The sequence below is a fragment of the Capra hircus genome, chromosome 3 (assembly GCF_001704415.2).
Source record: "Capra hircus breed San Clemente chromosome 3, ASM170441v1, whole genome shotgun sequence".
In the NCBI taxonomy this organism is placed as follows: Eukaryota; Metazoa; Chordata; class Mammalia; order Artiodactyla; family Bovidae; genus Capra; species Capra hircus.
The window spans coordinates 77,873,771-77,934,208 of record NC_030810.1 but is presented as its reverse complement, the minus strand read 5'-3'; the positions used below and the strand labels follow the sequence as shown (position 1 = coordinate 77,934,208).

The following is a 60,438-nucleotide window of genomic DNA, read 5'->3' as shown; positions in this document are numbered from 1 at the left end:
AGACCTCGCCTTGATAAGAGAGGTGTTGCAGTGTGCTCGGTGGGGCTGCCATGCGACAGTATCAGAAGAATGTGGCAGCTCTATGTGGAATAACATTAAAACAATACATACAAAATGACGGAGTCAGCTGCAAAATCTAATTGTTCTAACACTCAGATTATTAACACTATTTATGAAATACTTCTGAGAACTCTATCATAAGATGGCTTTATTCTATTTTCTTTTCCCAGTAGATTTAAACCTAGTCTCCCCTCACAAGCCTGTGGTGTCAGGCTCTCCACATGTCTCATACACAAGGCCTGCTAATTAAAAGTGTTATTACCCTTTTTTTGACAAATCTTCAGAAGTCAATCATCTTAATTATCTTAAAAATCCACCTCAAGACCTTTCCCAGCACGTTGCCTGTGTTTGACTGTCCCTGATTTTAATATAGAGGCATCACTTCTGGTCCACCAGGAAACAGTTAAATGAGATCAGTTAGAATTGCTTTCAGCCAAAAGGGACCAGTATATCTCCCTTCTCTAACCTTGCTAATTACAGTATAATCACAAATGAGGGAGCGTTAGACAGTCCCCAGGAAATGTAATAAAACAAATCTAACCCACTTCCCAATTTCAGGATAGGACAAGCTTGTGGAGGCAACGTGACATGTCGCTAAGAGGAGAGCAGAACGTTGTAGTCAGAAGAGAAAGTGTCACTCTTCACTCGCTGAGTGACTGTGGCCAGCTCAAAATCTGATCTCTCCAGTTATTCAGCTGTTAAATGATGATGATAATGACAACACCAAATTTACATATAAGAAAAAGTGGCTACCAACCCCCAGACTAGAGGGGGTTTAAATATATTTTAGCCTTATCACCAGCAATTCTAATCCTGGAGTAAAATTAGAGAGTCCAGAGAGATTGTTACACAAGTTCTTAAGGATCACACACATGAACATTGACTTCGGCAGCCTTTGGAGTGAGGTAGCTGGAGGTAATCTGGGTGCACATCACTGAAAGCCTGCATGGAGGAAATTATTTGTCATTAAGTAAATGTATCATAAGGAAAATGTAGACATTGTATGGTAGAAGCAAGGAACTAAATATTCACATAGTACATGTTGTTGTTGCTCGAGTCGCTGTCATGTCTGACTCTCCTGGGTCCCCATGGACTGTAGCCCATCAGGCTCCTCTGTTCATGGAATGACCCAGGCAAGAATACTGGAGCGGGTAGCCATTCCTTTCTGCAGGGGATCTTTCTGACCCAGGAATTGAACCCATGGGTCCTGCACTGCAGGAGGATTCTTTACCGCTGAGCCACCAGGGAAGCCACCACATAGAGTACACGTGAAAGTCGCTCAGTCGTGTCTGACTCTTTGTGACCCATGGACTATACAATCCACTGGATTCTCCAGGCCAGAATACTGGAGCAGGTAGCCATTCTATTCCCCAGGGGATCTTCCCGACCCAGGGATCGAAGCCAGGTCTCCCACATTGCAGGCAGATTCTTTACCAGCTGAGCTACATGGGAAGCCCCACAGAGTACATGGATGAATCCTAAATATATGGTCCTGAGTAAAAGAAAATTTTAAAGTAAATAGAAACATAAAACACGATATTATTTATATAAATTAAATGCAAGCAAAAACACATGTTTTACGAGAACATGTACAAACCAAAAGGTACATGTTGAATACAATAGAAATGTCTGCCTGTAGGGAAAAGGAATGGGAATGAGAAACAGAAAAAAAGAGAGAAAAAATTAAAAAGGACTCCTGCTTTGAACAGTGATGATAATGTGTCAACTGAGGGAATGATTAACTCATTCCCTGAGGTCCAGAAAGGGAAAAATTATGTAAATGGAATTTGTTAAGAAAATAATTGTTGCCTCTTCAAACTCTTCATCTTTCTTTCAACTCTTCATTGAAGAATTTTCCTTCTTTTGATCCTCATTCATTAACTATCAGTTCAGTTGCTCAGTCATGTCGGACTCTTTGCAACCCCATGGACTGCAGCTCGCCAGGCCTCCCTGTCCATCACCAACTCCCAGAGTGTACTCAAACTCATGTCCATTGAGTCGGTGATGCCATCCAACCATCTCATCCTCTGTCATCTGCTTCTCCTCCCACCATCAATCTTTCCCAGCACCAGGGTCTTTTCAAGTGAGTCAGTTCTTCTCATCAGGTAACCAAAGTATTGGAGTTTCAGCTTCAGCATCAGTCCTTCCAATGAATATTCAGGACTTATTTCCTTTAGGATGGACTGGTTGGATCTCCTTGCAGTCCAAGGGACTCTCAAGAGTCTTCTCCAACACCACAGTTCAAAAGCATCAATTCTTCAGTGCTTGGCTTTCTTTATAGTTCAACTCATATGCATACATGACTCCTGGAAAAACCATAGCTTTGATTAGATGGACCTTTGTTTACAAAGTAATGTCTCTGCTTTTTAGTATGCTGTCTAGTTTGGTCCTAACTTTTCTTCCAAGGAGCAAGCGTCTTTTAATTTCATGGCTGCAATCACCATCTGCAGTGATTTTGGAGCCCCCCAAAATAAAGTCTGTCACTATTTCCCCATCTATTTGCCATGAAGTGATGGGACCAGATGCCACGACCTTAATTTTCTGAATGTTGTGTTTTAAGCCAATTTTTTCACTCTCCTTTTTCACTTTCATCAAGAAGCCTTTTTTTAATTCTTCTTCATTTTCTGCCATAAGGGTGGTATCATCTGCATATCTGAGGTGATTGATATTCCTCCCGGCAATCTTGATTCAAGCTTGTGCTTCCTCCAGCCCAGCATTTCTCATGATGTACTCCGCATATAAGTTAAATAAGTAGGGTGACAATATACAGCCTTGACATACTCCTTTGCCTACTTGGAACCAGTCTGTTGTTCCAGGTCCAGTTCTAACTGTTGCTTGTTTGCCTGCATATAGGTTTCTCAAGAGGTAGATCAGATGGTCTGGTATTCCCATCTCTTGAAGAATTTTCCACAGTTTCTTGTGATCCACACAGTCAAAGGCTTTGGCATAGTCAATAAAGCAGAGATAGATGTTTTTCTGGAACTGTCTCACTTTTTTGATCATCCAACGGTTGTTGGCAACTTTATCTCTGGTTCTTCTGCCTTTTCTAAAACCAGCTTGAACATCTGGAAGTTCATGGTTTATGTACTGTTGAAGCCTGGCTTGGAGAATTTTGAGCATTACTAGTGTATGAGATGTCCATGTCTAGAGTCTTCTCTTGTGTTGTTGGAAGAGGCTGTTTGCTATGACCAGTGCGTTCCCTTGGCAAAACTCTATTAGCCTTTGCCCTGCTTCATTCTGTACTCTAAGAGCAAATTTGCCTCTTACTCCAGGTGTTTCTTGACTTTCTACCTTTGCATTCTAGTCCCCTATAATGAAAAGGACATCTTTTTGGGGTGTTAGTTCTAGAAGATCTTGTAGGTCTTCATAGGACCATTCAACTTCAGCTTCTTCAGCCGTACTAGTTGGGGCATAGACTTGGATTGCTGTGATATCGAATGGTTTGCCTTGGAAATTAATTAACTATAGCAATTCTTCATTAGAGAAATTGATATGAATAACTTATCTATACATTGTTTTTTGTATCCCGTTGTGATATTTGCTGTAATACTATTTTTACAACAAGGTAGAAACAAAACTTAAAAGGCTCTCGGCTTTATGGTGGAATTTGACACCAAGGCAAATGGCTGGACTCTGAGATCATAGTGGTCCTCCACTGGTGCCAGGTCACAGACATCCAAGATCATGAGAGATCTGTGGCTGTAGATTGCAAATTTGAGTAAGGTCTCATATAGTGAAAGATACCACAAGAATCTGATTATCTTCTGTCTTTGAAAGTTGGCTTAAATTGGAAGCTTTCAGGTCAAAGTGGATCCCGTACCATTCTTCCCTAACAAACAGAAGGTTTATTCAGTGAATATGCCTACCTTAATCTATTAACCCCTTTGTGATTTTGTGAGTGGAGTGATACAGGAGAAATGAGGTACAGTCGAAAGACTTGAAGATCCAGGATTTGGAAGTAACAAACAAAAGACTTGTTCATGTAAAATGCAGTTTACTGGATGCATTGTCCAATTTGCTGCCTAGTAAAATCTCTCCCGCCAGGCACCTTCACACTGCCTAGTCATCTAATTTACTCCCATGAGGAAGTGAAGGGGTTACAGTGAGAGGCCCTCTTTTATGTATTAACAAAAGGGCAGGTGTTTGTAGGTGTACTGTGGAGGAGGCTTCTGACATTTCCTATTCTGTGGATTATGCTTAACTTGTCACCTTGACATCTTTCTTTTGTGTTTCTTATGTTCCCCCTTTAACATCTTCACCTTGTTTTACTGACTCCTTTGTTCCATGAGATGTTAAGGGTCATCAAGCTTTCATAGCCGTTGTCAAGACATTGTCATTTTTCAGGAAAATCAGTCAATGCACTTGCCCCCTTCTACCTGGTGAAGTTTAAACAAAACTTCTTTGTGAAGTTTGAAGTTTTGAAGACTCTTCTTCTTTGCTCAATTTTGATTACTTAGTCTCTCAGATCTTCTAAGACAATGAAAGAGCATAATATCTGACCTGTCCTTAATTTGGAAGACTTATCTTCCAAAATATCTTCTCCAAATAGTTTACAGCAAGAGCATTATCTCTTGCTTTCTCTCTCTATCTTTTTTACTTAATTTAGGAGCATTTTTATAATAACTATTTCACCAGCATGCTCTGTGACTTCCAAGAAAGATCCAAATATTGAGTAAAATAAACAATTTTAATACTCATTATTTATGGTATAAGTACTATATATATTGGTATTTTGACTGACTTCCCTACAGGCTTTAATTTTAGTCATTTGTGGGAGTTTAAAGTCCGTTATGATATCCAACTAAGAATAAAATTTCAACTATATTTTATTTGCCTGCATTTCCGGTGGCCTAGTATTATACAGCCACATAGAAGTATGTTGTGGAAAATCCAACATAGAAGTACGTTGACCAGGATGGATGCTATTAAGTTGCACTAACCAGTCACAAGCCAGGGTTAGAAATTAAAGGCATAGGAGAGTTGTGAATTTTATCCCTCTTGGTTTCTAATTTATGGACCAAAAGGAAAGAATGATATTCTTAGGTGAATGATATTTTGTCCTAATAAGAGCAGGTGTTGTTCAAGGTACAGCTTTATCTTCTTATCTTTAGGAGCAGTTCATACAACCAGCTTTCCTTAAATGCACATCTACTCTGATGCCTAGGCTGAAATGTGGAGGGGGATTCAGAATTGGGAGCTTGTATACACCCGTGGTGGATTCATGTCAATGTATGGCAAAACCAATACAGTATTGTAAAGTAAAATAAAGTAAAAAAATAAAATAAAATAATAAATAAATAAATAAAAATTAATTAATTAATTAAAAATAAAAAAAATCCTATGATCAGAGCATAATGTTAATTGTTTCTTTCTCCTCAGAATGATTTGTCAAAAATAAAGAGAGCTGTGTGAAACGTATCACCAGAAAAGCAAAACAACATAACCAATAAAGTTAATCACTGTCCTTATGCTGAGGTTGTGGTGGCTTTGGAATGTGTCAGCTTGGCTAGTATGAACTACATTGCCAAGAATTCATTTCTCTGTATTGCCAGTTAGACTTTGTGCAATATTGGATGGTAGAAGTGAAGTAAAACTCAGATTGTTTTGTTTTCTTGTTTGGTTATTTTTGTCTTATTTGTTTATTTTCTCAAACAAAAGCAAGATAACCAGGAACTGTTGAAACTCATAAGCATTGTCAGTTTGCTGGCTTACTTCATGGACATCAAATGATTCAGATTCTCTGGAACCTCGTTTATCTTTTCTGATTCAAGAGCCGGATGTATTTGGGTACACAATGAAGGATTCCAGTGTCTTACTGCCTTGAGATTGAAAGCAGTGGGAACTGACATGGGTTTCCATCCATCATTGAAGGTTCCAGCTGATGCTTATAAGTTCCAATTTTTCCTTGCTGTCTCTGACTTTACATCCACATTTCCCTTCTGACTGACTTCACTACAGGCTTCAAACTCTAGCATCAGAAATAAGACAACAGCCTTGCAGAGACAGTTTAACCAGCTCTTTTCCACTGTGTAGGCTTGAGTCACTATAACAAATCCCTTAATATAGAGAAATAGATATATTTCCTTCAAGTGATTCTTCCTGGACTGATACAGAGATCTAGTATGTTACAAGGAAAGGAAAAAGAAAAAGCAGTCCCCTGAGTGAAAGCATGACAAAATTAATCAGAGAACAGTGTCAACTGTAGGGAAGAGGAATGATAAAGAGACAATGGAGAGTCTTGACACCCCCCCTGGGATGGCTTCCCCACTCTACCCTTATCCTTAAATTTACCACAAGGGTAACAGTTAACCTGGAATTTAACCTTCTCATGAAGGCTAGTGAATACTCCTAAAGACTGTGAGCTCACAGGCACACTAACAAGACATTTGATAACAGGATTAAAAAAACAAACAAACTGAGAAACTTATACCTGAAAAATAAGACTTAATTAGCTAGAGATTTAAAGTGAGCATTATAATCATCTTCAGAAAGATGAGGAAGATATTATTAACATAAAGAAAGAGCCAGCAGTTATATGGTGTAACCAAGTGGAAATACTATAGCATAAATAAAAATTTGAAACAAAGAACTCAATGCATGATATGATAGAAGAGTAAAGACAGTTGAAAAACAAGCTAGTGAGCTAAAAGGTCAGAATGAAGAAATCTATGAAAGCCCTAGGAAGAAATAAGGGCTTCCCTGGCGGCTCAGATGGTAAAGAATCTGCCTGCAACGTAGCAGACCCAGGTTCAATTCCTGGGTCAGGAAGATCCTCTGGAGAAGGGAATGGCTACCCACTCCAGTATGATTGCCTGGGAAATTTCATGGACAGAGGAGCCTGGCGGGCTACAGTTCCTGGGGTCACAGAGAGACAGATACGACTTAGCTACTAAACAACAAACACCCTAAAGTAACTACTAAAAAAATACAAGTCAGCCAACAAGAAGGATAAAATGTAATTGCTAAAAATATAATAACCCAAAAGAAAGCCAAAAAAGAGGAACTATAGAGTAAAGAACAGTGGGATTATCTTATACCATATACAAAAATTAATTCAAAAGAGACAAAGGCATAAACATAAGACCTGAAACTGTAAAACTCCCAGGAGGATACAAGGGGAAACCAACAAAGTACTAGCATCCAGAATAAATATATATGTGTGTGTATGTGTGTATATATACATATATATATATCATGATCCAGGAATAGAATCTGCATCTCCTGCATTGGCAGGCTGATTCTTTACCACTAAGCCACCCAGGAGGCCCATTGTTTTAGGGTAATATATATACATATTCTAAAATATATAAACATATTTTAAAATCTCCCCCAAATCAATAAGACAACTAATCACCAGAAAAACAGCAAAAGAAATGTACAGATATTCCACAAAAGGGCCAGCTCCAATGATCCTAAACACAGAGTCCTTAGATAAATGATAAGATGTTCAACCTCACTAGTAATCAGGAAAATACAACTTAAAAAAAATATGGGAAATGATTTTAAGCACTAAGAAAGGCAAATTTCTAAGTCATACAATATCACCGGTAAGCTGTTTAGTAATAAGCAGCTCTTATTCGCTGCTGGTGGGAGTATACATTATTTCAACTGCTTCAGAAAATAGTTTAGCTTTCCTTATAAACCTGAAAGTGTACATTTCCTACAATCCAGTGATTTCATTAGAATATATACACTTTAGAGGAATTCTTGCACCCTAAGTTAATTCTTACATGTAATTCAGGAATATGTAAAACAGTGTTTATAAAAATTTTGATCATATTGTAAAACCTATAAACAGCCCAAATATCCATCAACAGTAGGCTATATATATATATCCTATATAAATAAATTGTGGCAAAATCTCTAAATATAACATGGATTAATTAAGCAAAAACATAATTTAAAGTGAAAAATAAAGTCACCATCAAATATACCATTTGAGTATATTTAGGGGCTTCCCAGGCGGTGCTAATGGTAAAGAACTCACCTGCCAAAGCAGGAGACACAAGAGACAGGGTTTCCATCCCTGGGTTGGCAAGATCCCCTAGAGGAGGAAATGACAACCCACTCCAGTATTCTTGCCTGGAGAATCCCATAGACAGAGGAGCCTGGAAGGCTACAGTCCATGGGGTAGCAAAGAGTCGGACTCGCCTAAAGTGACTTAGCAGGCATGCATGTAAGGTTTAAAAGCTGTCAAACAAAACAATGTTCTACTTAGGGTTACCTATATAGGTATAAGCACTTCCCCAATGGCTCAGCGGGTAAAGGATCTTCCTGCAAAGCAGGAGACACAGGAGACATGGATTCCATTCCTGGGTCGGGAAGATCCCTTGCAGAAGGAAATGGCAACCCAGTCCAGTATTCTTGCCTGGAAATCCCATGGACAGAAGAGCCTCCAGGCTCCAGTCCATGGGGTTGCAAAGAATTGGACACGACTGAGTGAGTAAAACCATATATAGGTAAAAAATCCCCAAAGAAAGGAGGGGAAAGGTTAATGTACAATTCAAGATATTGTTGAAGCCTCAGTAACAGAGCTACAGTCAATAAATGGTAAACGGCATCTAAGAGGCTCTGACGGAGAAGGCAATGGCAACCCACTCCAGTGTTCTTGCCTGGAGAATCCCAGGAACGGGGGAGCCTGGTGGGCTGCTGTCTCCGGGGTCGCACAGAGTCGGACACAACTGATGCGACTTAGCAGCAGCAGCAGCAGCAACAAGAGGCTCTGAAGAGCAGTCATGCTCTATCTCTTCACTTTAATGGTACAGGTGTTCACCTGCTGCCCTTTAACATGTCCATGTTCATCTGCATTCACTCCTTCTGTGCATACTATATTTAAAAAATTTTTTAATTGCAGGTTCCAAGGCTACTAAACCAGGTATTTCAATTAAATAGGTTAGGATGGCCCCAAGATAAGTAAATATCTGTAAAGTTCTCATGGTGATTCCGATAAAAGTAATCTGAGGAGCACACTTCAAGTAGATATTCCTATGGGCTTGAACTCTCCAGTATTTGGAACTTGACATTACCAAAAGAGCTACAACATGATTAAAGGAGGCAGCTTATAATAAATTAACACACAACTCTTTCAATTCCAGAAATCATCGCTTTACTATACAAAAAACCCTAAACATTTACAAAAGAAAATCAAAAAAGGTTGCATTTTTAGACCACTTGGGAAAATTACACAAGAGTCTGATGAACAAACAACATCAAAAAATGTCTCTGTACCATGTCAGTACCACCCAGAGAAATCCAGTTAACCATTATTCCATAGATTGAAGTGTTTAGTACCTGAAAGTCAACCCAGTGCTCTCTTGGTTTATCATTTGTCTATGACAATATAAAACCCTGGCATCTTTACATAACATGAAATTGTTGCCCATGAACTTAATAGGAATAAAATTTTATTAAAGGAAATAAAATATTAAAAAGATGACATAGTTCAGCTGCCAGTTGATATTAAGATGCATTAAGTTATAACAATCAGTTCAAGCAACATTTTAATAATTTTAGATATAGTGACTCTAGTGTGCTGATATTCCAAGCAACCTTGCCACAGCATAGTTTTACATATATACAAATCATGTTATTGTATATACACATCAAGAAATGACTCCAGTCATCTCAATGGTAGTGCCTGGTTTTTAAGCAAAAATTTTCCTTTGGCTTCTTGCTCACAGTGAGGGCCATAGGCAGCCATTTCTTTCCCAGCGTTCAGTGCATTCAAGGAAGCCTGAACTCCCAGTCTCTGTTTCCCTCGTGGAATGATGAGCAGTATCGAGCATCTGGACTGATGGCATCTTTGGTAGAACATTTCGAGCATTAGCTACACTTTTGTTCTCTGTGCTTCTACAAGACTGTATGACCCTGTCATGTTGGCTTTTCTAGCAAAGTAAGTAACCATTCCAATGGCAGTTAATATTAAGGCGGACGCACAATAGAGCACGAGAAATTCAGGAGAAAAATAGTCCTTGTTACTTTCTCTTCCTGGAAAATAACAAGATGGATACAATCAATGTCTGGTATGAAAAGAAATTGTTTAATAATTACTGTCACAAGTTTTATTTTAACAGTACCACTAGTTCTCTGAAAAAAAGTGAGTTAAATCAGTGATAAGAACCAATAGAACTCAAATGCACATTTCTCTGAATTAATGAAATAATCAGCAGTTGCTATGGTCATAATGAGTCTAAAGATGACAGCTGCTAACTTTCACAAACTTGGATTCACACAGATGCAGGTCCAGGAACAGGATGGAAGGAAGGGTGCAACTTTTTAGGGCTCATTTAGAAGAGTAAGAATGGGACAAGAGTGTTTGTTTTGGGAAATAAAAGTACGTACTAAAGAATTAGGACTCTGATTATTAATGAATTAAAATAACTAACCAAGTCTTCAAGAAAGGTCTTGAAATACCTACAGTGCAACCATTATAGTCAAACATCATGTATGGGATAATAAGAGAAATAATTCTTCCCGATGGTTTTTTTTTAGAAATATATAGAAAATTTTATATTTTGTATCTCTGAAGTAGGGCATCTTAATATACATTATTCCTCTTCAGCATTTATATCATTTCTTGACAATATGTAGTTCTCTGGATAGCTTTATATTTTTGCTTAGGTGTTACTGCCTCAAAGAGGCATTCTCTGACCTGCATTACCACCAGCCTAAATTAGGAATCTTAACATACAGGAGGAGAAGGGGGCAATAGAGGATGAGATGGTTGAGTGGCATCACCGACTCAATAGACATGAGTCTGAGCAGGCTCCAGGAGATGGTGAAGACATGGAAGCCTGGCATGCTGCAGACCATGGGGTTGCAAAGAGTCAGACACAATTAAGTAACTGAACAACAACAGTGCACTTTTTCCCCTGTATGCTTTTATAGCCCACTACATTTCCCTCCACAGCCCTCATCACAGCTTACATTTAAACATTTGTGTGTTTGATTATCTATTAATTTTTGTTCCCTCCTTCAGACTGAATTACATAAAGGCATGTATCTAGTTTCTTTTGATCCACCACTCAATAGCTAGTAACTGGCTCACTGCTTGGAGTAACTTGCACCCAATAAATATCTTTTTCCCCCCAATAAATATCTTTTGAATATCAACATATATTGTTTTCTTTCTACATCCTGTCATTGTCATTTAGTTATAAATCGAGTTCATAAAGTAATAGTGTCACAAAACTTTTAAATTAGTACTCTTCCTACTATACTAAAAATCTTCTGACAGTTACAATAGTATTTAACATTTTAACCTTCTAAGAACATCTGAAGAAGACAGCATGGTATTTACTGGCAATTTATCTCTATTTATATTTATGTTTTCACAGCACAGTATGGCCTCATAAATAGTAAGTTTCTTCAAGAGGCTTCTATATTGTTTCTGTTCGAGAAGAAATGAATGATTTGACATTGATAATCACTGCTTTACTTCTAGAGGGTTCTAATCACCAATTGTCAACCAAGAAGAAAAGAATCACCAGGGTCAGATGAAGGGAAGCTGATTATTGACGTTAAAAAAACTTCATCATAAACATAATGATAATTACCCTATTTTTCTACTTTTCCCTACTAGAGTAGAGCTAAGAGTATGAAAGTAATATTTTAATGACATGTACATTATCGTAATTATGCTTAGGCATCAGTATTGATGACATGGCAGGCAATGGTATTTCTGATCCTATTGTTTTCAATTTAATTAGCATTATACTGTCTTTCGCCTTTGGTTTTTCCCCTCAGGCATCTGCAGTACATTTTTGCTGCTGAGTTGGTTACCAGGGCAACCTTCAAATATAGTTTTCTATTAACTGTATCAATACTGAAAATTCTAAAGACTCCCAAACATTTCTATCATTGAAATACATTTGAGCAAATGTATTTCTAAAGCAAAACAAACCAAAATTAGTTTAAAATCTCAGCTAAATGCAAAGGATGACTAGTTCAAAATTCCCAGGAAAACGTCAAATTTTTATTTCCATTCATTTGTAGTTAGTTGAAGCCATATTTAGTTTGAGGGTTCTAGCTGAGTGCCCACAATGTGCTTTAATTGTTCATTTAACTAATGAGTGAAAAATAGCAAATATGTAAAGTTATCAACTTAATAAAGCAATTAGAAAAGACAACAATGTATGAGAAAGTTAAAAAGAGGAGAAGAAGCTTTGATATGTCTTTAAAAGAGAATCATTAACTACAAAAAGAATTATAAAAATGTTAGGAATCCAAGTCCCTGGAACTAGGCTTAATTAAAGGTGGTCTGGAGACATCAAGGATTAAATAGGAATAGATGGATTTCAACCTACTCATAACTGAGATCTCAATCATCCAGAAATCTGGAAGCATTGATTATATACATCCCTGTGTCATTTTGAGTGACATGATACAAGGGATATTGTTGTGTTTCGAGGAGGTATTGTGAAGACAGAAAACATGGTAAAGCTTATAATCTTGAGAGATTTGATGAGATGAGTAAAATTTGAACCCATTTTCTGACCCAAGCTTAAATTCTCTTTACATTGATAGTTGTTGTCTCTGGGGGCCCAGTGCCAAAGGCTCTTAAAAGTTGTATTTGTTTACAATCATGTTTATTTCAAGCCTGGCTTCCAGTACACAGTAGGAGCTCCTTACCACTCAAGGAGTGGAAGACTGAGCAATAAACGCTGACACTTTCTACTTCCGCTAATAAGATCAACAGATCCTACTGAGTTCACAGATGGATTGAAATTAAGCTGGCCCCTGAAATTCCTCTGCTGGGGCGTTGCCCCCTCCCTCCCTTTCTCCATCAGAATACAGCAGGATGGACAAGGAGCTTAGATATTCTAAGGAAGTAATTCTGTAGTCTAGAGACTCCTTTACATTGTTCAGCATTAAGATCATCATTCTCAAATCCAGAAAAGAGTCCATCCGGAAAATATGCAGTGACTTCTTGTTCAGAGAGTGACACTGTCTTCGGGTAGGAAGGAAAAGGGTCTAGATAAACCTTTCTTTTTCCATGTGCCCATTCTACTTCTTTAGTTTCCCTATAACTCCCAAAGAAAGATTTTGAAAATACATTTAAACACGCAAGAAATGCAAGACCTCCGAGACCAATGATAAATTGTCAATGTTTCAAATAGCAAATGGGAATTCTACACTGATTTATGATAAATGTCAGCATCCTGGCTAACCTCCTTAGGATAGAGCACCTGTACATGATTATTTTAGGAAACACTAAGAAATAACCAAAATTGACATGGAATTCAGTTCCATTTTGCCAACTCATTCATCTAACCCTTGAAATTCTTTACAACCCACCAAGCTTCAGACCTGTTATAAAAATAACAAGAAACAAACAACAACAACAACAAAAGAAAAACTAACTAACCTTTAACATCAAGTGTTAGGCTCCTTAGCTGTGAGCCAACTTCATTTTTAGATTCACACTGGTATACTCCCGCATCCTCTAACTGAGCCCTGTGGATGGTGTAGGCACCACCTGTAGACTTTAGCACTGTGTAGCCAGTCTCTGCTTTTTTCTTCAGAATTATCAAAGTTGGGGGAACATTCCCACATATACAGGAGATAATGACAGTGTCTCCTTCCTTGACACTCTCAGAGGGAAAAGCTGTAAGTTGTATATCTTTTGGAGCAACTGTGGAAAGAATTTAAGGATACCTCTGACTGAATGAAATAGAAACAAATTCCAAATTAATTTAATGACAGTAACAATAGTTGTCAAGATGGTATTTGTGCTTACTGTTTGCATTAAATATTTAGAGGGACAATTAAAGAAGTCAAACATTTCCTGGATTCTTATAAATGATTATATTTTTAATAAAAGAAGACATCTCATGCTTCTCTCATGTCCCTTATACAAGGGTTTCAAACCCTCAGGCCATGGCCTGGTACCAATCTGTGGCTTATTAGGAACCCAGTCACAAGCAGGCAACCCACTCCAGTATTCTTGCCTGGAGAATCCCATGGACGGAGGAGCCTGGTGGGCTACAGTCCATGGGGTCACAAAGAGTCAGACACAACTGAGCGACTTAACTAACTAACTAACCAGTCACAAGCAGGAGGTGCACAGCAGACAAGTGACGCTTCATCTGTATTTATACTCCCACCCCATGGCTAGCATTACCACCTGAGCTCCACCTCCTGTCAGATCAGTGGCAACATGAGAGTCTCATAGAAGAATGAACCCTTCTGCACTTGAATCAAGCTGAAATGAGCCCCCTCCCCAACCCATGGAAAAACTGTCTTCCACAAAACCAGTCCCTGGTGCCAAAAAGTTTGGGGGCTGCAGCCTTAATGTAATTCTTACCCAACCTTAGCCAACAAATGGGTGTTTAAAAACAGTTGGAGATTTCAAATGTGGAAAATAACACTTTTTTTGGTCACTAAGTTATGCAACTATTTCTTGAAGTATAAAAGGCTTCTGAGTTTTGAGCTAGATCATTCCAGATAAAGAAATTAAGCTGTGCAGAGATGGCTCTTACAATCCTTAACACACAGTTGTTATCCTCGGCTTAGCATCTGACATACACCATCTCTGTTAATATGTAACCTGTGGAGGGAGGTACCACATCACCATTTTATAAGTGAGGTTCCCTTTAAGATTATTTGCTCTGTGACTTGATACTCTTTCCTCAACCAAAGCTACATCCTAAGAGCTTTCTTTGCCGTACTGCATCGTTCTTCCAAGTTTCTTCCTTTCCTTTAAAATATAAATAATTATTGTAACAAGGTAACAAGACAGTCACCAACACCTTAGTGGAAATAATACTGAGGGATAAGAGAGGAACTGACAGCCCTAGTGAAGAAGAGGACCTCGAACCCCAAAAGGGAAGATATGAGGGAAATCCAAATTGACCACTTCATGACTTTGCCCAAAACTGCCTAGAGCTTCAACCTATCAACCAGAAATTATTTTGTTCTCAGTTTTGCCTCTCCATCCTGAAAAGAATAGGTCTGGATCTCCTAACTTAATCCATCCTAGTGATTCTGTGCCATTAAATTTATGAATCAGACTGAAAGGTCAGTGCTACCCAATCTCTGAATTTATAAAAGGTGTAAGTGCCTTCTTAGCCTTCTAAGCAAATCCTAGCATCTTATGAGATTACCATGAGGAATTTAATCCAGTTGGATAAGGTGATTTTGTATGCTAGGTGCTAAGTCGCTTCAGTCATGTCCGACTCTGCAACCCTATGGAGCATAGCTCACCTGGCTCTCCTGTCCATGGGATTCTCCAGACAAGAATACTAGAGTGGGTTGCCGTGCCCTCCTCCAGGGGATCTTCCCGATCCAGGGATCAAACTCACATCTTACATCTAACCCGCACTGACAGGCAGATTCTTTAACACTAGTGCCACCTGGGCCCTAAGTAATTCCAAAATATGTATATACATCTTCCTATCCTTTGTCCAACACCATAATCAGTGCCTCATAAGTGTAACTGGAACTCTTGGCACAGTCCCTAGAGCTAGCCTACCACTTGAGGTTGAAAGAATTTTAGGATAAGTGACTTGGAATGGTTCATGAAGAAGTGCTATTCCAGATTTCCATGCAGAGCTCTTCAAAACATTCAGTGCATTTTGTTTTAGAAAATTTGTTTTAAAAGGACTTTATTCAAAACCAGTAACACAACCAAAATAAGACTCATAACTAATAACTCAGTTAATCACTTTAGCTCACCTTGGATAATTAATTTGACTTCTTTTCTGCTTATTCCAGCCTGGTTAATGCCTTCACAGACATAAATACCAGAATCTTCCATTTTTGTAGACATGAAGGTAAGCGTTGCGTTCTCAGAAATAGGCTGTAGATCCCCATTACTTAGCTGCCTGCTCCACAAGATTTTGGGAGCTGGAAGGCCATTGCTAGAGCATGTCATATTCACAGAACTACCTTCCTCCAGGATGGAGGAGGGACTGACCAAGATGGTTGTATCCCTGGGAGCAACTGAAAAGGTAGGAACACTTGTTAGCTTGGCTGTTTATACCCCAAGTTCCAAAGAGTTTTTATCAGTGTTGCAAAACTTGGCTATGTATTTGTGGATTAGAACAGTTTATAAATCTTGATAAGTTCACCAAAGGAGTTTTCTGCCCTCATTTACTTTAGCAGAAACAAAAGGATTGTTTTTGTTGTTTAGTCCCTAAGTCATGTCTGCTTCTTTGTGACCCCGTGGACTGTAGCTTGCCAGGCTTCTCTGTCCATGGGATTTCCCAAGCAAGAACACTGACATACGTTGCCATTTCCTCTCCTGGGGATCTTCCCAACCCAAGGATTGAACTCAGTCTGCTGCATTAGCAGACAGATTCTTTACCACTGACCCACCATGGAAGCCCTATACAGAATGATCCAGAGTAGAATATGAACATATCATGGATATTTTCTAGTGGAAATAAATTCTATAGAAACATTCTTGTTGTCAAAGAATGGATGGTCAATGATAGTGTGTATTGACATTTATAGTACATTAAACATGAACATGAACTATGTAAATCGCCTGCGAAAAGGTGGACTCTATTTGTCTATCTCTTGAATCTAGGCTGTCCTTGTGACTAACTTTGACCAATATACCCTGGAAGAAGTAACTCTGTAGGACTTTCAAGCCTAAGCCCCAAGAAGCCACCTTCATTTTCACTCTCTTGAAGCCCTGCACTCTGGTGACTAGATCTATGCTACCTCTCTTCATATGAAGAAAGGAAGGTCCAGGAACTCCCAGAGAAGGCCCAGGCTTGTAAGTGAGGCTACCTGAGACCATCCCCCACTGAACTTCCAACAGACTGAAAATGAATATGTGAGTTCATCTGATATCATATTGAATAAACTGCTCATCTGACCTTTTCCCAAACTGCCAGCTTAGAATCACATGCAAATAAACAGTTGTTTTAAGTTTGAGGGTTGTTTTAAAATATAAAATCATTATTTTGTAGTTTCTTTTCAATTATTTCATTTCACAATGGTTTTAACCATGAACTTCATGTTAACTATTACCTGGAAAACATGATCAAAAAAAATTCACATTAAATTGTGGATACATCATACATGTACTTACCATTAACATAAAGTATCTGTGTACTCTGCCTTTGTTTGGGTTCAAATTCCATTTCATCAATAGGTAACCGAGCCAGACAAACAAGAACATTTGCAGTATCTTCAGTGGTGGGGATGAAGGTCATCTCTAAACTCTTGGTCTCTAGGGCTTTCTTACTTGCATCTTCCAAAAAGATTTTATTCATCATAATACTCTCCCCTTTAAACAATTCAATCTCCAGCCGGTCAAAAGGATACACATTAGGAACCTTGCAGCTTACAGTGACTGGGTTTCCACTCACTAACGGACCACTCATTTCAATTTCTGGATCACTAGGGAAGGCTGCAAATATTAAGCAAAATATGAGGTTTATACGTGACACTAGAAGAAAAACAGAACTAATCTTTATTAAATGCAAAGTTCTCAAAGTGAAGGTTTTAATTCACCTGGGATAAAATGATTACTAATAGATGCATCACAACATTAAATATAAATATTTATGATACTAAATATAAATAATGCTGGAAACAAAAAATACCTAGCACATCAAATCATCAAGAAATAAATATACTTCTTACTCTTCTTTCCTTAGTGATACAGTCTTGCTGACAGCTACGGACTAGTCTTTTCAAAGGACACATCAGCTTCCACCATCTTACTTAGTATACATGTATTTTAAACATTTTAAATATTTTCCATGATGTATTGCATGTTTATTATGTGCTAGTCCCTTAATATTCATTATCTCGGTCTTTGAAACAGCGTAATCTAATGGGTATTAACTTATTTTAAAGCTAGAAAAATGCACAGAAAATGTATTTGATAGCTGCAGAGACTTATTAAACTTATAAAGGCTAAGAGTCTGCCATTTGACATCATATCTAGTAAGTCACCCAGCTGAGATCAGAATTCCTATTTCCTTGACCTCAGAGGCCAGGCATGGTTTCACAGAGCAATGCAGTTTAGACATTTTTATTTTGAATGGCAAGGTTTAGGCAGAAAGTTTTAAATGTTTCTTGAATAATACTTGTAGTTCAGAAAAAAATATGAGAGATTCAGATTCTAAGTAATATTTATAACACATCTTGATACAAATCAACAAAAGTGAGATGAGAACAGTGATCAAGAGCAATGCTAAAATTTTTTTCTCCTGAAGCAAAATGTTGTCAAGTGACAGATTCTCTAATGTTTCCACAGGACCATAAGGCTTCACTGCTGGTTCTCATTGCTGTTGGGAGTGTGCCTGCATCAGCAGCTCCTGGACTCTTGGTAACATGATAAAGCAATAAATTAAACTGTCTTTTGAGAGATTCAAATCCCTTTACAGACATACTCTAACTCATTTTGAGCAAAATCCTGAGAGGTAACAGAAGTCTGGGCCGCGTTTCTGGAGGAAAATATCCGCAATTGTTCTCTTGGATTCTGCTGAATAAAAACAAGGCAGAATGCGTGCAGTGTGTGCTGAGCTTAGTCGCTCAGCCGTGTCTGACTCTATGCAACCCCGTGGACTATGCAGACCCCCAGGCTCCTCTGTTCATGGAATTCTCCAGACAGGAATACTGGAGCGAGTTGCCATTTCCTCTTCCAAATGATCTTCCTGACCCAGGGATCGAACTCGCCTTTCTTGCATTGCAGGTGGATTCTTTGCCGTCTGAGCCACCAGGGAACTTTCTGATCACTTTGCGTATCTTGTCCTCATTCATTATAAACTGAGGAATTCCAGCAATGTCAATTCATAGAGATTTGAAGCTCTACGATTTTGTTAAGGTGACAGGAATAGCAAGAAGTGTAGTATATGTATGTGGTACAAATCAATACTCAAATCCAGTGCAATCTTCTGGTTCTTCTTTTCACCTGAGCTGCTGTGCTGACCATCCCCGGTGATCATTCTAACTCCCAGGTTTTCTCCTGCTCCACATTGCCTCATGTCTCCATCCTGCCAACTGGCTTTCAAATGTGCCTTCAAAACAGTAGTTTTGGGCCCCACCCTCCAATTCGAATAATTTATCATCCCACCCCATTATCTGAATGGGCACTGTTTTTACTCTTTGCAGACAACCATCTCTGTACACACCATTTACAACCAGAGTAGGGTGGTATGCAGTATGTTCAAGTCCATGATGAGAGCGTATAGACAAGACACAAACTTAGGATCAGGGATGCTGGATTCATATGTAATATATACATCAAAGTTGCATCAAGAACTTTGGTTTGGAGATTTGAGAACCATTCACAGTGCTAAATTTCCTTCCTAAACACAAAGATCTTGTGTATCACAGATTTCCATTCTGCTTCTTTCAGTGGAACCAGGAACAACAACAACATCAAAAACAGTAAACAATTTTGAAATCTACTTACAGTAGAGCTTCACCTGGATTCCCTTTTCCAGTTTCTTTTGCCCACACATCACAGTGCACAGGTAAAAATGTTCATGCTCAAAACTCACAGGGCTCAGGGTCAACGTGGACTTGGAGCCCTGGCTCCTCACCTTCCCGTTCAGAGGGCTGTCTATCTGGGTTCTCCAAGAGAAAGATGGGGACTCGCAGTCCCTGACATCACAGGTCAACACGACTGAGTGGCCAATCTGAGCAGCAATCTGGGGTCCAGGAGAGATCTCAACAGTAAACATTTTCTCTGGTGGGGAGAAAAGGACAAGAAAAAATAAAATTCTTTCACCAAAGTTCAATATACAGTCTTTTTTTTCTGACTTATTTTTAGCTAACATCTGTGCCAAGAATATACTACTCCTTTCCACATTGGAACTATCAGGAAGGGAACCATATCTTTTAAGAACAAACATACAAAGTGCTGTGATTCATTCATTCAACGGAATGAACAGGGATAAAAATGTGTCAAGACAGAGATTGGCACCTTTTCATAACAAAAATTCATTCTCTACCCAAATGTGTTTATAATATTCTTATAACTGTGGGACAATAGCTCAAAAATATAAGGTTCCAGTGTGTCAAGCACTGCTTAAACCACTTGACATATATGAATGCTGCTGCTGCTGCTAAGTCGCTTCAGTCGTGTCTGACTTTGTGACCCCATAGACGCCAGCCCACCAGGCTCCCCCGTTATCTTATTTAATCCACACAACTTCAGGATCTGGTATCATTGCTTCTTCTCCTTGACTCTCAGTGTCTCATTCTACTTTTCCTTATTTTCCTTCTCTTCCTCCTTTTCCTTCTCCTCCCCTTTCTTCTTGAGGAAAAATAACTTCACCCAACCTGCAAGTGGCAAAATTAGGACTTGAAGCCAGGTGAGTCTCATTTAAGATCCCAGCTTTTCACTTGAACAACTAAATAAAATATCCTAAATCAAATATCTCAAGTGGAGATAAAACCAAATCTAAGGAAAGTACTGAAAAAAAGCTATATAAATATGGCTTCTGATTAGAAACAATACCTGTAACAGACCAGTATTTAGAGCTTCTGTCTCAACGGAATAAAGCTGAAACATGAAAGTCACACAGAATCACACTGAAAACACATACTGAAATCCCATTATCAGTATGAAATCAGTATGATTTCAGAATCACACTGAAAAGTCAAAATCTAAGCATTAAATTGGTATGCAAGCCACCTCTTAAATTTGCTTAATACAACATAAAAATACTTTATAATTATTTCAATGGCTGAAATGCCAGGGCAAACTCCTAAGCCTGAAATATCTAGCAAAGTTCTTTGACTACCAATGCAATCCCCGCAGGGCACCCCACCTGCTGTGGGATGATTACTATCTAGGGAGAAAAATCATTTTAAATCTTGACTTTATTCCCCTAGCAAAAGTGGGAGTGGTTGGGCACCTCTTAAAGTGACAGGTGAGACTCCACAGAAAACTCACTAAAAAACTTGCCCTTGTAAATAGCTGGCTAGAGATAGAAAAAAGAAATCACACCATATACATAATCCAAAGGCACTACATTTTGAAGGATTCTCATCCATGCCAGAAGATTTTTTTCAGTTTGGTTTGTCTAACACGGTCATTATGGTATCTTCCAAAGAATGCTTCCCTCAAATTACCATAACAAACTGACATGCCATGAGATTTTTGAAGAAGTTCATTCAGAGCAGTAACCAGTGTTTCTGAATTCCTTATATGCTAATGTGAGAATGGAGAACATAAAGATCTACTTCCTGCCTATGAATGGTCTCAGATTGTATTTTACAGTGGCTGCATATGTTACCATGTAAACTCATGACTCCTGAAAGAGTAACTCTGAGACAGAAAAAAGTGTTAGTCGCTCAGTCGTGGCTGACTCTTTGTGACCCCATTGACTATAGCCTTCCATGCTCCTCTGTCCGCAGAATTCTCCAGGCAAGAATACTGGGGTGGGTAGCCATTCCCTTCTCCACTTCTCCAGAAGATCTTCCAGGTCTAAGATAACTGTAGTTCAATTCTCTCTTCAGCACTTGATGTTGCTAATGTCCTGTGATGCAAAATGGAGAGCAACACTGCCTAATCCATGTTTCCTTTTCACATTGAAATGGGATACAGCTAATCATGGGGTAGATGAAAGATTAGCTTTACATGTTTTTATTAGTGTAATGTTTTTCCTGGTTTCTTGAGAAATGCTGACCTAAAAGCCAACCGGTTTATCTTTTGAGAGAGTTTGAATTGTATCTTTTTAGCCACGCAAGTTCAAATTCCATGTTTTCATATATTAAAAGTATGTTTTTTAATTTATGTTCACAAGTTATTCATTCAGTATCTACTGAGCACCTCTACATGGCAGGCACTTGTAAAACACACACACACAATAGTCCCTAACTTTAAGGAGTTTCCAGATTAATGGAAAGACGCACTCACACAAGGATTGGCTCTTACTAAAAATATTTAAATTATCTATTTATACATCTGCCAATCTCTAGATTATAAGTTACTCTAGGGTAATCACTGTAACTTTTTATGTCTGTACCCCTAGCACCAAGCACAATTCTTCGATTCTTGGACAAGGCACCTTAATTAATGTACGTTAAACTGAACAACCTAGAGCCAGACATCCTGGAATGTGAAGTCAAGTGGGCCTTAGAAAGCATCACCAAGAACAAAGCTAGTGGAGGTGAGGGAATTCCAGTTGAGATATTTCAAATCCTGGAAGATGATGCTGTGAAAGTGCTGTACTCAATATGCCAGCACATTTGGAAAATTCACCAGTGGCCACAGGACTGGAAAAGGTCAGTTTTCATTCAAATCCCAAAGAAAGGCAATGCCAAAGAATGCTCAAACTACTGCACAATTGCACTCATCTCACACGCTAGTAAAGCAATGCTCAAGATTCTCCAAGCCAGGCTTCAGAAATACGTGAACCGGGAACTTCCAGATGTTCAAACTGGTTTTAGAAAAACCAGAAGAACCAGAGATCAAATTGCCAACATCCGCTGGATCATGGAAAAAGCAAGAGAGTTCCAAAAAAACATCTATTTCTGCTTTATTGACTATGCCAAAGCCTTTGACTGTGTGGATCACAATAAACTGTGGAAAATTCTGAAAGAGATGGGAATACCAGACCACCTGACCTACCTCTTGAGAAACATATATGCAGGTCAGGAAGTAATAATTAGAACTGGACATGGAACAACAGACTGGTTCCAAATAGGAAAAGGAGTACGTCAAGGCTGTATATTGTCTCCCTGCTTTTTTAACTTATACGCAGAGTACATCATGAGAAACCCTGGGCTGGAAGAAGCACAAGCTGGAATCAAGATTGCTGGGAGAAATATCAATCACCTCAGATATGCAGATGACACCACCCTTATGGCAGAAACTGAAGAGGAGCTAAAAAGCCTCTTGATAAAAGTGAAAGAGGAGAGTGAAAATGTTGGCTTAAAGCTCAACATTCAGAAAATGAAGATTATGGCATCCGGGCCCATCACTTCATGGGGAGTAGATGGGGAAACAGTGGAAACAGTGTCAGACTTTATTTTGGGGGGCTCCAAAATCACTGCAGATGGTGACTGCAGCCATGAAATTAAAAGACGCTTACTCCTTGGAAGAAAAGTAATGACCAACCTAGATAGCATATTGAAAAGCAGAGACATTGCTTTGTCAACAAAGGTCCGTCTAGTCAAGGCTATGGTTTTTCCTGTGGTCATGTATGGATATGAGAGTTGGACTGTGAAGAAAGCTGAGCACCAAAGAATTGATGCTTTTGAACTGTGGTGTTAGAGAAGACTCTTGAGAGTCCCTTGGACTGCAAGGAGATCCAACCAGTCCATGCTAAAGGAGATCAGTCCTGGGTGCTCATTGGAAGGACTGATGCTGAAGCTGAAACTGCAGTACTTTGGCCACGTCATGAGGAGAGTTGACTCATTGGAAAAGACTCTGATGCTGGGAGGGATTGGGGCAGGAGGAGAAGGGGATGACAGAGGATGAGATAGCTGGATGGGATCACCAACTTGATGGACACAAGTTTGGGTGAACTCCAGGAGTTGGTGATGGACAGAGAGGCCTGGCGTGCTGCAGTTCATGGGGTTGCAGAGTTGGACATGACTGAGCGACTGAACTGAACAACTGAACTGAAACTGAACAAAAGCACGTACAAGTTCATAAGAAGTATTGAATGTACATGAAGGGATCAAAAACTAGCGGTGCCTAACACAAACTGCAATTGGGAGGCTGACATGAGCTTGATCTTGAAGGATGGCTAAAACTTTGCCACGTAAGGAAGGAAAGGACCTCTGAAGCAGAAGTTATAGCATAAACAGACACAGACTCACCCACAAAGATGCAAAGGTCATTTCTGACTAGATTCTGAAGAGTTTTATGCAACTATTTTAAGAAATGTGAGTTTTAATTAATATGCAGTTAGGGTCAAGTTGAAGTCATATAAAATATGCAGTCTTCTTGTTTCAAGAAGATTGCTCTGGTAGTAGAAGGAAATGGCAACCCACTCCAGTGTTCTTGCCTGGAGAATCCCAGGGACGGGGGAGCCTGGTGGGCTGCCGTCTGTGCAGTCTCACAGAGTCGGACACGACTGAAGCAACTTAACAGCAGCAGCAGCAGCAGCAGTACATAGGATTATGTTGGGGGACAGAATGATAGTAGGGAGACCATTTAACAACAATTAGCCATAGTTAAAAAATCATGGAGTTTGGAGGTTAAACGGGTCTATGTTAAAATCATAGTAAATGCCACTAATGAGTTACGTGACGTGGCAAATTGTGAACTATTCTGAGCCTGAGCTTTTATTCACTTCGTAAGGTTGTGGCAAAACCTAAACTGGTAATATTTATAAAGTAGCAAGGAAACTCCTGGCAAGTATTAGATGTACAATAAATAAGAGCCATTATTAATCTCTGTGAGACATTATTCTCTGATCGCTAAAATGAATACAAAATACTTACTCCTTAGTCATTTCTTAAAGATCACAGGAAACATATGTAAAGTGCCTGGAATATAGCTGATGATCAGTGAATGTTATTTAAGAATATCTTTCAGGAGCCCAAATGAGAGATGATGAAGTAAAGCTATGGCAAGAGGTTTGAATAGAGGTCAGAGTCTAAGAGGGATCATTTTGAAGTAGAACCAACAGGTTTTGATGATATGGAATAGGAACACGAATTTCAGAGTAAACAGCATATATCCATGATACATAGCTCAAATATTGGAAGTGACAAGGGAGGAGGACTAGACATGGGAAACTGAGAATACTAATACACAAGGGGCAGAAGGAAGAGAGAAAGACAGGGCTGAGGAAACGAAAGAATGATGAGACATGAAAAGTAACCAAAATAGCAGAACCAAGGAAGCTCTGGCAGAAAAGATTTCATCCAAAAAGCATGAGCAAGGTGAGTTTATAATTGTGCTACAGTACAGAACAGACAAATGGATCATCGTAAACCATGATGAGGGTTTCCCTGGTGGCTCAGACGGTAAAGAGTCTGCCTGCAGCATGGGAGACTGAGACTCGGGTTCGATTCCTGGGTTGGGAAAATCCCCTGGAGAAGGAAATGGTAACCCATTCCAGTACCCTTGTCAGGAAAATTCCATGGACGAAGGAGCCTGGTAGGCTACAGTCCATGGGGTCACAAAGAGCTCGACATGACTGAGAAACTTCACTCACTCACTCAAAACATAATGAAATATTTCTGGCATTGAAGTTATTTCACTATTGCTTAAATCTGAGTGATGGCACCTTTTTCAATTATTGCTTACCTTGAACAATTAATTTCACCTCTTTTCTGTCTTTCCCAACCAGATTAACTCCTTCACACACATAAATCCCAGAATCTTCTGCCCTCATAGAAATTAAAGTGAGAGTTGCATTCTCAGAAAGGAGCTGTAGATTCCCATTGTCTAATTTCTTGCTCCAGAGAATCCGTGGAGCTGGTAGACCTGCACTGGTACACGTCATCGTCACAGAGTCGCCTTCCTGCAGCCTTGTGGAGGGATTCACGGATATAGCTGTGTCTTTGGGTGAGACTGAGAAGGCAGAACACACTATTTGTCATTGCTAAGCATCATAATGGTCCCACAGGGCTACTGTAAATACTCTCATGGACTGTATTTACAGCTTTCTCAATCTGACAAACTTACTCTGCCAAACCAGCATAAAGAATTGCTGAGTCATGAAAATTAGTCAATCCAGTTTCTGACTGATTTGATGGAGTTACCTTTTTTTGATGTTTGGTGTTTTCAGATGGCCGTAGATACTCAGAAATTAAGAAAAACCCTTAGAATTATGTGATTCAATTTCCCAGGTAAGGTATAAATTCCAGCTCAGCTTCCTCACCAAATTTTCATGCAAGTCAGCTTCAACACTTCCAGTGCACAAGGCAGTCCACAGTCTTATGGTAAATATTATCCGTTTTATTTTTGGACAGCTCTGATTATTAGAACATTTTCCCTCTATTGAGCTAAAATCTTTCTCTTTGTAACTAACTTCTATACACCGGTCATAGTTCAGTCCTCTATTGCTAAAGAATAATCCAAATTTCACTTCTACATGACAGTCATTCAAATACTTAATTATAGCTCTCATTTCCAAGTTTTATATTCTCTAGGAAAAATATCTCCTATTTTTGACTATTCTTCTCAAAACATTGATAAAATCCTTTCCATCTCATTCTGTCTCAGCTAGACATATTATAGAAGGCAATGCTCCTTTTAACTACGGTGTTTAGAGAAGACAAGAGCATTTTCATCTAGAACAGAGCACAGTGAGTCACTCTTACAAAACTTTGGGATTACAAGACTGCCTCAAATCCCCCAGCCATATCTGAGAGAATGGAGACAATCAAATCTCATCTCCTCCCTCCCACCCCATGCAGACGTGTCCAGGTGTGCACACTCATATAAACTCGCACACAGACTAAGCGCTGCTTGTAGAACTTCTATACTTTGATATTTCAATGCATGATGTAAGAGTTTACAAAACATAATTTAAAACATTTTATCACTTGAGCCTGTTATGTCTCACTACCCAATCAGGTGGTGGTGATTTAATCATCAAGTAGGGTTCGACTCTTGTGATCCTATGGGCTATAGCTGCAGGGCTCCTCAGTCAATGGGATTTAATAGGCAAGAGTACTGGAGGGGATTGCCATTCCCTTCTCCATGGGATCTTCCCAATCCAGGGATAGAACCCTGGTCTCCTGCATTGCAGGCAGATTCTTTACCAATTGAGTCACCAGGGAAGCTTCCCAATCAAATGGTATTATTATTATTCTCCTTTGATAGACTGAGAAATTAAGTGAACCAAAATCATAATTAATGGAGCCATCCATACCTTGAGTTAGTTCAACTTTCTCAACCCTAATTCCGTGCACTTTTTTTTGAAGTATGCAGTTGACAAGAATTATGCTCTCAGTGAATCAAAATGATATAAAAACTACAAACATGTTTCTCCTTGACTGTAGCTGCTTGGTTTATTGCTGTATACATCCAAGAGTATACTCCCATAGACAGACACAAGTACTTACTGTAGACTTCCAGTTCTTTCATAGTTTTCCTTTCTTTGGGTGGAGAATCATCATCGTAAATGTGTAATGTAGCTTGACAAACAAGAGCTTTCCCAATATCCTCATCAGTAGGCGAGAAGGTCACTTCCAAGCTCTTTGTTTCTTGGGCCTTTTTTTCTGAAGGCTCCAGAAATTCCTGTACTTTCATGGAACGGTTGCTTTTCAACAACTCTATCTCCAGCCTTTCGAATGGGTAAACATCAGGCACCGAACACGTGACTGTGACTGGCTTCCCGACCTCTGGGGGGCTGCTCAGACGAATCTCTGGATCCTTAGAGAAAGCTGCAAAGGTCGAACGAGTACATGCATGTGGATTTTTTGTTCGTATTGTGTAAAGTCCCTTACTGATTTAAATCAACGTAATCTGAGTCTAATATTTTTGTGAATACAATCTTAATGCAGCAGAATGAATTGTGTAAATAGCCTTTCATGGTTTGGGGTGCATTCCAAATCAGAGCAATCTGTGAGAGAGTTCTTCAGTTCTGACCCTGCATGTACAAAGGGTTGCATGTTGCAGAGTAAAAGGAGGGAGAAGAAACTTACGCTTATTGAGTACTGACACGTGCCCATCCCTGTGCTTTTCATTTAACACTGGTGACTTTATTCTATACTCACAACAACCTTAAGGAATAGATACCACATTTCATAGATATGAAAGCATAGACTCAGCATATTTGCATCTCTTTCCTAAGGTCACACAGCTAGTAATGGTGAAGCTGGGATTTAAACTCAAGATTCTTACTATTCCATATGACTACTGGGACTTTCATTGTGTTATATCACAGTCTTTTATCATTATGTTATATCACAGTCTTTCATTTTGGTCAGGGTAGATATACCTCATCTTGCAGACAAGGAACCTGAAGCTTAGAATATCATTGCAAAGAATAATTATTAGGCAAGACATGCTAAGAAATGAAAAGAGCAACTCTAAATAACTGGCTTTTGAACAGGCATTCATCCACCAGAAACGTACACCTGTGCAATCTTTAAGTTATAGAAGGCAGATTTGCCTTCCAAAATGCCTGACTCAACGTCTAACTAATTTTCTACTTGAAATTTTTAATGCAAGGAAAGCACTAGTTCAGTGAGCCATTGCTTTCTTTGCAAGGCTGCTTTCCATTGCAAATCACCATGATGGTAACACATTGGCTTGATTTAAGACTGTGAAATAAGAACACAAAGGTCCCAACTCTAAAAAATACTATAATCAAATGTGGAATGGAGACAGGACTGTTAAATATAATGAAAGACAGACACTCTTGAAGAAAGAAAAAAAGAAACTTCGGGCAAGATAACTAAAGCCAGAAGGGCCTTCGTTTTCATTTTTAAATCTTCAACTATTTGGTTCCTACAATGAGAGGCAAAGGAAGTGGTAAAAAATTTTTATGTGAAGAAACAGTACTTTTCCTTTTTCCACCAATAATTTTGTCCCTTGTATTCTGAAAGAAATGTGCCTATAATCCACATAGTTTGCTGTCAGATAATGTAAGAACTGCTACTTTCCCCTGTATTTACATAACGGAGCCTTTCATGGAGCTCAGAAAGCTTTGCAGACATAAACTCTGCATGTACAACCAGCATAATTGAAAGCAGCTGGCCAAACACAGTTTCTTGAGAAGAATTAGCTACATAAGGGATTATTGAAGAATCAGTTAAGGTTATTGGACCAAGTTGAGCTCCACTATAGCAAAAGAAAAGCAACATAATTAGAAAAGATAATCAAATAAGATCTTCCTAAAGAGATGACTATCAAGGATTCCAGTTTTCTGGCAGAAGCAGTAACCAGAATGCAAGTGATGTACTTCAGGTTATTTTTTCACTCCTTTTTGCTAATTTTCTTGCTGGATTGAGAATGGATTGAAATACATTTTGGTAGGCTAGTAAACAAAGGCTATTCATTCACATTCACTAGGCAAATCGAGTTCATTTTCCAAATATCCTTGAGGTTAAGCTGTTGAGCATTAAGAGTTAATGGCACCAAACAAAAACAGAAATAAAACCTTCTAAATTTATCTCTGCAGAAGTCAAATGAGTGAAAAGTTTGCATCTGTCTAAGGGGGAAGTTTTTGTACCAAAGCCCAGTATTAAGTTATATATCTCCTCCTTAAACTTTAAACTAATTTTAAGAACCAAATTGCATAAGAATAAATAGAAAATCCCTGAAGTATAGAATTCATAAGTCATTTGGACATATGGACAAGTACACATGTAAGAAACCAATTGGATCGAATTAAACACACACACACAAAAAAAAGAAGAATAAAATAAAAAGAACCTTTGAAAACTTCACTTTATGGCTAAGAAAACTGAAGCCTAGAGAAGTTGAACCTCACCTGTGGTCACCATGTTCATGGCAGAGTTGGAAACAGAAGCCAAGATTTGGGTCTCTAGTCTGGTGGTAGATTCAGCTGTCTTCTAGATTTCTTGCTGCACTATGTCCCCTAGCCAAGAATCTGGACATGAGTATCCTTTTTCTTTTTTTCTTTTGAAATTATTCTTTGAGAAAATTTATTTTAAAGCAAAATGGAGAGAAAATCAAATATTGACTAAAGTACTCACAGTAGATTTCCACTCGGATTGCTTTCTCCCGTTTCATAGCCCCGCAAATCACGGTGCACAGGTACTGGTGTTCATCCTCGAAACTAACAGGATCCATAATCAGCGTGGATGTGGTCCCTTCATTTCTCACCTTCCCGTTCAGTGGACTGTCCATCTGAGTTCTCCAAGAAAATGATGGAGACTCACAGCCTGTTGCGCTACAAGTCAGTGAAACAGAGTCACCAATCTGAGCAAAAATTTTGGATTCGTTTGGGAATATGTCAACTTTGAAAGCTTGAGCTGTGAAGGCAAAAAGAGAAAAAGAAGCTTACCACTGGTTTAGTATTCTACTCCTTCTTCTCTGTTCTAGTATAACCCTCAAATCTGACTGCTCTCTTTCCTAAACTGCTTCTAAGTAACGCGAGGCAGCTCAGGAGTCACTGCCAAAAGAAGCTGTTTAAATCATCTTTGCTTCTGAGAATTCTCACTTCTGACCTTGATGCCCATCTATTAGTTGTTTTGTCACTTGCCAAGTATTATCTCATTATCAGGTGTAGGAAACTAAAGAGACAGACCTTCCTAGAAACAGAGTTCAGCTACTCACGCAACATTTTAAAAATTCAGAAAACAACAACTTTACTGCTCTAACTATGACAATATAACAGTACGTATTAATAGCAGTAGTCAGTAGCACATTAAAAGTTAGGCTAAATTAAGTTTTCCTATTCTTTAAAAATCCAGGGCTTCCCTGGTGGCTCAGATAGTAAAGAACCCTCCTGAAATGCAGGAGACCAGAGTTTGATTCCTGGATTGGGAAAAGCCCCTGGAGGAGGGCATGGCAACCCACTCCAGGATTCTTGCCTGGAGAAACTCCATGGACAGAGAAACCTGGTGGGCTACAGTCCATGGAGTTGCAAAGAGTTGGACATGAATGACAAAGTACACACATTGCCTCTCTTTATTATCATAACAAAGTGACTGAAGTCAAAGTCAGAGCTAAAATGGAATGCTAGCATTTTGAGCAAATCAAGAAGAAGAACTTACAAACAGCAAACACCATCCAAAGTACATTTGAGACTCCAAAGATCACAAACATCTTCCTAGGCATTTACACTGCTGTTCTTATGGGAAAATAATGATTCCAAATGCTTCTTTCTGTTCCTCTTGAAGCTTCCTGGGAAGAGTCTTGAGCTCTTGAAGCCAGTGAGGTTCGGTGAGGAATGAAATAGAAAGTCGGCTCTTTATATACGGTCTTGTTGCAGAGATGCAAAAGCAGAGGAAAATCCCTTCAAGGGGAAACCTGGAACAGAGCCAGAAAAAAAGTTTAACTGACACCCAGCCAAGTCCAGCATTAACCCCTTCCATGGCACTCAGTACTGAGACTGCTTTCTCCATCATAGAAAAAGAAAACACTTCCAAGGCTAAAAATTAAAACTTTTCCTTGCTTTTCCCTCCAAAAGGATATTTTTGCATGAAGCAGGAGATCAACCCTGGGATTTCTTTGGAAGAAATGATGCTAAATCTGAAACTCCAGTACTTTGGCCACCTCGTGAGAAGAGTTGACTCATTGGAAAAAACTCTGATGCTGGGAGGGATTGGGGGCAGGAGGAGAAGGGGATGACCGAGGATGAGATGGCTGGATGGCATCACGGACTCGATGGACATGAGTCTGAGTGAACTCCGGGAGATAGCGATGAACAGGGAGGCCTGGCGTGCTGCGATTCATGGGATCGCAAAGAGTCGGACACGACTGAGCGACTGAACTGAATGTTTGTTTCGGAATAAGATTTTCTGAATCCAATTGGGGAAAAGAGAGACAGAGAGAAAGTAAATTACACTCCAGTTCTTGAAGTGGCTGAACAGCCACTATGTCATGTGAACTGATTTTTGTCCATTATGAAGATATGTTTGCAATTCAAAGACAGAGACTATATTTCCTCTTGCAAGGAAAAGGAAAAAACACTTTCTTTTGATGAATTATTTTTAAAAAGGGAGACAGCGTAGCTTCTGAGTTTCATACATTTTATTCACAAATAGTTTTTTGGGCAGCAAAGATCAAGTTTCTGAAATGATTTTCTTGAATAGAGAATAATGGAATGCTACCAAAAGAAGAGAAATATTTTCTTCTTTTGTTTTAGAAAAGTTATTAATTCTCGATTCAGTTGCTGGAAAATTGAGAATCTTACATGCAGACTCGCATGCAAATGATGGAATTCCCCTGAAGTGGTAAATCTCTTAGAATGTGAGACTTAACCACAAAAGGTTAAAACATGAAAAATAATTTGTTTCTCTTATATGAGATGAGGACAACAATCTTATGCTGTTTATTTCCCCTCTAATGAAATGACTTTTTAAAAGGTATTTTTAAATAGCTGTTTTGCCTTGCACACATGTACTTCAGTCTGCAAAACACTTGCCCATCATAAAGAAACCAGAACAGCCACTTCCTTGTAATATACACGTGCAGGTCTTCTCCCCCGTGGATCATCAGTTCCTACCATAGTCTCAGGTCAGTTCTTGTTCATCACTGTATCTACTTCTGCCTTCCCAAAGCCTAATGCATGTTTTAACACTTAGCTGGTGCCAAAGAAGTATAACCATAAGTAGTTTAAATTAAAATTTGGAGAAGAAACTTCCAAAATGTTAGCAATAATATGTAACTACTGCATGAGAAAAAAATGTTGGATTTTACAAAAAAAAAAAAAAAAATTCCAAAGCTCACTGACTCCCAGAGATGTGTACAATAAACAGCCCTGTGCCTTTTGACAGAGAAAGACCATAACTGAGATTTGGAACTAATAATTGTTCCTCATGGCTGGAGAGGTTCTGGACCTCCTCTTGGGTGCAGATGAGGCTCCCATTCAAGGATAAGGAGAGAAAAAGAAGTGGAAGCAGCTACTGACTGTAATAACATGTAAGTGTGACTTCAACTGCCAAATAACTAAGGATCAGAAAAGGAGCTTTGGCAAAATTAGCTGATGAGCAAGTAATCTACAGGTCTTTACAAGCTCATGTCATGGAAGAAGATGATCAGAACCATGTATGTTGACTGCTTAACTCAGAGGAGATAGAAAGGGAATTATGGAATTTCAGTGTAATTCTCTGGAGCATAAAGACAAAAGTGAACAATAGGATCCCAAAACGAGATCACCAAGAAAAAGTTATTGCAAAAAACTTCTGTTTCACACTTGAATAGAATTCTAAACTTGGAACATTGGGGAAATATTTAATCAGCTGCGAGAGCCGGCACCCTAAGCGCTGCGGAGAGGAGCTCCCCCACGTCCGAGGTCAGGGGCAGCGGCCTAGAGTGCCAAGCTGCGACAGCGCAGGAACACCGAGAGGAGCTACCCCGCTTCCGAGGTCAGGGGCAGCGGGGAGGAGACACCCACGCCTGAGGCCAGGGCCAGCGGCTGGGAGGAGCATCCTGAGGAGCGGTGGCTGCGCAGGCACAGGAGGGCCTAGAGGAGTCATCCCACGTTGAAGGTCAGGAACAGTGGTGGTAAGGAGATACCCCTCGTCCAAGGTAAGGAGCAGCGGCTGTGCTTTGCTGGAGCAGCCATGAAGAGATACCCCACGCCCAAGGTAAGAGAAACCCAACTAAGATGGTAGGTGTTGCAAGAGGGCATTAGAGGGCAGACACACTGAAACCATACTCACAGAAAACTAGTCAATGTAATCTCACTAGGACCACAGCCTTGTCTAACTCAATGAAACCAAGCCATGCCTGCAGGGCAACCCAAGACGGGCGGGGCAACCCAAGATGGGCGGGTCATGGTGGAGAGGTCTGACAGAGCTGGTGGTCCACTGGAGAAGGGAATGGCAAGCCACTTTAGTATTCTTGCCTTGAGAACCGCATGAACAGTATGAAAAGGCAAAATGATAGGATACCAAAAGAGGAACTCCCCAGGTTGGTAGGTGCCCAATATGCTACTGGAGATCAGTGGAGAAATAACTCCAGAAAGAAAGAAGGGATGGAGCCAAAGCAAAAACAATACCCAGCTGTGGATGTGACTGGTGATAGAAGCAAGATCCGATGCTGTAAAGAGCAATATTGCATAGGAACCTGGAATGTCAGGTCCATGAATCAAGGCAAATTGGAAGTGGTCAAACAAGAGATGGCAAGAGTGAACGTCGACATTCTAGGAATCAGCGAACTAAAATGGACTGGAATGGGTGAATTTAACTCAGATGACCATTATATCTACTACTGCGGGCAGAAATCCCTCAGAAGAAATGGAGTAGCCATCATGGTCAACAAAAGAGTCCAAAATGCAGTACTTGGATGCAATCTCAAAAACGACAGAATGATCTCTGTTCATCTCCAAGGCAAACCATTCAATATCACAGTTATCCAAGTCTATGCCCCAACCAGTAACACTGAAGAAACTGAAGTTGAACGGTTTTATGAAGACCTACAAGACCTTTTAGAACTAACACCTAAAAAAGATGTCCTTTTCGTTATAGGGGACTGGAATGCAAAAGTAGGAAGTCAAGAAACACCTGCAGTAACAGGCAAATTTGGCCTTTGAATGCGGAATGAAGCAGGGCAAAGACTAATAGAGTTTTGCCAAGAAAATGCATTGGTCATAGCAAACACCCTCTTCCAACAACACAAGAGAAGACTACACATGGACATCACCAGATGTTCAACACTGAAATCAGACTGATTACATTCTATGCAGCCAAAGATGGAGAAGCTCTATACAGTCAGCAAAAACAAGACCAGAGCTGACTGTGGCTCAGATCATGAGCTCCTTATTGCCAAATTCAGACTTAAATTGAAAAAAGTAGGGAAAACCATTATACCATTCAGGTATGACCTAAATCAAATCCCTTATGATTATACAGTGGAAGTGAGAAATAGATTTAAGACCCTAGATCTGATAGATAGAGTGCCTGATGAACTATGGAATGAGGTTCGTGACATTGTACAGGAGACAGGGATCAAGACCATCCCCATGGAAAAGAAATGCAAAAAAACAAAATGGCTGTCAGGAGGCCTTACAAATAGCTGTGAAAAGAAGAGAGGCGAAAAGAAAAGGAGAAAAGGAAAGCATCTGAATAAAGAGTTCCAGAGAATAGTCAGAGGAGAGATAAGAAAGCCTTCTTCAGCGATCAATGCAAAGAAATAGAGGAAATGAACAGAATGGGAAAGACTAGAGATCTCTTCAAGAAAATTAGAGATACCCTGGGAACATTTCATGCAAAGATGGGCTCAATAAAGGACAGAAATGGTATGGACCTAACAGAAGCAGAAGATATTAAGAAGAGGTGGCAAGAATACACAGAAGAACTGTACAAAAAAGATCTTCATGACCCAGATAATCATGATGATGTGATCACTCATCTAGAACCAGACATCTTGGAATGTGAAGTCAAGTGGGCCTTAGAAAGCATCACTATGAACAAAGCTAGTGGAGGTGATGGAATTCCAGTTGAGCTGTTTCAAATCCTGAAAGATGATGCTGTGAAAGCGCTCCGTTCAATATGCCCGCACATTTGGAAAACTCACCAGTGGCCACAGGACTGGAAAAGGTCAGTTTTCATTCCAATCCCAAAGAAAGGCAATGCCAAAGAATGCTCCAACTACCGCACAATTGCACTCATGTCACATGCTAGTAAAGTAATGCTCAAAATTCTCCAAGCCAGGCTTCAGCAATACGTGAACGGTGAACTCCTTGATGTTCAAGCTGGTTTTAGAAAAGGCAGAGGAACCAGAGATCAAATTGCCAACATCCGCTGGATCATGGAAAAAGCAAGAGAGTTCCAGAAAAACATCTATTTCTGCTTTATTGACTATATCAAAGCCTTTGACTGTGTGGATCACAAGAAACTGTGGAAAATTCTGAAAGAGATGCGAATACCAGACCACCTGACCTGCTTCTTGAGAAATCTGTATGCAGGTCAGGAAGCAACAGTTAGAACTGGACATGGAACAACAGACTGGTTCCAAATAGGAAAAGGAGTACGTCAAGGCTGTATATTGTCACCCTGCTTATTTAACTTCTCTGCAGAGTACATCATGAGAAATGAAAGACAAGCTGGAATCAAGATTTTTGCCAGGAGAAATATAATAACCTCAGATATGCAGATGATACCACCCTATGGCAGAAAGTGAAGAGGAACTAAAAAGCCTCTTGATGAAAGTGAAAGAGGAGACTGTGAAAGTTGGCTTAAAGCTCAACATTCAGAAAATCTGGTCCCATCACTTCATGGGAAATAGATGGGGAAACAGTGGAAACAGTGTCAGACTTTATTTTTGGGGGCTCCAAAATCACTGCAGATGGTGATTACAGCCATGAAATTAAAAGACGCTTACTCCTTGGAAGAAAAGTTACGACCAACCTAGATAGCATATTCAAAAGCAGAGACATTACTTTGCTGACTAAGGCCCATCTAGTCAAGGCTATGGTTTTTCCTGTGGTCATGTATGGATGTGAGAGTTGGACTGTGAAGAAGGCTGAGCACTGAAGAATTGATGCTTTTGAACGGTGGTGTTGGAGAAGACTCTTGAGAGTCCCTTGGACTGCAAGGAGATCCAACCAGTCCATTCTGAAGGAGATCAGCCCTGGGATTTCTTTGGAAGGAATGATGCTAAAGCTGAAACTCAGTACTTTGGCCACCTCATGCGAAGAGTTGACTCATTGGAAAAGACTTTGATGCTGGGAGGGATTGGGGGCAGGAGGAGAAGGGGACGACAGAGGAGGAGATGGCTGGATGGCATCACGGACTCGATGGACGTGAGTCTGAGTGAACTCCGGGAGTTGGTGATGGACAGGGAGGCCTGGCATGCTGCGATTCATGGGGTCGCAAAGAGTCGGACACGACTGAGCGACTGAACTGAACTGAACTGAACTCTACTGAATTAGTTCATAGTTGTTTCAGCAAAAGTCCCTTACGGTATTTTTGAGTTGGATGCCATTTAAGATCCTACCTGCTCCTCCCAGGTTGAGATGACTGTATTCTCTTCTGTGACCTCTCCACCTGAGCACACTGGCAGTGAAGCACTCGTCATACTGCATTTACCTCTTAACATGTTGACTGTTCCTAACTGACAAAACTCAAATAGTTTCATTTTCTATTATCACATCTAGACTAGAATAAGGTATTCATTAAAATTTATACAATGAATGATCGAATAGAAATTCAAATATAAAGATAACATATTGAGACTGGATAGAGCATTACTGTATTCTGTGTTTGAAATTGTTCAGTTCAAATTTTATCATTAACATAGAAGATATGATTGTTTAGCATTCACAATGCAAAAGAAAGATAGCTAACCTTAGAATCAAGATAAGGATGATCTGAAAAGATGTAATAATTGTCCAGATGATGAAGTGAAATTTAAAGGAATGCATTAAAGTCCCACATTTAAAAATAGAACATCAAAGTCTTGAGTAAAATATGGAAGAGATTTGACTTGATGGTCATCATAGGAAGATTGTCTGATGGTTTTAGTGAATGACAATGTGTACACATGCCAGCAGTGCCATGGGAAACCAAAATAGATATTGATAACCTCAATGTGCACTCAATCAAGAAAGCATTCAATCTTCACGTTGCCTGAGGCCATGGTCTCTAAGACCATATTGGGAGCAGAGGTGTCAGTTTAAGGTTCTAGGCCTTATGTGAGAGACTGACAAAATAGAGGGTGTCCAGAAGAAAGTGATAGGGCAATAAATGACTCCAAAATCCCTGGCCTGGTAGGAGCTATTGAAAGAATTGGATATTTAGTTTGTATAAGAGACACACGAAGGCCATGGATAGTTGAATGACTGATGTGCGGAGGAAGGAATATACTTGCTGCACTGTGTTATATCAAAGGCTAAGTGTAGAGTTTTTTGGTAGTAATTACTAGATTATTAGCAGCAAGATCAGGAGTGTGTGTCCAATTCACCAGTAGATCCTCAGCACTTAATATAGTGACCAGTAGATAGTAGGGGACTCAGTAAATCAACACTGAATGGACAAATTAACAATTTGAAAGAGATCTTGACTTGGATCTCATTAGTCTGAAATACAAATCCACTACTTTATGGAGGAAGTGTACCTTGCACAAGCATACGTAGCCTCTCTGCACTTTGTTTACACATGCTCAAATAGGGATAATAGTATCATTTCAAGTAATTCACATGATTTTATGATTATCAAATCAAAAGTGATTGTGTGAAATCTCTAAATATAAACAGCAGAGTGATATGTAATAATATTTAAATACAACCCTATTAAGTTCACTGTGAAGAAGGACATTCTAGTTACTAAATCTTTTCAGCAGTGGAATGGGTCCCGTTAAGAATTCAACTCCTAGTCACTACAGGTTGTCAAGCGAGGTTGGTGACACCTCCCAAAAATGTGATAGAAGTCAGGTTTTGTTTCTATGAGATATCTAACTGGGTGACAATTAAGGTGACCTCCAATATTAAGATTTTGTTTCTGTGTTATCCATCCTTTCTAGTCTAACTTCACCAATCCCCTCATTGTCCATTTCAAAATTCTAAGCATCTTCTGATGCTACTCTGGTTGGACCCTAAGAAGTTTCAGGCTTACTTCTCTCAGCTGGTTTCATAACCACCACATTTGTAGCAACTATTTTAGGACTTCCAAGCAATCAACTTGTTATGTTATGGGCCTCTCTGGAGCTAAAGTTCCTTACTTTTCCTAACACATCAGAGGTAAGTGGCATTCCTAGTAGTAAGAGTGGGTCTTTATGCAGCCACACTCACCAAGGTGAGAGGAGGAGCAATTCCTTTTCAGGAGGGCATATCAGAATGAGAAGGGAACTTAAAAGACCCCTTCAGTAGATTTTACAATGTCAATTCCTCCCCACTTTGAGAAGTGCTCTGGATAGCTTAAAAAAAAAATCAATGTCTGTTGCTCCATTAGGCCCTATGCAGTAGGAGTCTCTCACAGTGACTTAACAAGTATGAGAGCTAAGGATATGCAGCTCAAGGCTGTTTCAGCTACTTTAGAAAAACTTTGAAAACCAAGGTTTATTCTAGTTTAAGGGATTGTCATCCATAGCTTGTCACTACCCCTCATAATCATAGGACAGCTGCTTCATCTCCAAACATCACATCTATATTTCAGGCGAGAAAACCAGAGAAAGGCAAAGGGACAAACAGAAAAAACCACTGGAGATTATCCCCTTTTAAAGAGCTTTCCAAGAAGTCCCAGGGAGTGACTTAGAGTTACATCTCATTGGAAAAGGGGAAAGATTGAATATTTTAACTGAATAAATACATTTTGCCCCAAATAAATCAGAATTCCGTGTATAAGAAAAAGAGAATGGATAATAAAAAGGCAATTAGTAATGCCTGTCCAGTTTCCAAATTCAGCTCAATTCAAAAGATGTTTACTGAGACACACTATACAGGCATATGCTATCCTGGGGATATATAAATGAGGGTGAACATAATTCCCATGTCAGAATGAAGAATAACTGCACCATATCAGAAAAGAACTTCCACATAATTGAGAGGCCACTTGATTATCTTTGTCTATAATTAGAAAATGGAATGTGGGATTCCTTGGTGGCTCAGTGGTAAAGAATCCACCTACCAAGGCAGGAGACATTGCAGGAGACCAATGCAAGGTTTGATCCAGGATCTTGGGAGATCCCACATGCTCCAGGGCAACTAAGCCCAGAGGCCACAGCTACTAAGCCTGTGCTCTAGAGCTTGGGAGCCCCACCTACGGAGGCCTCATGCCATAACTACTGAAGCCCGTGCGCCCTAGAGTCCTTGCTCTGCAACAAGAGAAGCCGCTGCAGTGAGATGCCCGCCACACAGCGATGAAGATCCTGCAAAGCCAAGAACAAATAAATAAAAGGAAAGAAAATGAAATATATCTTAGTAACCTGATATAAGATCGACACTTTCTGGAAAACAAACTACAGGAAGGATCATTGGTTAAATTCTACTTCATCATGGATTTATTGTGGCTTCTGGAATTTTGAGGAACCTGTTACTTATCTGGAATTTTGAGGAACCTGTTACCTATCATTAAGAAATATCTATTTAATGAATACATAAACCTGATAAGAGTGACTTACTGAATTTTTAATCTGGCACTAATTACTGAATTATTGGACAAAATGACAATAGGAAGAAGACTGCCAATATAAATATTATTTCTCCTTTCCCTTTCATAAGTATATTTCACAGAATTTAGGTTTTAATCATTTGCGCTTTGACTATCCCATGTATTTAAGTTCAACATTTCACACAGACAAAGGTGTCTGTGTATTTCAGTTCTATTGTTTGGGATAACTTTCCTCTGCTCTCTGCTAATTCCCACCTCTGGCCATTTTTGAAGGCTAAGTACTGGAACAACTTTTGCTGAGCCTTCGGAATCTGCTGCAGGTGTAGAAGAATCAGAAGCGTGAGCAGACAGTATGGGAACACGTTGTTCAGACTGACTTTTACTTTTCTGTTGAGGTATAATTGACATATAACACTACATTAATTCCAAGTGTACAACATAAGGATTTAATATTTGTATATATTATGAAACTATCACCACAATAAATCTAGTTAAAATCCATCACCATGTATAGTTACAAAATTTTTTTCTTGTGATGAGAACTTTTAAGATCTACTCTTTTAACAACTTTCAAATACACAATGCAGTATTATTAGCTACAGAGACTATGTTGCCCGCAATGCAGAAGACTCAGGTTTGATCCCTAGGTCAAGAAGATTCCCTGGAGAAGAGAATGGCAACCCACTCCAGTATTCTTCCCTGGAGAATTCCATGGACAGAGGAGCCTAGGTGGCTGTACTCCATGGGGTTGCAAAGAGTCAGACACCACTGAGTGACTAACAATTTAAGTTTCGCTATGCTGTACATTGCATCCCCATGACTTATTTTATGTTTTAGTGAGGTGTACTTGAATTATAACGTTTCAGGTATGCATCAAAGTGATTGAGTTATATACATATATATATATATATATGTGTGTGTGTATATAATTCTTTTCAGATTCTTTTCCATTGTAGGTTACTACAAAATACTAAATATAGTTCCCTGTGCTATACATTAGGTTTTTGTTCTTTATCAATTTTATGTATAGTAATGTATACATGTATCCATTCCAAATTCTTAATTTATCCCTCCCTTCTTCCCCCTTTGATAACCATAAGTTTGTTTTCTATGTTCATGAGTCTATTTCTACTTTGTAAATAAGTTCATTTGTATCATTTTTTTATATTCCATATGTTAAGTGATACATGATATACATTCTCTGACTTACTTCACCTAGTAGAATAATCTCTAGGTCTATCCATGTTGCTGCAAATGGCATTATAGTATTCTTTTTATGGCTGAGTGGTATTCCATTTGTACATTCCATTTGTATATATGTACCACGTCTTCTATATCTACTCATTTGTCAATGAACATCTAGGTTGCTTCTTTGTCTTAGCTACTGTAGTGCTGCTATGAACACTGGGGTGCATGGGTCTTTTCAAATTAGAGTTTTCACCTGTGCCTTATTTTATAACAGAAAGCTTATACCTTTTGATTCCCCTTTATCCATTCTGCCCACCCTTCACCCACTCAGATTCACTCTTGGGGGCTCAGACTCTAACTTCAAAAGAGGAATTCTCTTTGTCTCTTGTTGGAGTTTAGAAGGAGAATTAGAGGCCCTGAGCATCAAAACACACTTCCTAACCATTCTTGGAGCTGCCTCCAGTCAGCTTTAAGTGGGATTTCCTCAGAAACCAGTACCATAAGACTGTCCCACCGACTTCCTGGCCCCAAATGATTCTAACTCCATTCTTCATTTGCAACATGAGCAAGACTAAGGAATTGAGGAGATGAAAATATTCAAGTCCCCATCTGTTCCAAAATTGTTATGAAACGTCTGTTTACACTGTAAGGGGAGACTTGGAGAGGGCATTTCATGAGCTTACAGTAGATGGGGACAAATAAAAACATGAGAAAGAAGAAAAAGCAAATGCAATGGGAGAAAATCACTCTAAACCAAAATATGTTAGATCTATAAATAAATTACATATTTAATTTGGGAATGGTCTTAGGATTTACCATAACCAGAGTTTTGTATAAAAACAATAAAAATATTTTTCTCCTATTTGACTAGCATATCTATGACTAGCTTAGATATTTTTCCCCTAAAGCACAAGAAATCACCCTTTTAAACCTAATTGTTTAAATTTATGTGCTGAAGTTCCCATATTCTTAAACAACATACAAGTTTTTTTGTAATTTAGACCCATTTTAAGAATTGTAGCTCAGCATTGCACTGAACTGTTTAGGAAGACATTTTCACATTGTAGGATGCCATGAAGAAAATGGGCTTCCCTGGTGACTCAGCAGTAAAGAATTCACTTGCAGTGTAGGAGCAAGGGTTCAATCCCTGGGTCAGGAAGATTCCCTGGAGAAGGAAATGACAACCCACTCCAGTATTCTTGCCTGGGAAATTCCACTGGTAGAGGAGCCTGGCAGGCTACAGTCCATGGGGTTTCAAAAGAATAGGACATGACTTAGAAACTAAACAACAAGAAACATGAAGAAAAAAGAAGTAGTCAGGAGTAAGGGCACCTGGGTTTTGCCTCTATAAATAAAAGTGTAATCTAGAGACTGAGACTTTACTTCCAGGGTCCAAGTTTTTTCATCTGCAAAACAGAACAGGGCAGGATAGATGGCATGCAAAGTCCTTCCCTTTCATCATTATGATTTCTAGGCTAAAAATGAGTAGCTAAAGAACCATAGACATGCTAGCCAAATATTTGCTTGCCCAGGTTTTATCAGTCTAAGTAAACCAACACAGGTCATTTTGCAAGGCACATATTTCTTTGCAGGAACCTCATGGAAATCTTATCTCATGGCATTTAAAAAAATGGACGCTATTGCTTTTTTTTATGTCTTAAACAGACTTTCTGCTGTTGGCTGAGGCTCTGGGCTCTTGTATTTACTCTGCACATCCCAATGATTGTACTTGAACTCTTGGAAATAAACATGTCTATTTCCTCTCCACAGCTAAGGTTGGTGACAAAACGAAGAGACGAATAGTGAAGGTGTTAGTGGCTCAGTTGTGTCTGACTCTTTGCAACCCTATAGACTGCAGTCCATTAGGCTCCTCTGTCTATGAAATTCTCCAGGCAAGAATACTGGAGTGGGTTGCCATTCCCTTCTCCAGGGGATTGTCCCAACCCAGGGATCGAACCTAGTCTCCTGCATTACAGGCGGATTCTTTACCATCTGAACCACTGGGGAAGGAACAGATTGCCTGCTATGTGCCAAGCACTGTTCTAGATCCTCAAGAATACAGTGATGACAAAGTAAATAATATCCCTGCTTGCTTTCATGAAGTCCACATTCTAGTAGCACTAAACAAAAAATATGAAGAGAAGTAAACTAGCAGAGGGAAAGTGTGAAAAGACAGAGAAACAAAGCAAACCCCAGGTGAAAGTTATGAAGTGTTTGAAAAAGAGGATGGTGAGTGTCTTTCAGAAATCCCTTATTCCATTCTCTATCTATTAAAAAAAAGGTGTGAGTAGCCTGAGATATAGAACATGGTGTGAAATGAACATCTTAAGAAACCACAATCCTAAAAAAGTCACTGATTTTGCCCCAAGCAGGTTTAGCTTCAGCAGTGCAAATTCTGCATGGTGTAATGTTGGAATGAGCAAAGTCCAGGGTTTGCCAGGGATGGACAATGGAGAAAAATAAGAACACAGGAGGTGAGAGTGAATCTGGAATACAGTATATGGTAGCAATAAGACAGAATCAAGGAACTATTAAATCTGGATGGTAGAACAGTAAGTAAACTGCAGAAAACATAACAAGTTAGCGGTCAGAAAATAGGAATCTTGGAGGTGCAGTGGTTGAAACTTCCCTGGAGGGGCAGTGGTTGAGACTTTGCCTTCTAATACAGGAGATGAGATTTCAATCTTTGGTCAGGGAGCTGAGATCTGACATGCTTCAGGGTCAAAAACGTAAACATAATCATAGAACACAAGCAGTATTGTAATAAATTCAATAAAGACTTTTTTAAAAAATGGTCCTCATCAAAAAAAAGTTTTAAAAAAAAGAAAAGGGAATCTTGATACCAAAATTTCAATTAGGAATAGTTTGGGTGATGACAAGTTTTAGAGAATGACTCTGAGAGGGAATAACTAAGGTGATTGTTATGAGCAAAGAGGTCAAAGAATTCAGAGGTCAGGTCCATGAAGGTATTCAAGCTATTAAGTTAAAAGTAGGAGTAATGGAGAGGAAGAGGTTGAACCACGTGTCAAAATAATTAATGAATAAAGTAGGGTCACGAGAAGTTATCAGGACCTTAAAGAAGATGGACTCTGAGAAGTAGTGGAGAAGACCAATGCTTGAGAATTGGCACTGAGAAGAAGAAAGATCCTTAATCTCAACTTAAGTTCAGTGGCCTGTCTTGGTCACCATAGGTCAGGACTCCAATGGAAAGAGTGTTATCAAACCAAGCCAGATTCATAGTGTAATAAAACGATGAAAGAAAGGCTTAGTGAAGGTAGACATTATCAGAGATTTTGCAGATAACTAACCTTAAATTCTAAAGATCACAGTGAAAGTCTTGGAAGACCAAAAATTGGCACAGAATAAGGGACTCATAGGGAACTGGAATGCCAAAGTAGACAGTCAAGAAATACCTGGAGTAACAGGCAAGTTTGGGCTTGGAGTACAAAATGAAGCAGGGCAAAGTCTAACAGAGTTTTGCCAAGAGAACTCACTGATCATAGCAAACACCCTTTTCCAACAACACAAGCAAAGACTCTACACATGGACATCACCAGATGGTCAATACTGAAATCAGATTAATTGTATTCTTTGCAGCTGAAGAAGGAAAAGCTCTATACAGTCAGCAAAAACAAAACCGGGAGCTGACTGTGGCTCAGATCATGAACTCCTTACTGCCAATTTCAGGCTTAAATTGAAGAACCACTAGGCCATTCTTCAAATCCTTTGTGATTGTACAGAGGAAATGACAAATAGATTCAAGGGGTTAAATCTGATAGACAGAGTGCCTGAAGAACTATGGACGGAGGTGTGTAACACTGTACAGGAGGCAGTGATCAAAACCATCCCCAAGAAAAGAAATGCAAAAAGGCATACGGATGTCTGGGGAGGCTTGGAGGCCTTACAAATAGCTGAGAAGAGAAGTGAAAGGCAAAGGAGAAAAAGGAAGGTATATATCCATCTGAATGCTGAGTTCCAAAAAACAACGAGGAAAGATAAGAAAACCTTCCTAAGGGAATAATGCAAAGAAATAGAGGAAAACAATAGAATGGGAAAGACTAGAGATCTTGTCAAGAAAATTAGAGATACCAAGGGACATTTCATGCAAGATGGGCACAATAAAGGATAGAAATGGTAGGGACCTAATGGAAACAAAAGATATTTAGAAGAGGTGGCAAGAATACACAGAAGAACTACACAAAAAAGATCTTAATGATACAGATAACCACAATGGGGTGATCACTCACCTAGAACCAGACATCTTGGAGTGTGAAGTCAAGTGGACCTTAGGAAGCATCACTATAAACAAGGCTAGTGGAGGTGATGGAATTCCAGCCTAAAAGATGGATTCTGTTAAAGTGCTGCACTCAACATGCCAACAAATTTGGAAAACTCAGCAGTGCCGACAGGACTGGAAAAGGACAGTTTTCATTCCAATCCCAAAGAAAGGCAATGCCAAAGAATGCTCAAACTACCACACAGTTGCACTCATCTCACACACTACCAAAGTAATGCTCAAAATTCTCCAAGCTAGGCTTTAACAATACATGAACTGTGAACTTCCAGATGTTCAAGCTGGATTTAGAAAAGGCAGAGGAATCAGAGATCAAATTGCCAACGTCTGTTGGATCATAGAAAAAGCAAGAGAACTCCAGAAGAACATCTACTTCTTCATTGACTACGCTCAAGTCTTTGTGTGGATCACAACAAACTGTGGAAAATTCTTAAAGAGATGGGAATACCAGACCACCTTACCCACCTCCTAAGAAATCTGTATGCAAGTCAAGAAACAACAGCTAGAACTGGACATGAAACAACAGACGGGTTCCAAATTGTGAAAAGAGTACACCAAGGCTGTATATTGTTACCCTGCTTAGTTAACTTATATGCAGAGTACATCATGCAAAATGCCAGGCTGGATGAAGCACAAGCTGGAATCAAGATTGCAAGGAGAAATATCAATAACCTCAGATATGCAGATGACACCACCCTTATGGCAGAAAGCAAAGAGGAACCAAAGAGCCTCTTGATGAAGGTGAAAGAGGAGAGTGAAAAAGCTGGCTTAAAATGCAACATTCAAAAAACAAAGATCACGGCATCTGGTCCCATCACTTCATGGCAAATAGATGTGGAGTCAATGAGAAAATGACAGACTTTATTTTCTTGGGCTCCAAAATCATTGCAGATAGTAACTGCGGCCATGAAATTAAAAGATGCTTCCTTCTTGGAAGAAAAGCTATGACCAACCTAGATAGCATATTGAAAAGCAGAGACATTACTTTGCTGACAAAGGTCCATCTAGTCAAAGCTATTGTTTTTCCAGTAATCATGTATGGATGTGAGTTGGACCATAAGAAAGCTGAGCGCTGAAGAATAGTTGCTTTTGAACTGTGGTATTGGAGAAGACTCTTGAGAGTCCCTTGGACTGCAAAGAGATCCAACCAGTCCATCCTAAAGGAAATCAACCCTGAATACTCACTAGAAGGAGTAATGCTGAAGCTGAAGCTCCAGTACTTTGGCCACCTGATGCAAAATGCCAACTCATTAGAAAAGACCTGATGCTGGGAAGGATTGAGGGCAGGAGAAGAAGGGGACAACAGAAGATGAGGTGGTTGGATGGATCTCAGTGGACATGAGTTTGAGCAGGCTCCAGGAGATGGTGAAGGACAGGGAAGCCTGGGATGCTGCAGTCCATGGGGTTGCAAAGAGTCAGACAAGACTGAGGGACTGAACAACAACAACAACAAAGGAATGCACAGAGAATTATTGATAGTGAAGCTTGGACTTATTAAGAAGGACATAAAAAGAGATGGGATTCATCTTGGTGATCTTAGTGGAAGGTCTATAATCAGACCTGATTATCACCATCTTCTGGATTTGGTTTCATCTTTTGGATTTGGTCATTTGTAGTGGTAAGACTAAGATGAGCAGGGGAGTGGTGATCTTTCCAGGAGGTCACTGAACTTGGGAAGAAGAGCAGAATGGAATAATGAGGTCTTAATAGGAATAATGAAATAGTTTTCCTTTAAATCCTATAGCAGAATCAAAAGATTGGTATAGCCACTAAAGAAAACAGTATGGGAAGTTCCTTAAAAAACTAAAAATAAAACTACCGTATGATCCAGCAATCCCACTCCTGGCCATATATCTGAAGAAATACATGGTTCAAAAGAATATTTGCATTCCAATGTTCATTGCAGCACTGTTTACAATAGCCAAAGCATGGAGGCAACCTAAATGTCTACCAACTGATAAATGAATAATGAAGATATGATACTTATATACAATTGATACTACTAAGACCTTGGAATGAAAGAGCTTATAAAGCATAAAATAGTGTAAATAAGAAAAAACCTGTACCTAAACATCTCATTCTTTGGCATTGTCTTTCTTTGGGATTGGAATGAAAACTGATATTTCCAGTCCTGTGGCCACTGCTGAGTTTTCCCAATTTGCTGGCATATTGAGTGCAGCACTTTCACAGCATCATCTTTCAGGATTTGAAACAGCTCAACTGGAATTCCATCACCTCCACTAGCTTTGTTTTCAGTGATGCTTTCTAAGGCCCACTTGACTTCACATTCCAGGATGTCTGGCTCTAGGTGAGTGATCACACCATCGTGAATATCTTGGTCATGAAGATCTTTTTTGGACAGTTCTGTGTATTCTTGCCACCTCTTCTTAATATCTGCTTCTGTGAGGTCCATACCATTTCTGTCCTTTATCGAGCCCATCTTTGCATGAAATATTCCCTTGGTTCTCTAATTTTCTTGCAGAGATCTCTAGTCTTTCCCTTTCTGTGTTTTCCTCTATTTCTTTGCATTGATCACTGAGGAAGGCTTCCTTATCTCTTCTTGCTATTCTTTGGAACTCTGCATTCAGATGCTTATATCTTTCCTTTTCTCCTTTGCTTTTCGCTTCTCTTCTTTTCACCCAAGCCAGGCTTCAGCAATACGTGAACCGTGAACTTCCAGATGTTCAAGCTGGTTTTAGAAAAGGCAGAGGAACCAGAGATCAAATTGCCAGCATCCGCTGGATCATGGAAAAAGCAAGAGAGTTCCAGAAAAACTTTTATTTCTGCTTTATTGACTATGCCAAAGCCTTTGACTGTGTAGATCACAATAAACTGTGGAAAATTCTGAAAGAGATGCGAATACCAGACCACCTGGCCTGCCTCTTGAGAAATCTGTATGCAGGTCAGGAAGCAACAGTTAGAACTGGATATGGAACAACAGACTGGTGCCAATTAGGAAAAGGAGTCTGTCAAGGCTGTATATTGTCACCCTGCTATTTAACTTCTATGCAGAGTACATCATGAGAAATGCTGGGCTGGAAGAAGCACAAGCTGGAGTCAAGATTGCCAGGAGAAATATCAATCACCTCAGATATGCAGATGACACCACCCTTATGGCAGAAAGTGAAGAGGAACTAAAAAGCCTCTTGAGGAAAGCGAAAGAGGAGAGTGAAAAAGTTGGCTTAAAGCTCAACATTCAGAAAACAAAGATCATGGCATCTGGTCCCATCACTTCGTGGGAAATAGATGAGGAAACAGTGCAAACAGTGTCAGACTTTATTTTGGGCTCCAAAATCACTGCTGATGGTGACTGCAGCCATGAAATTAAAAGACGCTTACTCCTTGGAAGAAAAGTTATGACCAACATAGATAACATATTCTAAAGCATAGACGTGACTTTGCCAACAAAGGTCTGTCTAGTCAAGGATATGGTTTTTCCAGTGGTCATGTATGGATGTGAAAGTTGGACTGTGAAGAAGGCTGAGCGCCGAAGAACTGATGCTTTTGAAGTGTGGTGTTGGAGAAGACTCTTGAGAGTCCCTTGGACTGCAAGGAGATCCAACCAATCCATTCTGAAGGAGATCAGCCCTGGGATTTCTTTGGAAGGAATGATGCTAAAGCTGAAACTCCAGTACTTTGGCCACCTCATGCGAAGAGTTGACTCATTGGGAAAGACTCTGATGCTGGGAGGGATTGGGGGCAGGAGGAGAAGGGGATGACAGAGGATGTATGGCTGGATGGCATCACCGATTCAGTGGATGTGAGTTTGAGTAAACTCTAGGAGATGGTGATGGACAGGGAGGCCTGGCGTGCTGTGATTCATGGGGTCGCAAAGAGTCGGACACGACTGAGCAACTGAACTGAATGAAACATCTCATAATAAAATATTAAAAATTAAGTAAGGAAAAAATCTAAAATATTGTTGGGACAAACCGAAGATCACCTATAAAGAAGTAAGTATAAAGGTAACATCAGATTTTCTAACAGTACCTGGAATGCAAGAAAACAACAGATACTACTTTGAAAGAAAAGAACTTCACTTTTGTACTTTCACAATCAACTAAGCTATTATTGAAATGTGATTGAAAAATACATTTCTTTTGGGGCATATTAGGTCTCACAAGTTTACGATGCAAGAACTTTTTTGAAAAACAAAACAAAACAAAACAAAAAATCAAAAACCTTTTGGAGGCACTTGCCTGGCAGTTCAGTGGCTTAGACTCAACTCCCAAAACAGGGGGCCCAGGTTCAATTCCTGGTTAGGGAATTAGATCTTGACTATAGCGACAAAGAACCCATGCGTCCCAACTAAGACCTGGTGTAGCCAAATAAATAAATAAAAATTTAAAAACTAAACAACAACAACAAAAATAAACCTTTCGAGAAAGTGATTTAGCAAAATCAGCAAAAAGTTCAGAAGGAAGCTATAAATTACATAGTGTTTCAGTTACCCAGTACTGTATACCAAATCACCCCAAAACTTAGTGGTTTAAAGCAGTAACCTTTCTTTTGCTCACTGATGTGCAAATTAGGCAGGCAGACTCTCTCTGCCCACTTCCCACCACCACTTATCAGTATGGCTCAAAGGCTAGTATTGAGTATGATCTGAAGATTCACTGTCTCATGTGACTGGCACCTGGGCTGAGGAAACTCAAACCCCTGACAACTAGAGCAGCTGGAACTCCTTCAGTATCTCAAATGTAGACCCTCCATGTAATCTTTCCAGCACATGGGCTTCAAGGTAGTCAAACATATAGCATATTGACTCAGGACACCCAAGGCAAGCGCCTCAAGAGAACACACCAAGTGGAAGTTGTACTGCTTTCTAACCTAGACTATTCAGTTTTTCTGTCAAGAACTGTGATGAGTATGAGAGTTTACATTGCTTACAAGCTAACAGGTTAGCCTGCCACATTTTCATGAATGTTGGGAGAAGGCACAAGACTCCTAGGTCAAGGACAAAGGATAGTTCATTAATTGCAGTAAAAGCAGTAGATGGAGAATAAGCATTCTCTCCCACCAATGCCTTGAGCCCGTTTCACAGGGTGTTGCATAGAGGGTCAAGCTCCTCACACAATGGGTTGCGTTTCTAGAACAGAAGCATTGAGCTTAGGAAACCCAAATATATTTTACTGAACAATAAACATTTTTATTCTTCACTCTGGAGAGAGACACTCTCTATGTTAAGACTTTAAGCAAATCTGTTCTTTGCCCCAAAGGGAGATATTATCTTCTAGATCAGTTTATTACCTAAATATCCTTCAAAAGTTAGTGTAGAACAAATATGGTCAGTGCCTCTGCTTGGAAGACGTGAGGAAATGCAACAGACCCATAGAGAATCATCTCTCAAGAGTCTCATTTCTACTACATTTGTTAGAAGGATAAACATTTACTGAGAGATTGAGGCACAAGGACTTTTGCTTTCAACAAAGATGGAGTAACAAGGGCCAGCTTTACTCTCTAGTCTGAAGCCCAAAACTGGACAAAATATATGAACAATGGATTTCAAGACACTGGAATTAGAAAATGAGTGATGATAACCCCTGAGACGCTTACTCCTTGGAAGAAAAGTTATGACCAACCTAGATAGCATATTCAAAAGCAGAGACATTATTTTGCCAACAAAGGTCCGTCTAGTCAAGGCTATGGTTTTTCCAGTGGTCATGTATGGATGTGAGAGTTGGACTATGAAGAAAGCTGAGCGCTGAAGAATCGATTCTTTTGAACTGTGGTGTTGGAGAAGACTCTTGAGAGTCCCTTGGATTGCAAGGAGATCCAACCAGTCCATTCTGAAGAAGATCAACCCTGGGATTTCTTTGGAAGGAATGATGCTGAAGCTGAAACTCCAGTATTTTGGCCACCTCATGTGAAGAGTTGACTCATTGGAGAAGACATTGATGCTGGGAGGGATTGGGGGCAGGAGGAGAAGGGGACAACAGAGGATGAGATGGCTGGATGGCATCACTGACTTGATGGACGTGAGTCTGAGTGAACTCCAGGAGTTGGTGATGGACAGGGAGTCCTGGCGTGCTGCGATTCATGAGGTCGCAAAGAGTTGGACACGACTGAGTGACTGAACTGACTGACTGACTGAACCCCTGAGAAATGTAAAACAAAAAAGTAAACTCTATGATTCCTCCCACTACTGACTTGAGAGAGTTTTTGGACCTTGAATAGGGGAGAGTGATCACAAACAGAGCTCAGAAAATTCCCTGAGGCCCAGCTGAGAGTCTGAGGAGATCAAGGTGGTTAGAGTTCTCAGGGCAGAGTACAGGGGAGGAGAGAGCTATACCCAGAGATAGAAACACTGGGCTAATAAACCCACTAAAAATCATTGTTGCTCTTTTTAAAACAAAGTGGCTGCACTGGGTCTTTGTTGCGGCACATGGGCTTCACTGCCCCACAGCATGTAGGGTCTTGGTTCCTTGGCCAGGATTGAACCCAAGTCCCTTGCATTGGAAGGCAAATTCTTAACCACTGGACCACCAGGGAAGCTACTTTAAAAAAATTTTTTTAAGTTATTGCTATCTTTAAAAAAAGAACCAAAACAAATAAACAAAAAATCCAATGCTCAAGATCATTTCTATCAACCCAGAACTAAATGGCAGAAAATAATAACAGGCAAAAGTTAGAGACAGAGGACAAAAAGGGATTGTTTAAAGGAGATTAAAATGTGTTAAGATGTTTGTCTGCTTGTATAGAAGGGAAATATGAAGGGTAATAAATTGGTAGAAGAAATTTGTATAAGAAAACCATCCAAAAAGAAAAATAGAATAAAATTTTAAATAACCAGAATATAATTTAATACACCCAAACAGAGGCAAGAAAGGATTATTTGTAAGAAAAACAAGGTGTTTAGAATATATTAAATGAGCTGGCAGAAATGCTTTAATATGAGTAGTTAAAATAAAATATATGGATAAACTTAATGATCAAAAGAGGAGAGTCTTAGCTTGTGTTCTCAAAACCAAGACCAGGAGTGAGTAGTTTACAAGAATCAACAAGCTATAAGAAAAAGATAAAGAAAGTTAAAACTAAAGGGAGAAAAGACAAATATGAACCAAAAGAAAGCCAGGATAGTAATTTTAATATCAAAATACACTTGAAAATAAGAACATCCTAAGTGTTGAAAAGGGGTGTTCTCTAGTGCTGAGAAAATGAATAGTAGTTCAAGAAGCTGCTACTGGTAATTGGAAATACTAACGCATGTCTCAGAAAGTGATATGTGAAGCAAAAATTTTCTCTGAGAATTAAAATTAATTAGCTATGATAACAAGATCATGGGATTTGATATCAATTCAAATTGCCTTCATCTCTATTAAGTTCCAATTTCTATCTCTATTTACTAGTTTTGCTCCTTTCAACAAGTCACTTATCTTTTTTTGGTCAGTATCCTCCTCTCAACAACAAGATACACAATATCTAGCTAACCAACTGTGTGACTTTAAGTTTGTCTCTCTGATTCTCAACTTCCAGTTTCTAAAATAGATATTTAAAAATACCTGCTATGCCAAAACACGTTGGTAAGAGAAAGTGAATGTAAAGGGTTTGGTGAAATGTGATGTCCTATAGATATTATTGTTGTTTTTACCATTATAGCAGCAATTTTCTCACTGTTCAAAAATTAGAACATGGCTTCCCAGGTGGCGCAGTGGTAAAGAATCTGTCTGCCAATACAGGAGACCCAAGAGACAGGTTTGATCCCTGGGTAGGGAAGAAAATGGCAACTCACTCTAGTATTCTTGCCTGGAAAATTCCATGGAGAGAGGAGAAGCCTGGTGGGCTACAGTCCATGGGGTCGCAAAGAATCGAACACAGCTGAGCATGCACACACACACACACTTCATTATAACAATTCACTCACTGTTCAGCTGTACTGTTTGAAAAATTAGAACATGTCGATATAATAATATTATTATGTATGTACACAGAATGCATATATTTTCACACTATTTTTCACCACCCAATTAGGTATTGCTATTCCCACTGTAAGACAATGACACTAATTCAGAAAGGTCACAGAACTGGACAAGGGTCATTCAGCTAGAAACCTACAGAGCGTGTGTTGAACTCATATCTTTTGGACACCACTATTAAAATGTGACACTCTATTTGCCAAGTAAAATATACATAACAAGTGTTCTAATCAAACAGTGAAGAGACACTCTGGAATGAGTTAAAACTAGGAAAGGAAATGGCCCCTTAGTCCTTAAAGAGGTGAAGAGGCATAAGGAAGTAATTAGAGAAGTAGTCAGCTTTCATTGCACCTCAGAGCACGAGAGAAACCAGTGTCATAAATGCAGTGAGGCATCTAGTTCTCTGCGTCCTCAGCCAATGGAAGGCAAGAATGGCACAGAAAGCCCTCATACTGTCAACTATTCCACACAACGCTCTATTTCAGGGCAAATGTATACGGATCATTTCTTCTACACATGGCATTTTCTCAGAAAGCGCAAAATGAAACCAGACGCTGAAACAAAGGAATGACCTTTCTTAGCAGCAGCTGAATGCCCTGGGTTCTTTTCTTCTCTCAGTAGTCAACAATATCCAGGAACTCACTGCCTTTCTAGGCAGGGAAGGGCCATCCATGGATGAGCAATGGAGACAAGAAGGAAGGAAGAGTCTCACTGGTGGAGCTGTTTGGCAGACACCCAAGTTGTCTGTCAAGTACTTTCTCAGTGTTGGTGAAAGGTGAGACTGGGTTAAAATTGTGAGGAAGCCACTGTAAGTCCTCTCCCTCCCCCCGTCCATATTTCAGAATCTTCTTGCTGGGAAAGCCCCATTTCTCTTTCCCCACACCAGCCAGCTTTCTCCTACTTCCTCATCGTTCTGACTACAAATCTGTTTTTAAGCATTTACACCTAGGGATAAGAACAAAAAGTATTTGCTCTGGGCACACATGCTCTTCAAGCTTCATCTCCGGTCGTTGACTGAGGGAGTCATTCACCTCATCGAGGCAATTTTGAGGAGAAAAGAGGAGAAGCTCTGAAGGGAAGAAGCTGAGGGTCCCTCCATGCCTGTGAAATCTCAGAGCTGAGGTGCAGGCTTACTCCTAAGACGGCAGGGCAAAGCAGTGGGCAATTCCCTTTCCACTTGCCAGCTCCATATTGCACTATTTACTAACCAAGGATTTTGAGGAAGGAAATTTTGTGGCTACCTTGTCAGTGAGGGAGAAAAAATTCCACCGGGGGTAAGTGGGCTGTTTTATGAACCACAAAGAGGAAATTAAAATCCTTTCCCATCACTTCTTGGTATTTTGGCTAGAATCAAGTGTAGTTTCTGTTCTTATCAGTTTAATATCTTTTCCCACTGAAAAATGTGGCTCTGCTATGTTGGGGTCAGGAGTAATCAAACCAGTGTTAGGAGGAAAGAAAGTGAAGCCTCTCAGTCGCGTCCGACTCTTTGCGGCCCCATGGACACCAGGCTCCTCTGTCCATGGGATTTTCTAGGCAAGAGTACTGTGAGTGGGTTGTCATTTCCTTCTCCAGGGAATCTTCCCGACCCAGGGATCGAACCCAGGTCTCCTGCATTGTAGACAGACGCTTTACTGTCTGAGCCACCAGGGAAAACAAACACAAATTATGAGATTTTCTAATCAAAGTAGCTTCCCGGGTGGCTCAGTGGTAAAGAACCCACCTACAGCGCAAGAGACTCCAGTTCGATCCCTGGATGGGGAAGATCCCCTGGAGGAGAAGATGGCAATCCACTCCAGTATTCTTCCCTGAAGAATCCCATGGACAGAGGAGCCTGGCTGGCTACAGTCCATGGGATTGAAAAAGGGGTGGACACAACTTAGCGACTGAACAACAGTTAAATAACACACTTCAACCTTTGATTTTCCAGCGTCAAGTAAGGCTTGAGAATAAATGTGGTCTTAGGTTTTTTACCTTTAACCATAAAAGTTATCCTCATTATGAACTTCTCAGGGGAAACTAGTTAACCAGAGCCTAACCTGCTGGGGTATTATCAGAGTTCAACTGATCTGAGGGAAGGACATTATCTAATTAGTCACCTCTAGCCTTCCATGTGAATACAGGAAAATACTCAACCCCACCCTGTTCTGGTCATTCTGTCTGGCCTAAGGCAGGGAGGGAAAAAAGAGAAACACTTCTGAAGTTCCTGCTCTAGAGGCACAGGCTCATTAAAAGACTGAGACCTAATCAGAGACTTTAGAACACTTCCCTATCCCCCACACCTCACCACCACATTGTGAAAGGTGCTTTGACAGCATTCCCTCTCACCTGGTACATCATGTCTAGCTACCAAGATACAGCAAGGATGTGGAGCCACAGGAGCTCTCATACATTACTGGGGGGAATGCAAAATAGCACAGCTACTTTGGAAGACAGTTTTGGAGTTTCTTACAAAATTAAATATACTCTTACCATACACCCCAGCAATCACTCTCCTAGGTATTTTCCTAAATGAGTTGAAAATTTTGTTCATTGTTGTTCAGTCACTAAGTCATGTCTGACTCTTTGTGACTCCATGGACTGCAGCACGCCAGGTTCCCCTGTTTTTCGATATCTCCCAGAGCTTTCTCCAGTTCTTGTCCATTGAGTTAGTGATGCTATCCATCTCATCATATGCTGCCCTCTTGTCTCTTTGCCTTCAGTCTTTCTCAGCATCCCGGTCTTTTCCAGTGAGTCAGCTCTTTGCATCAGATGGCCAAAGTATTGGAACTTCAGCTTTGGCACCAGTCCTTCCAATGAATATTCAGGGATGATTTCCTTTAGGATTGACTGGTTTGATCTCCTTGCAATCCAAGGGACTCTCAAGAGTCTTCTCCAGCACAACAATTTGAAAGCATCAGTTCTTTGGTGCTCAGCCTTCTTTATGGTCCAACTGTCACATCTTTACATGACTGCTGGAAAAACCATAGCTTTGACTATAAGGATCTTTGCTGGCAAAGTGATGTTGAAAACATGTCCACACAAAATCCTGCCAAGGGATAGTCATAGTGAAACAGAGCAAGACCCTGTGGTCCTTTCCCACTATGTCCTCTGCCTGACTTTGTGGGAAAACCTTAACCAAAGGATAAATTTAATCAAAGAAATGAGAAAAGGCAAAAACAAAAGCAAACAGTCCAATAAGAGTAACTAATAATAGTTTAGTCATTGAAAGTGAAGGACAGTGAAAGTGTTAGTCACTCAGTCACATCCAACTCTTTATGACCCCATGGACTGTAGCCCATTATACTCCTCTGTTCATCGAATTCTCCAGGCAGGAATACTGGAGTAGGTAGCCATTCCCTTTTCCAGAGGATCTTCCTGACCTGTGATTGAACCAGGGTCTCCTGCATTGCAGGCAGGTTCTTTACTGTCTGAGCCACTAGGGAAGCCCAGTTTAGTCATTAAGCATAGTCAAGAATCTTTAGTTCCTTCTCAAGGACTATAGATAATATTCTAAGCCATGTCCTGGGAGTTTTCTTATAGATACTGAAACTCCTACCAGGTAGAAGTTAACTGCATGATGACCAGACCATAGCCATTAAATAAACTGCCACAATTCCCAGAACTGGCCTCAAAGAAATAGGAACACATCAACCCTGGAATTGAAGATTGACATGTCCATTATCAACATCCCCCATCAGAATGGTACATTTTTAACCTTTAGATGAGGTTATTACTATATTGACATCTCATAATTATCCAAAGTCCTAAGGGCTTACTCTTGATGTTGTACATTCAATGGGTTCGGATGAATGTATAATAATATATCTTGTTGTTGACGTCATCCCTGACTCTTTCGTGAACCCATGGACTGTAGCCTGCCAGGATCCTCTGTCCATTTTCCATGCAAGAATATTGGATTTGGTTGCAGTTTCCTTCTCCAAGCAATCTTCCTGACCCAGAGATTGAACCTGCAATCCAGGAGACCTGGGTTTGATCACTGATGGGGGATGCTGAGAATGGTGGGGGCAATGCATGTACAAGTATAGGGGATATATGGGAAATCTCTATACTCTTCTTCCAATTCTATTTTTAAAAAGTAAAGTCTTTTAAAAAAGAAAGAACCATTTAGCCATGCTACCTCAGTGTCTGACCACTTCCACAACAAACAAAAACAAACAAAAACTCCTCTAAAGCAAAAACTCTTAAACAGGGGAGTAAGCATCTCTTTTTAGTACCAAATCTATGGGTAAGGTACGCTGTTGTTTAATAATAAGGGAGTGTAGCTAGAAAGTCAGAGCTAGTGGTAGAATTCAAGGTAAGTAAAGTCCACACAGAGGCTTTATTCACAGCTGTCTTCTTTGCTTATAAAACTTCAAAACCATAGTTTTACAATGAGTATTTAGTGGAATAAAACTCATGCATCTCAAGATTGCTATTAATTTCAATTATTTGTGCTTATTGGTCCAGTCTTGCTGGCCTGTCACCTGGAGACTATTGATTAAACAGTAGCAACAGCAGCAGGTGGTGAAGTACTTCTCCTGTGCTCACCAAAGATATTTTTTAAGTAATTATTTTGGCTACAAAGTTCAAAGCAACCACTTTCAGGTTAGCAGGTCTTTGGGTCACATTTGGAAAGGCAGAGATTTCCTGTCAAAATGTGGGCAGAAAGAATAATCTTCCTCTATCTTTACTTCAATTGCAAAGTAAACTCCCTGTAAGGCATTTAATTTGTTTATTTTCAACACAAAGATGATTGATTGCACCCAGATGAAGAAGGGTATTCAGGAAGAGGAAAAGATAAATGGTCATTCCTCTGCCCAAAGGAAACATTCAAACTCTTATGTTTAGGCCACAGGACAGGTCTGTTCTCCACATGCTGGCAGTCTTGGGGTCCAGTGGGGAGCAATTACTAAACACGTGTGTACATAGCATAAACCATAGAGCCCCAGTACCCCTCATTGTAACCAGGATGCATATAACTTCCCTTAAAACAACAATATCACAGTAACTATTCTCACACTGCCATGGGACCTGATTAAATGCTGGAAAAATCTAAGCTTTTATGCTTCAACCACTGCCTGGATATGGAAAGGGAGAAAAGACAGAAAAGAACTGATAATGAGGGAGTGGAGGTAGTGGGGAGTGTGAGGAGATTTGTCAGAAAAGATTTCCCAGAAAGAATTATCTCTTGGACTAAGATTTACAAGATGAGTGTATAGTCTTCTGGAATTCTGGAAGAAGGGACAATCTAAGTAAAGAGTCAAAGATGAGAAACAGCCAGGCATAGCACACTCATGTCTTCTGCATCTCCTCATCTTTTGGTATGAGCTCATGATTTGGGATCGGAGAAGGCAATGGCACCCCACTCCAGTACTCTTGCCTGGAAAATCCTATGGACAGAGGAGCCTGGTAGGCTGCAGTCCATGGGGTCGCTAAGAGTCAGACACAACTGAGGGACTTCACTTTCACTTTTCACTTTCATGCATTGGAGAAGGAAATGGCAAACCCACTCCAGTGTTCTTGCCTGGAGAATCCCAGGGATGGGGGAGCCTGGTGGGCTGCCATCTACAGGGTCGCACAGAGTCGGACACGACTGAAGCGACTTAGCAGCAGCATGATTTGGGATGGTAGCATCATAGCCTGCACTATTTATTTAAATTTATTTTATAATTGGATGATAATTACTTTACAGTATTGTGTTGGTTTCGGTAATATATCAACAGGAATCAGTCATAGGTATACATATGCCCCTTTCCTCTTGAACCTCCCTCCTACCTCCCAACCCATCCCATCCCTCTAGCTTATCACAGAGCACCTGATTTGAGCTCCTCACATCATACAACAAATTTGCACTGATAGCCTGAACTATTTAAATGGCTTTTCTCTCCTGCTCTCTTCCCAGTGTGTGGCATATCAGATCCATTCAAAGGAGCTTGACCATAGGCAATTTGCAACCTCAGAGTTTTAAGGCAAAGATAGCATGGTGGCAGGGAGGAGAATGAATGGCAGATCCATTTGGAGTTAAATGTAATAGCTCAGAAAGAGAAAGAAAAACTGCTGGCCTGAACTCAGGGCCAGACTAAGACACGTGAGGAACATGAGTTGTCTATCTACCCCCATAACTGGTATTTTCTCATATTTGCTCCACATTTGTATAGAGGAGCTGGGTGCTAATCCCCACTCAGCAAACACCCAGCCCTGCATTACCCACAACCCACCTGTTTCCTAAGGCAGCTTAGAGACCACCTGCTGTTACTGAAGCAGATTCCATGAAGGTCTCAGCCCTCACTCAGCTAGTGCAGGGTCGTCCTTAAAAAGTTATCAGTATAAACAAAATTTTCAGTAAACGTTAAGCACCTCTTACAGACTAGCATTCCAGCTTTCAGCTGGCTTGACATACTTCTTGGTCTGTCGCTGCTTAATTAAATCATAGCAGAGTACTTAGGTAGGAAAGGATTGATAGAGGCACTATTAAAAAGTGGAGTGAGTTTGGGATTGACATGTATACATTGCTATATTTAAACTTAAGAAAAAAAGTAAAATGTGACCTGGCAGCTGAAAAGCAAGAGTTAAGGCCCAGGGTAAAAATCAGCAGTGAACAATAGGAAAGAGGAACTGGAAAGGCAGGAAAACAAACTTGAAATAAGTGAGTCTGAAAAGCTGTGTTAAGGTTGCATGTTGTTGAGTCACTATGTTGTGTCCGACTCTTTTGCAACCCATGGACAGTAGCCTGCCAGGATCCTCTGTGCACGGAATTTCCCAGGCAAGAATACTGGAGTAGGTAGCCATTTCCTTCTCCAGTAAATCTTCCTGACCAATGTCTTCTGCACTGGCAGGTGGGTTCTTTACCACTGAGCCACCAAGAAAGGCATTTAAGTTGAATAAGAGCCCCCAAATCACAGAGGCTTGACACAGAGGCTTAACAAAATCCCATGTGATTCTCAACAGGAGGGCTCTCCGGGGAGGCTTTCCTCAATGTGGTGACTCAGGCTATTTCTCTCTGGGGCTCTGCCTTCTCGTGGTTTTAAAGTTGCCCTGATGTTAGCCTGCCAGCAGGTGTTTAGAGGATCAGTTCAGAAGTGACGTATCACTTCCTCCCAGATTGTTGACAATAAGTAGTCATGAGGCCCACTTTGACATAAACGGGGCCAGGAAATGTAATCTCTACCTGGGTGATGCTGTCTAGCAAATCTCCATTATAGAAGAGGGACCTTAAAATGAGCATCTTCCAGCCAACTCTGCTGCAGACACCAAGGGGAGACAAAATTCAAACGGCAATTGATAAAAAATATTCTTTCTTAATCCCTAAAAATGAATGGATAAACAAATGTGGTATATACATAATATGGATTATTATCCAGCCTTAAAGAGAAAGGACATTCTAACATACACTAAATATGAATGAACCTTTAAAATACTGTGCTAACTAAA

At 39.9% G+C, this 60,438-nt stretch overlaps 1 protein-coding gene across 2 annotated transcripts; it reads right to left on the bottom strand.

Moving 5' to 3' along the window:
• Positions 9,144 to 30,836, bottom strand: LOC102175177 (vascular cell adhesion protein 1). 2 transcript variants are annotated; one of them, XM_005678039.3, is made up of 9 exons: positions 30,631 to 30,835; positions 29,608 to 29,886; positions 27,007 to 27,327; positions 25,241 to 25,507; positions 19,439 to 19,714; positions 17,102 to 17,422; positions 15,736 to 16,002; positions 13,427 to 13,693; positions 9,144 to 10,047 (listed from the first exon to the last, which is right to left on the bottom strand). In XM_005678039.3, exons 1-9 carry the CDS (start codon positions 30,692 to 30,694, stop codon positions 9,887 to 9,889), a joined length of 2,223 nt encoding a protein of 740 aa, XP_005678096.2. In that variant the 5' UTR covers positions 30,695 to 30,835; the 3' UTR covers positions 9,144 to 9,886. The 2 variants fall into 2 exon arrangements, with proteins under 2 accessions (XP_005678096.2, XP_005678098.2); XM_005678041.3 differs by lacking the exon at positions 25,241 to 25,507 and having other exon boundaries at positions 9,150 to 10,047; positions 30,631 to 30,836.

Bases quoted from the DNA above. Each gene is read 5' to 3' on its own strand.
- LOC102175177 (XM_005678039.3), bottom strand. From the start codon at position 30,694: ATGCCTAGGAAGATGTTTGTGATCTTTGGAGTCTCAAATGTACTTTGG. The intron at 16,003-17,101 runs GTAAGTACATGT...CTACCTTTTCAG, and splicing joins ACAGATACTTTATGTTAATG to TTGCTCCCAGGGATACAACC. The intron at 10,048-13,426 runs GTTAGTTAGTTT...GTTATTTTCCAG, and splicing joins CCTAACACTTGATGTTAAAG to GAAGAGAAAGTAACAAGGAC.